The 72,089-nt window shown below is 41.9% G+C and overlaps 1 long non-coding RNA gene across 2 annotated transcripts; it reads left to right on the plus strand.

The window, feature by feature from the left end:
* The first annotated feature begins 4,781 nt into the window (after nucleotides 1-4,781).
* LOC141251649 (uncharacterized) lies at nucleotides 4,782-49,521 on the plus strand. Of its 2 annotated transcripts, XR_012313314.1 has the most exons (4): nucleotides 4,782-4,898; nucleotides 13,584-13,629; nucleotides 48,110-48,348; nucleotides 49,373-49,521. It is a non-coding gene; the product is annotated as an uncharacterized lncRNA (long non-coding RNA). The 2 variants fall into 2 exon arrangements; XR_012313313.1 differs by lacking the exons at nucleotides 48,110-48,348; nucleotides 49,373-49,521 and adding an exon at nucleotides 44,406-44,510.
* Nucleotides 49,522-72,089: the final 22,568 nt, after the last annotated feature.

A 72,089-nucleotide genomic window follows, 5' to 3' on the forward strand; every position in this document is an offset into this window, starting at 1 on the left:
TCGCCTGATGGCAATATAAAAATAGGTTTTGTGACTTTCAGAGTCCCTCCATCATAAATAAAACAGGATGTTTCTGATGATGTGTCACACACCACATTGTCAGATAAGGTTGTAAAATGTTAAAATGACATTTCCCGGTGAATGCATTTGTCTTAAAAAATAATGTAAAAAAATAAAATAAAAAACACAGTAGGTTATTTGTTTAGTATAAAACCAGACTCGCCAATGTAACCTCAATGCAATCACATTGCTCAGCTTCTGCACTTCCTCCTCCAGTTCGGCCTCCATCTCCGAAATGACCACATCGGTCACAAGCTGAAAGCACTCCATCACTGCCTTGGTCAAGCGGCAACAGGCTGTGCTGAAGTTAACATGCTTAATGCTTAGGTGACAAACCACCCACCGCTGCAGAGTTGTTAAAAGCTGTAACACAGCACCCTAATCTCTGGCTCTCACTGCTGAACATATAGCCAGGCATGGTCATGTGGAAAAATGGGCAGAACCTGGCGACAGAGAAATCACAGCAGGATACGGTTTCCCTCTATGCCAGTCCTTTCGCCGAGCTAAAGAAGATGGCTGTGGTGAAATACAACTCCCACTGAGAAGCAGTTTCAAACTGAAAAATATTGGGCCCACCAGAGGATTTTATTCTGAGAGCTCACCTTTCTCCCCGCTCAACAGCCCCATAGTTGCTGCAAAGTTTGCGCTATCATGAACTCTCCTGATGGAGAAGCCAGTACCCACCCGAGGATTCTCTGGTGGGACCGTCTAACCCTGCTGAGAAGCAGCCCTGGCTAAGAAAAGTGTGTGGGAAGGTTCCCGGACACTTTATGGCTGCTTTTTTTAATGTGGATTGGATGTGCTTAATTGCATGGTATTTTGGAAACCGAATTGCAGATCAGGCCATTGCCCAACTCTGTAGTCATGAAATTAAAGGGCAAAGAAAGATGTTTGTGTGTCGAAGTACCACCGACAAGTGCAAGCTGATGTTGGACAGGCTGCCATTGCTTATGCGCCAAGCTGCATTAGAGGACTTCCTGGGAGAAATGATAGCTGGAGAAGATACGGTTTCCCAAGTCAGTGCTTTCAACGAGCTAAAAAATATGGCTGTGGTGAAATACAACTCTCACAAAAAGCTGTGGACTGTCTCCGTACTGTCCCTGGCCACATTCACTTGTCCACATGTTTGTGATTAGGCGGTCCTTCCCAGTAAGTGCACTGGGGAGGGCACGGGTAATGTTGTAGAACCCTTGGTTGTGGAAGGTGGAGACGACACCTGGACAAATAGTGGCGGCTGGGGACAGAATATAGACACCCTGACGACCCCACCATAAGGTAGCGAAAAGCTTCTGCCTCCACACTACAGGCCACATTTTAAGTGCAAGAAGCAGCCCAGAAATCTGGCAGTTTACTATTGCGGCCTGTGGGTGGGTGGCTGGCTGCATTCTTGTGCTTGCATTCCAAGTAACAGAAAACTAAGCAAATGGTGGCCTTTATCATCATCATGGCCTCACCTTGGCACTATGAACTCTCCTGAAGGAGAAGCCAGGGCCCACCCGAGGATTCTCTGGTGGACCCGTCCAACCCTGCCGAGAAGCAGCCCTGGCTAAGAAAAGTGTGTGGGAAGGTTCCCGGACACTCTATGGCTGCTTTTCTTTTTTTTATGTGGATTGGACGTGCCTAATTGCATGTTATTTCTGAAACTGCATTGCAGATCAGGCCATTGCCCAACTCTGTAGTCATGAAATTAAAGGGCAAAGAAAGATGTTTGTATGTCAGAGTACCACCGACAAGTGCGAGCTGATGTTGAATGGTCTGCCATTGCTTATGTGCCATGCTGCATTAGAGGACTTCCTGGGAGAAATGACAGCTGGAATAGATAAGATTTCCCAAGTCAGTCCTTTCACCGAGCTAAAAAATATGACTGTGGTGAAATACAACTCTCACAAAAAGATGTGGACTAGCTCTGTACCATCCCTGGCCACATTCACTTGTCCACATATTTGTGGTTAGGCGGTCCTTCCAGTAAGTGCACTGCGGAGGGCACGGGTAATGTTGTAGGACCCATGCTTGTGGAAGGCGGAGACGACACTGGGACAAATAGTGGCAGCTGTGGACTGAGTATGGATACCCGGTCGCTGCCGCCATAAGGTTGTGGACAGCTTCCTCCTCCATGAGCCTAAAAGGCCACATTTCAAGTGCAAGCAGCTGTCAAAAATTTGGCAGTATAGTATTGCGGTGTGTGGCTGGCTGCATACTTGCACTTGCATTCTAAGGAATGGGGTAGGGACAACTGAATGCTCCACTGGGACAAGGTCGTGGACCGTGATTGTTGCAAGTCTGCAACGACAGGTGCATGGTGGGAGGTATCTTCGAATGCGCCAAGGAACACTTATGATGGGCACACTTTTAGGCAGTGACCTGGGAGTCAGAGATGCTTCCAGGGGTCTTCCCAATGCTGTTGCCTTGTCTTTTCAGCACTGTATGCATGTTTCTGATGATGTGTCACACATCACATGGCCAGATAAGGTTGTAAAATGTTAAAATGACATTTCCCAGTGAATGCACTTATCTTGGTTGAAAGCAATGCAAAAGTGCAAAAACGCATCAAAAACGCTACTTGTGAACATAGCTCAAGGTGTGGAGGAGCATTTTTGCTTTTGGTTATTTATTTTGCCTTATAATCAAGTCATTACACTGGAAAAGATGTTCCTTAACATTTTTCCCAAGAAAATCCATTTTGGTTTCATTTTTGCATGTTTTATTGTGCCAACATTGTCGACAGCAGTGACTTGGGCGTCTGATATGCTTCCAGGGGTCTTTCCCATTCTGATTCCAGGTCATTTGAGCACTGTTGCCATCAATTTGGGCAATTTTTAGGCCCTTTGCAGACCGCCGGGGGGAGCCGCCGGAAAAATGCTTGAGTTTCCCATAGAATTACTTTGGGCTTGTTACTCGGTCCAAGCACTTGAGCATTCCAATTTGCTCGACCCAAACGAGTACCTGAGCATTTTAGTGCTCGCTCATCATGAATACTGACTAATGAATTTTCATGCAGATATGACGCTTTTCTATAATTACTGGCATCGAATCAGGAACATAGCTTTTAGATTTAATTGATGAAGCAGATTAGCTCAGACTTTACAAGGGCCAGTAGCTTGGTTCCGTGGCAAAAAACAGAAGATTATGGTAGTTTTGACAGTGACAGAATCAAAAGTGGGCAGAATAACAAGCAGGGTCATACAAAATGTTTTTTATATGAATTTCCCTTTTAGGTTGACAACATGATATATTAATTTTTAAAGGTTTTAAATAGTAAAAGGTATAACTCATTTTGATATATACTTTTGATGCAAAAGAACATATTTTGAAAGTGAATACAACTATACTGGAAGACTGTGAATGTTTTTTTTATCAATATTACTATCCTTGGAATTGAATTTAATAACCACAGTCTTTATTCCCTTCTAAAGTATATATACTCTTGATAACAGGGAAATACATCTTCCCTAAACAAAAATCCTTGAGTCGTCCTCTTTTGTCAGATGTACGTAGATATATCTAAGTTATATTTGCTTTTGGGAAATCTGAGTGACAAACAATGTTCCTGTTATTACAGCTCCCACGGGGGTTGTCAGCTAGCTGTCCTGGAACAACAAATTGTCATAGTTGCACAGTAAGTCTATATATACCATGAGTAATATTTTCTTTTTATTCTGTTATGAGTCTAAGTCAAAGTACTTTCACACATATTTTTCAGTGCATGGATTTAAAGCTGTTGAGGTTCAAAATGATAAATAAGTTACTACCGATATAAAAAATGATAAGCACTGAAGAAAATACAAAGTGAGCAAGCATTACTTTTGTACACTTCAAATCCTCCTAGACAGAGTAGATATTTCTGACCACAACTTACCTACAGAGCCTGCTATTGTTTTAGACACACCTTCTGTCTAATCTCCGGTTCAGATTCCTTGTCTCTCCCTCCTGCAGCTCTGCTTCTCCAGATTGGTTGGTACACAGAGTCTATAAGAAGTCTGATATAACCCAAAAAAATGAACTGGAGTCTAAGTTGATATGCATGCAAAATATAGGAGCATGTTCACACTGGCGATTAAACAGACAAATCCTAACATAGAACAAAAAATTAACATATACCCTGCTGTAAGTAAATAAATAAAAGCAATAGTGCATTTAATTAACATAGGGCACTTCGTAAACACGTTTTTGATAAAAAAATTAAATAAAAGCCATTCTCCCAGCATCAAGTTGTACCCAAATCAAGATGGTCCTTATCTCTAGTTTTAAAACCTTTCCATGTGTCAAAGTAACGTCAATGTGAATAAGGGCAGAGCAGGACTGGCTCCTGAGTATGGATAATGGGAATGCAATAGGAAACTATAAAAACATAATGTCCAGCTCAAAGAAAGGGAGGCCACAACCTTACCTGCACTGAGTGCAGAAATCTGAAACTTAGCAGAAAAAAATTAACTGGAGTATGGTATGCATGCAAAATATAGGAGCATGTTTACACTGGCCATTAAGCAGACAAAACCTAACATAGAAATAGAAACAAGAAGTCTGATATAGTCTGAAACACACCTTCTGTCACATCAAGGGTTCAGACTGCTGCTTTCTCCTACCTCCAGCAGCTCTGCCTCTCCAGATTAGTTGCTGTGCATGCAGCTACTACTGGAAGTCTGATTTAATTTGAGACACACCTCCTGTCTCATCACTGGTTCAGACTACTCTTCCCCCTCCATCTGCAGCTCTGCCTTTCCAGATTGGTTGCTGTGTATACAAAGCCTATAGGATAGTTTGAGACACACCGGAGGGGAGGACACAAAAGAGAGTACACAGACATTACAGAAGAGGATCACAGATGCTCCTTTATTGAGGTAAAACATTGCTTAACCCCTTCATGACCTTAGGTGTTTTCAGTATGCCCTGGTTGAGAAATGCTAGTGATCGCAGCATTTAGCAGGCATGCAGAGAGAGGGAGCATGCTCTGCACTCCGATCGGCGCACCCGAGACGTCATCACGGGGGGCCGATTGTTGTCATAATTGGTGACCCAATGTCGTCATGATCCGGGTCACCGGGCACTAGCAAGTTAGTTAGATCATGTGCAGTGCATGATCTAACTAATTTGTGTCAGTGCAGAACTGACAGTTACAGAGCATAGCAGTACTTTGTTATGCTTTATAACTGCAATTAGACTGCTAAAAGTGAAAGTAACATAGTAAAATAGTTTTTTAAGGTTGAAGAAAGACTAAGTCCATCTAGTTCAACCAATAGCCTAACATGCTGATCAAGAGGAAGGCAAAAAAAAACCATGTGGCAAACACTAAGCTCCACATTGGGGAAAAAAATTCCTTCCTGAATCCATACGGCAATCAGACTAGTTCCCTGGATCAACGCCCTATCAAGGAATCTAGTATATATAACCTATAATATTATACTTAAAGTACCGTAGCGGGACTAAGTAAAAAAGTAAAAAAAAAAAGTTTAAAATATTTTTTTTAAAGAATCAGAAAATAATAAAAAAATATATATATTATACTGAAAAATGTGTAATTTTAAGTAAAAAAAAAAGAAAATAATAAAAAAAATACACAAGTTTGGTATCGCTGCATCTGGAATGACTTGCCCCATAAAACTGTCATAATAGTTAACCCCTTCAGTGAGCCCCATAAAAAAAGAAAACATGTGCAAAAAACAATGCTTTTTTATCATACCTCCAAACAAAAAGTGAAATAAAACACGATCAAAATGACAAATGTAAATAAAAATAGTATATCTGAAAATGTTATCTTGTCCCGCAAAAAGCAAGCCACGATACGGCTCAATAAGTGGAAAAATAAAAAAGTTATAGCTCTCAGAATACAATGATGAAAAAATAAATATTTTTTCTATAAAATAGTTTTTGATGTGCAAAAGCGCCAAAACATAAAAAAATTATATAAATGTGATATCGCTGTAATAGTACTTACCTGAAAAAAAAAACTTGCTTATCAATTTTACCACACGCATAATGGCATAAAAAAAGAAAAAAATCCTGAATTGCTGGGTTTTTGCTCATTCTGTCTCCAAAAATCGGAATAGAAGGCAATAAAAAAGTCATGTGCCCGATAATGGTACCAATAAAAATGTCAAGTTGTCCCTCAAAAACAAGCCCCAAATGACTGTCAGACAAAATATGGGACAATGATAGCTATCAAAAAATGGCGATGCAAAAACTAGTTTTTGCAAAAAAAGCATCTTTTAGTGTGCGACAGCAGCCAAACTATTGTAGGAAAATTTGCCCTCCAGGTGGCAAATAACGCTCCCTCCCTCCTGAGTCTCGCCATGTGAGTAAGCAGTACTGTACAGCCACATATAAGGTATTACCACATTCAGCAGAAATTGTGGAACAAATTTTGGTGCCATTTTTATCCACTTCCACTTGTGAATATGTAAAATGTGGGGCTAAAACAAAATTTTGGTGGTAAAAATGTGACTATTTTTTCTTTTCTGCCCAAATTCTGTGACACATCTGTGTTGTCAATATGATCACTGCATCCCTAGATAAATTCGTTGAGAGGTGTAGTTCATAAAATGGGGTCACTTGTGGGGGGTTCTGATGTTCTGGCACCTCAGGGGCTCTACCAGTGGGCCATGGCACCCCCAAACCATAACAGTAAAATCTGCACTATAATATGGAGCTCCCTCTCTTCTGGGCATTGCATTGTGCCTAAAAAGTATTTCCTGATTACAAGTAGGGTATTGGCACAGTCAGGAAAAAATGGTCCTCAGTTTGTTTTAAAAAATGTCTCCTATTAGCCCTTGGAAAAATTAAAAACTTGGGGCTAAAACAACATTTTAGTGGTAAAAATGTAATTTTCTATGAGGCACATGTGGCATCAATATGATCACTGCTCCTCCAGATGAATAAATTGGAGTGTGTAGTTTGTAAAATTATGTCATATAAGGGGGTTTCAGTTGTTCTGGCACATCATGTGCTCTGCCAATGTCACATGCCCCCCTCAAACCATTCCAGCAAAATCTGTGAGCTTTGGACTGTGCTTCAAAAGTAGATTTCAACCATATTTGGTATATCGATGTACTCAGGAGAAATTGCACAACATATTTTGGAGTCCATTTTCTCCTGCTATCCTTGTGAAAAAGAAAAAAAATTGGGGCTAAATCAAATTTTTTGTGGGGAAAATATATATTTTTTCACTTTCACTTATCAAAGTTGTAAACTTCTATGAAGCATCTGGGGATTTAAGGTGCCATCTACATGTCTATATAAATACTGTGACGGGTCCAGTTTCCAAAATAGGGTCACTTGTCTGGGGTTTTCATTGTTTAGGCACATCAGGGGCACTCAAAACGGAACACGGCATCTGCTAATGATTCCAGATTATTTTGCATTCAAAAAGTCAAAAGACGCTCCTTCCCTTCTGAGCCCTGCCGTGCGCCCCAAACAGTAGTTTTCCTTCACATTTTGGGTATCGGTGTACTCAGGATAAATTGTACAACAATTTGTATGGTGCAATTTCTCCTTTTACCCTTAAAAAAATACAAAATTTGGGGCAAAAATGCATTTTATGGGAAAAATGTGATTTTTTTTTATATTCAAGGGTCAATGTTATAAACTTCTGTGAAGCCCCTGGAGGTTAAAGGTGCTCACCACACACCTAGATACATTCCCTGAGGGGTTTAGTGTGGTCACTTGTGGTGGGTTTCCACTGTTTAGGCATATCAGGGGCTCTTCAAATGCAACATGGTGTCTGCTAATTGTTCCAGCAAGTTTTGCATTCAAAAAGTCAAATGATGCTCCTTTCATTTCGAGCCCTGCCATGTGCCCAAACAACAGTTTTCCCCCTTATATGAGGTCTCGATGTACTCGATGTTGCTCAACAAATTTTATGATGCAATTTTTTCTTGTTACCCTTGTGAAAATGCAAAATTTGGGGCTAAAAAACATTTTTGTGGGAAAAATTGGATTTTTTAAATTTTCATGGCTCAACGTTATAAACTTCTGTGAAGCACCTGGGGGTTCAAGGTGCTCACCACACATCTAGATAAGTTCCCTGAGGAGTATAGTTTCCAAAATGATGTCACTTGAAGAGGGTTTCCACTGTTTAGGCAAATCAGGGGCTCTGCAAACGTGACATGGCATCTGCTAATTATTCCAGCAAATTTTACATTCAAAACCTCAAATTAGGCTCCTTTCCTTCCGAGCTCCACCGTGCACCTACACAGTCATTTCCCCAAATATATGGTATCAGCATGCTCACAAGAAAATGCACAACAAATTTTGGGGTCCATTTTTTTTTTGTTACCCTTGCAAAAATAAAAAAAAATTTGGTTTAAAGTAAATTTTTGTGAAAATAAGTTAAATGTTAATTTTTTTCCCACATTCCAAAAATTTCTGTGAAGCACCTGAAGAATTAATAAACTTCTTGAATGTGGTTTTGAGTACTTTGAGGGGTGTAGTTTCTAGAATGGTGTCACTTTTGCGTATTATCTATCATAAAGACCCTCAAAGTCACTTCAAATGTAATGTGGTCTCTAAAAAAATGGTTTTGAAAATTTTGTGGAAAAATTAGATATCGCTGGTTAACTTTTAACACTTATAACTTCCTAACAAAAATAATGTATAGTGCTGATTTAAAGTAGACATGTGGGCAATGTTATTTTTATAAACTATTTTATGTGACATAACTCTCTGGTTTAGGAGCATAAGAAATAAAAGTTTAAAAATTGCAAAATGTTCAAAATTTTCACCAAATTTCCATTTTTTTACAAATAAACTCAAGTCATATGAAAGAAGTTTTAAGACTATCATGAAGTACAATATGTCATGAAAAATAAATATCTTAAGCAGTTGGATCCGTTGAAGCATTCCAGAGTTATTTCCCAATAAAGTGACACTGGTCAGAATTGTAAAATTTGGCCTGGCCATGAATATGCAAGCAGGCTTGGGGGTATGGCCAGCCTAACCACCCGGCACACCCGGTCAAGTTCTGGGGCCCTGAGAAAGCAGGGGGATCATTTTTCGTTGGGGACCCTGATCTGCTATGGGACATGTGAGTCAGTGGGGCCTGATGCCAATGCGGGTGCTGACACCGGGCATCCCCGTGCTTTAATGGGCTTGCAATACTTACCACTCCCTGTTCCTCTGCAGCTCCAGTGTCTTCCGTGTCTTCTAACTCTGTGACGTCTCAAGGCAGAGGGCGCAATGACATTACTACAGTGTGCCCTCTGCTGAGCAGTCAAAGAGTCCGAAGGCACTTGAGAGATAGGACCTGAAGCCAGTGAGGAGAGGTGAATATTTGATTTTTTTATGTATGGAGCAATATATGGGGCCCATACTGTATGGAACATTATATGGGGCCCTTACTGTATGAAGCATTATATGAGCCCATTATCTATGGAGAATTATATGGGGCCGTTACTGCATTGAGCATTATATGGGGCCCATTATTCTGTAAGGAGCACTATATGGGCACCATACTGTATGGAGCATTATATGGGGCCCATACTGTATTGAGCATTATATGGGACCCATTATACTGTATGGAGCATATGGGGCACATTATTCTGTATTGAGCATTATATGGGGCCCATTCTCTATGGAGCATTATGTGGGGCCCATTCTCCATAGAGCATTATATGGGGCCCATTCTCTATGGAGCATTATATGGGGCCCATTCTCTATGGAGCATTATATGGGGCCATTCTGTATGAAGCATTTTATGGGGCCAACACTGTATTGAGCATTATATGGGGCTTATTCTTTATGAAGCATTACATGGGGCCCTTACTGTATGAAGCATTATATAGGGCCTTTTCTGTTTTGAGCATTAAATGGAGCCTATTATTATGTATTGAGCATTATATGGGGCCCATTATTCTGTATGGAGTATTATATGGGGCCTATTATTCTGTATGGAGTATTATATGAGGCCCATTCTGTATGGAGTATTTTATGAGGCCCATTCTGTATGGAGCATTTTATGGGGTCCATACTGTATGGAGCATTATATGGGCCCATTCTCTCTGGAGCATTATATGGAGCCCATTCTCTTCAGCAATATATGGGGCCTATTATTCTTTATGGAGCATTTTATGGGCCCATTCTGTATAGAGCATTAGATGGGCTCCATTCTGTATGGAGCAATATATGGGGCTCATTATACTGTATGTAGCATTATATGGGGTCCATTATTCTATTTGGAGAATTATATGGGTCAATTCTGTATGGAGCAATATATGAGGCCCATTATTCTTTATGGAGCTTTATATGGGCCCCATTCTGTATGGAACATTATATGGGGCTCATTATACTCTATGGAGCATTATACGGGGTTCATTATTCTTTATGGAGCATTATATGTGGCCCATTATTCTGTATGGAACATTATATGGGGCCCATTATTCTGTATGGAGCGTGATATGGGGCCCATGCTGTATGGAGCAATATATGGGGTCCATTATTCTCTATGGAGCATTATATAGGGTTCATTATTCTGAATGGAACAATATATGGGGCTCATTATACTATATTGAGCACTATGTGGTGCCCATAATACTGTATGGAGGTCTATGTGGAGCCCATAATACTGTGTGTGGGGCTTTACGGTCCGGTCTAAAATGATAAGTCTTCAGTCACTCTGTGTGACTGCAGACTTTTGAATCCCCCCAGGACACATACTGTGCACTGCGAGGATTCGCTGGTTTGAGCTATTGTAGAATTTACAATAGATATCACTCATGTAATGTAAGAAGTAAGTGAAATCTTTGGCATTGTACTATACCTATATTTCTCTGCCGTATCTGTGCATCGTGAATTGCGGTAAGTGTTAGAGGGGCCCACTGAACCTCTTTCTCCCGGGGCCCACGAAAACCTGGACCCTGCCCTGCTTGGGGGGTAAAGAGGTTAAAAACAGGCAGTGAAAAGTTTTACTCTACATTACAACATTTTTTAAAAAAACACATCCAAATGTGGAAATTCTTATTATTCCAAGATCTATTCATTAAAATATACTTTGTTCATGGGAAAACCCCTTTAAAAACAAATATGTGAAGTAGTCCAGCTTGTGGCATATGTTGAATCTGTTGCCCGACCCAAGGTTTCGTCCTACAAATGATGGCTTCTTCTAAAAAATTGATAAAAAAACAAGACGAAGATTGATCCAGGACGCTGCTTAGAGGAATATAGAAACATTAAAGTAGCTGCCAGAATTTCGGGCTAATACTGATTGTGTACTGCATGTGACAACAATGCTTCATATGTCTCACAAGGAAAAACACTCCGCTCTGGCCATCTTTTGCTAAACCCTACATCAAGTCTGCCAAAAGCAGGTGGGAAAATTTATTATGGTCAGATGAGACCAAAGTTGAACTTTTTCCCATAATTCCATAGTTCCAAAAGGTATGTCTGACACAAAGCCAACACTATGCTTCACCAAAAGTATACCATAACGACATTAAAACATGATGAAGGCAGTATCAGTCAATTTTAAAACAAAACATTTAGGCTTTTACTAAAAAGCTGAAGATGAAGAGGAATTTTACCTTTCACTACGACGACCCTAATCATAACTCCAAATCAACAAAAGAATGGCTTCACAGGAAAAAGATCAAAGTTTTGAAATTACCCACAGACAAGGCCTGAATCCAAATGAAAATCTGTTATTTGACCTGAAGAGAACTGTACATAGGAGATGGCTTTGCGATTTGCCAGATTTGGAGCCCTGCTGCAAGGGAGAGTGGACAAAAATTGTTAATTCTAGATGTGCCATGCTAATAGATTTCTAAGCCAAAAAGACCAAATGCACTATAGGTAGCTGTTGTACAGTTGACAGCTACTGTATGTCTCCTGATTCTTCCACTTTGGAGCTCTATCTTGTTCGATATGAGACAGCCGCTGCCAAACTCCTTTCGCAGTGGCTTATGTCACTGAGAACAAAATGATCTGCCGATCAACATGTCAGATCTTAATCTCCCCTGAAACTATCTCTCAGGAAAAGGTCAGGATGTACCCAAGCACATTAGACTGTCAGTCAACACCATTGATATTGTCTGGTTTGGCTGACATTACTCTAATGCACATGTGTCAAACTCTGGTAGTTGGGCCAAATCTGGCCCGCAGGGTGGTTTTATTTGGCCCTCGACACAAGAAACACCAGCCCTATGTGGGGCCCATTATTCTGTGTGGAGCACTATGTGGGGCCATTATTCTGTATGGAGGACTATGTGGGGCCCATTATTCTGTATGGAGGATTGTATGGGGCCCATTAAACTGTATACTGTTTGGCCCGCGACTTTGTCCAAGTTTTTCATTTTGGCCCTCTGTGTGTTTTGAATTTGACATCCCTGCTCTAATGTGTATGGCAAACTTAAGGAAAGCTTTGTGATATGTTAATTTCTTTTTTGTTTTCCACTACATGAGTACAACTTTTTATAAAAATGGAAAAAAGTTCATTATTTGGCTGTAATGGTAAGGAAGACGTAAGACAGTTAGGTCTTTATTTTGTTGAGGGAGAGATTTGCTGCTTTTAATTAAATAATGGGAGATTCCAGACCAAGAGATGAACTTCTGACATTGTCAGGAGAGTAGATCTGTTACCTGAAAATGTTTCCCTATGTAAGGAGAGGTCGATCTTCATATTAGCCAACATAAACCCAAAAATTGTGCTAGCAGACTAAAACGAATGATCAAAGTATACATATCATAGTTATGATCCTGCAATATTCATAACACGAGCACACCCCCTGATATTTCTTGTCTGGCTTAAATTTTTGTGTGCTTTTTACATAAAAAAATTTGTATTGTGTTCTGATTTTACACACAGTTCACTAGATAAGGTACTAGCATGCTGTATCTGTGTTTTACTTTGTAGCTCAACAGCAATAAATGCATCAGGGGCATATGAAAACAGTTTTACTTTGAATCATATATAATCAATATCTGTTTTGTACACATTTTTTGGAAGTTATTGTTGAAAATTTTAATTTAGTTGAATTAGATCCCTTAAATGATTTGGCATAATTAGATAAATTGTATTTTAGCTGAGCAAACGTAGTTTTAGCACTTGTCAAGGCCACAGATGAATAGAACAAAGCAAGTAAAACATGTATGTAATCAAAGCTGAATCTTTCATTGAAGAACTGACTGTACTGAATAATGATCCATAACAATGAAAGACCTCCTGACTGCACTTATCATGAACAGATTCAGATGTTGCGTTTCTATAGAAACGTGAAAATATGTAATTTGATGTCTGATAAAAAAGGAAAAAAAGGGAAATAATCTAGTTTCACTTACTGTGTCTATACATGCATGGCATACAATATAAGGCAATAATACTGTATAGATTTAGATCCACTTCTGTTATATGAAAAATACAAAATACATTTTTATATTGTAATATAATTTTTGTTATAGTAAAATTTTCAGGAATGTATATTTTCATACTGACATTTTCATCTTTATTATTTTACATCTTAGTTATTTCAAATACTCTAGCCAGATTGTGACTTCTTTTTGCTCTTCGGATATTCAAGGAGAATGTTGTCCTTTTATTACAGGTAAAATCCTCATAACTGGAAATCTTCCACAAATCTGGAGTTTCAGGTAACTGTAATTTATGAAGCATTTATGCATTACTTCATCTCAACAAAAAGGGCACATTGAATACTTGAAAATATGTCTCTATCTACCTTTACTTCGGTATCATATATATTAAGGGGCAAGACGGCAAACATCATGTAATAGGAAAGCCATTCTTAAGAAGAAATCCATTTGTCATGCTAAAATATCAACACTATTTTACAAGGGTGGAGAAAATTTGATTTAGATTAATGGAGTGATCTGGCAACTGTCAAAGCATGACAGGACTGCAAAATTGATTCACAATATCCTTATATTTCTTTGCAAAAATAAACACATTGGAGCTGGACAAATGCCAATGAAAACAAACTGGCTTCTAAAATGTTAGGCCAACAATTCAGCTGGGCTGGCAGAGAAAACCCCTCAATGTCATTAGATGTACTTGGTAGATCAGATGGATCTTAAAACCCCCATACACATTAAAGTTAGAAGAACCCGCTGATTTCAGTGGGAACAGACAACAATCGAATGTACATGTGGGCCTCCTGACTCTTCCTGGCATTAGGGATGAAAAGATCAGGAATGTTGAATTAAAATGAGCAATTTACTCGCCCCCTGGGCCGTGGGGCACTCGGAACCGGGCTTCAGGGCAATGTTGGGGGTAGTAGTGGCAACCCGATCCCGTGGCTCAGGGTGGTCAGACCAAATGCTATGACAGTCTATTTGTAGGGTTTTGGATGTCCGACTACGCCACCCGTGGATTGCGGGCAGGGATGACCGCCATGGCAAGGCAGACCGCTGAGGCTGATGTTGGTATGCAGCACAGGGATAGGATAACTCCCCAGAGGAGTGTAGCCTCAGGGCAGTGTAATAGGATGCTGGGGGTGATGGTGCAGGCCGCAATAATAAGGGTTCAGAGTCTGCTTCAAACAGTCCAGGGTCTTTATTGTAGTTAGTACTAATGACCCAACAGGAGTACAGGGTAGGAATGGGCCTGGGGGTCTGAGAGCATTCGGGCGAGCCCCACTGGTCAGGGTGAGTGGGTAGGCCTACCGTTCTCTCTCTGCCCTTGCTGACTATCCCCCTTTTCGTGGTGTGATAGCCCATGTCCCTGAGCTGGCCGTGTACTACGCCTGTATGGCTTGCGACTCGGGCCTTAGGTACCTGTTGCTTCTCCGTGCTGTACCGGTCCCTCTGTGTGGCGGAGCCTCCAGGCTTCTTAGGCCAAGGGACCTGAAGTCCCTCGTGGGTTGGTTATCTGCTGCCAGGCTTGCAACCCTGACAGCCTCGGACCCCAGTGTCCGGTTGAGTAGTTCTCTCTCAGCCAGGACTGTCTCTCGTCGCCTCTGTCCCTGGCTCACTGCTGCTCCTCTGCCTCCCGGACTCCTGAGCTCCTGCTGACCTGTCCCTTTCCTCTGGGAACCCTTCTGGATGCTTCAGAAGTGGGTCCTGGTCTCCCTAACCCTGCCATCAGTTCCAGCTTTTATAGGGGCAGCCTGCTCCCCCTACTGGCCTGGGACAGGAGGTGCTGCGTGCTAATGGTCCCTGACCAGGGAACCTCCCTCCTGCTCTCAGACACAGCCTTTAATATTTGTGGCATCCAGGCCTGGGGTGACACATTCCCCCCTAGTGAATTTTAGTACTCCGGGACTAAGCAAGAAACACAAATACAGGGTATAAATGCATGACCATAAACACAACAGGGAAGGAAATAACAAACAACACCACATATTGAGATCTTTAGTTCACAGTGTGGTCTGTGACCGGGTTTCCATATCACCAACAAAAGAAGAGGGTCACAGTATGATCCGTGACCAGGTGTCCATTTCACCCAATAAGGCGAAGTTTTTGAGCGATGTGGGGACCTGTCCCTATAAACCCCAAGTTCCTGGCCTTGGGCGTGGCGGCAAGGCTGAGCTACCTACTTTGGACCACAAGAGGGTCACGCCGGACAGGTTTTTCTTCCGTGGTCATCTTTGAAAGAGGGCACCAGGTGCAACTATCTACATGGTAGTTCCGGTTATTCACTGTCCATAACCTGTTAGTCCATTGCATCTAGGAAAACAGGAGAAACATTATTAATAACCAGGGTACAAACATAACACATTAAATATATACATTATACATTTAGATCTTCCAGCGAGCTCGTATTTGACCCCTAGTGCTCTGGGTTGACCTCCATAACCCACTGTCTGGTGGTGGTCTAACCTGGCTTTCCCCACTAGTATTAAGGGTACAGCTACTAGCTGGGTTTACAGGCAGGGCAGGCCGCTGTCTGCGGGTCCTTTGGCTTACCGCAGGCATGGCAGGCTCACTGTCAGCAGAGGGTTGACTCTCCTGGGCTGCTGGCATGGGTTCTTCTGCTTCTGGGGCTGCTTGTTCTTCTTGTTCTTCTGTAGGCTCTTGCTGGGTAGGCTGAAGGAAGTGTAGGACAGGTACCACTATGGCATCGTTTATTTGAGTCCAGGTCCGGGGGAACTCTCCGAGAACTGTGCTGATCATTTCCTCCTTGTCCTCTGCGGGCTCAAGGTCATCTTGATCTTCACTTGGACTCTGCAGTTGCTAGGGGCACCGTTTTAGGTGGTCTCTGGAGACGGTGCTAGTGGCTTCTCCTCCATCCTTGGTAATCACACATACCTTCGGGTTGTTGTGGTCGGACTGCAGTACTGTATACGGGTCTCTCTCCCACTGGTCATCCAGCTTAAGAAGCCTTCTCTTCCATTTCAGGACCTGCTCACCAGGTTCCGGGGGACCAGCAGGGGCGTGTTGGTTGAAAAGCCTCTCTTGCTTTTCTCTCGCTTGAGCCAGACTCCTCTCCACACTCTCCTGTACCTTCTTGTACTGTAGCCGCCGTTCCGTATCCCAGTCCTCGTCTGGGGAGGTCCGAATCTTCCTACAGCCGTAGAGGTTGCAGAACTCCTGGAAGACTTCCGCCTGAAACGCTGGACCTTGATCTGTCAAGACCTGTTCCGGATACCCGTGTGGATGTAAGAAATGTTGCTGGAAGGCTCTGGCCGCTGTTTGGGCTGTCAGGTCTTTAACAGGAACCACAACCAGGAACCGGGAGTAATGGTCCACAATCGTGAGGGCATAGGTGTAGCCGGACCGGCTAGGAGCCAACTTCACATGGTCCAGAGCTACTAGCTCAAGAGGCTGCCTGGTGACAATGGGCCTCAAGGGTGTCTTCTGGCTCGTACGGTCCTTCCTTCTGAGGTGGCATGGACCCCATTCCCTGCTCCACTTCTCTATGGCCCCTCTTATACCGATCCAGTAGAACCGCTCTCTCAGTAGGAACTCCAGTTTCTTCCACCCGAAGTGTCCCGCTCTGTCATGGTAGGCCTCCAGGACCATTGCTGCATCTCGCCTTGGGACCACTATCTGCCAGGTCAGCTTGTGCGTCCGGTGGTTGACAAGCCTTCTGCACAGCTTACCCTCATAGAGGAATAGCCTGCTTTTCTCCTTCCATATCTGCTTGGCTTTCTCTGGAGCGTCCGGGCCAGGGCTAGCGTCTGCCTGGGTAAACAGGTCTTTCACCAGGCGTATTGCAGGGTCACTATCTTGCGTTTCAGCCCAGCCGTGGTGGGGTAAGGGGTTGAACATGACGGTGGTTAGGTCTTTGTCTCTTACCCGGTGAGAATACTGAGTGGCCCCATACGGGTGGAACGCAGGGAGCTCTACTTCCTCCAGCTCTTCCGAGTCTTCTTCTCCTTCAGGTAGGTGGGGCATTCTTGATAGGGCGTCTGTGTTGGCGTTGGTTCTGCCTGCCCGGTATTTGATTGTGAAGGCATAATTGGATAGCCGGGCCATCCACCGCTGTTCTAGGGCACCTAGTCTTGCACTGTCCAGGTGTGTCAGCGGGTTGTTGTCCGTGTACACAGTGAACTTTGCTTAGGCCAGGTAATGCTTAAACCGTTCTGTGACGGCCCACACCACTGCCAAGAATTCTAGCTTGAAGGAGCTGTAATTCTCCGGGTTTCTTTCAGTGGGCCTCAGCTTCTGGCTGGCGTACGCGATCACCCTTTCTCTGCCCTGTTGGTTCTGCGACAGTACGGCTCCCAGCCCCACATTACTGGCGTCTGTGTGGAGAAAAAATGGCTGGCCATAATCAGGGTAGGCCAGGATCTCATCCCCCGTGAGGGCCATCTTCAACTGGCGGAAGGACTCCTCTTCTGGTTTGTCCCACTTGAAGGGTGGCTTGTGACTTCAGGATTTAGACTGGCCTATCAGTAGGTCCTGCATTGGAGCTGCCATCTTTGTGAACCCGGGGATGAACATTCGGTAGTAGCCTACCAACCTGAGGAATTGCCTCACTTCTTTGATGTTAGAGGGGCTTGGCCAGCTCTTGATGGCTGTAACTTTGTCAGGGTCAGGGGCTACTCCCTCAGCACTCACCTCGTGTCCTAGGTACTGGACCTTCGGTTTCAACAGGTGACACTTTGAGGGTTTCACCTTCAGGCCATAGCCTGCCAGGGCTTCGAACACCTCTGCCAGGTGTTTTAGATGGTCCTCGTAGGTCTTCGAATAGACGATCACGTCATCCAGGTAAAGTAGGACTGTCTCGAAGTTTCAGTGCCCTAGACAGCATTCCATCAGCCTGTGGAAGGTCCCGGGCGCGTTGCAGAGCCCGAAGGGCATACACTTGAATTCGCTCAATCCCATCGGGGTGGTGAAGGCGGTCTTCTCCTTGTCAGCCTCTGCCACAGGAACCTGCCAGTACCCACTAGTAAGGTCCAAAGTAGAGAAGAAGTTAGCTGATTTTTAGGGCTGCTAAAGACTCCTCTATCCTAGGTAACGGGTACGTATCTTTATGGGTGATACGATTGATTGTCTATAGTCCACGCACATTCTCAGGGTACCATCTTTCTTTTTTACCAGAACCAAGGGGGCTGCCCAGGGGCTAGAGCTATCTCTAATGACCCCAGCTTCTTTCATTTCTCTCAGCATGCCCTTTGCATTCTGATAATGTGCAGGGGGTACAGGTCTGTGTCTCTATTTTATTGGTGGGTGGCTCCCCGTGGGGATGTGGTGTTCTACTCCCTTTACTCGGCCGAAGTCTAGCTGGTGCTTCCTAAAAATTCTCTCGTACTCCTGAACCACCCGGTAGACTCCTTGTTTTTGGTGCAGGGGAGTGGAGTCAGCACCCACATGAAGTTTCTGGCACCAGTCCTCCTTGTGTTTCTGTGAGCCATTACCCTCCACCGGGGAAGATGGAGGCAAGGGTTCCACGACCCTGATAGCATTGTGTTCGATGGCAAACAATTTGGCTAGCATAGCATACCGGGGCAAGTGTACTTCCCTTTCCCCGATGTTTAAGACCCGGACGGGCATCCTTCCATGGCGGATATCAACCACCCCCTGGCTGTCAAAATGTTGGGCCTGCTGTCTGAGTACATGGGTTCTACCATGGCTTGGTAGTCACTCCCTCTTAACCCGATTGCAGTCTGACACCAGATTATCATTTCACTTTTCGGAGGCACGGCAATGGGGAACGGGTCGCTCATCCTTACACTACCGATCTCACCACCAGACAGTTCTACCTGTTGACGTCTCATCAGGGCTCTTATCTCTTTCTGGAGGACCCTCTGTTGGCTGGAGCTCGCATTCATCGCCACCTGCTGCAAAATCACAATTACTTCTGAAAGACAGTTTTCAATCACATTAGTACCGAAGGTTATTTTAGGGTGACTTTCACGACGGTCAATGTCCACAATGATCACTCCCTGTGCCGGCAGTTCAACCTTACCAATCTTGATGGTCATCTCTCTGAACCCCACCTGCGGCACGGGTTGGCCATTGCTGGCGATGATGCTTAAGTCATTGTCTGGATAGCGGGTTATGTCAGCGTCACTCCAGTACCGCTTGAAAAGTACGTAGGGGATGGTAGTCACTTGAGACCCGGTGTCCAGTAGTGCACTCATGGGGATACCGTCCACCACTACGGGTAAGACCGGGCATCCCCCCACGTACTTATCACGCCAATTAGATCGGCCTGATGACCTTATGCCTGGGGGTTGGCCCTCTGCCCCAGGTCGGACCCATTTAAAGTACAGTACCTTGCTATGGGTCCTGGCTGACAGCAACGGCGGCAAATCGGCTGTCTATCCTCAGTATAATGGTCGGCGGGACTCCCTCTGAACGATGGGATCCTCCTCTGTCGACGCCACGGGATATCCTCCGGACTAGAAACCAGCTTGATTGGTCTTGACGGTTCCACCTGCAACGACTGTACGGTCCTGGTCAATGCAGCCACACTCTTGGTTAGTTCTTGCACCTGATGGTGCAGGTTGGCAGGCTGGGATGGATTTAGGGCCTGCGCATCAGCCCCCACAAGTTAAGCGGGGTAGGGCACCGCCCCCTGGTGGTAAGTGATGGCAGGGCACCGGGAAGCTACAGCGCCACTTGGTGCGGGTTCTCGGAGCACCCGGATGGCCCTATTCTTGAACTGCGCAAAAGTCAGATCGGGGTTCTGTAGTGCCATGAGGCACAGCTGGGTTCTGTGGGCGCTGGACAGCAGACCTTCTATGAACTGGTCAGTCAACAGTTTATCAGAGTCCTGCACACTGCCAGGGTCAGCTTGTTTAATTGCTCCCAGAGCTTCTTGCAGGTTCAAGTCATAGTCTCTGATACTATCTTGGGCTCGCTGCTTGCAGCCATAGAAACGCATTTTAATTTCTGCTGTGGTATGGGTATCAAAGGTACTCCGCAGCCGGGTCAGAATGTCTTTTACAGTCCTTTTCTCCTCATCTGACTATGATTTCACTTCCCGCTGGGCTGCACCGGTTAGTAGAGATGAGCGGTGTTCAACATGAACTGTTCGCCAATCTCAAATTCGAGCTGTTTTGGGCGGTGTTCGAGCCGTTCGGCGAACACGAACGATTTGAAAAAAATTTGGCTGTTCGAGGTTATGTTCGATAACTGTTCGTGCACCAAAATCATAACTGGATTTTTTCTCAGTAATGCTGAAAATTAATGTTAATACGCAGTTTGAGTGTACAGCGGGGCAGGGGGAGGGGGAGGGGATGGATCTCTGCAGAAATAATGAAGATCTCCATTTTTTTTCTCTTTTCCGCATTTACAGTGGGGAGGTGCAGTCTGTCAGCCTATCAGCATCGCACACACGGAGCGAACTGCTTTTTTTCACACAAACAAGGGCATGTGTCAATGGCAGTGTATATCACATGTCCTTGCCCTATAAGACCCAGCCATTTTCCCCGTCGCCACCATTTTCTCACTGCTGCAGCTGCGTGTTAGACGGCACCGCTGTTGCTGTGTGTGCTATACTTTGTTAATTTCAAGCCAATTTTTGCACAAATCTACAGATAGCTTGGGAGTAGGGAAGAGTTGTGAATGCAGTCCTTTTAAGGACTAGGTTACATGAGTTCCTATCACTTTTTGCCAGGCAGGTCTGTGCCAGTGCTGTGCAAGTTTTTTTCACAGCATTTGGCTAAATCTAGCAAAGCAAATCCTTTTTGGCCTATTGCAGAGTGTGTTAATCAGTTTAGTAGCCTATCTGTGTTGCAAGCTTCACCACCTGGGTATAAAATACAAATTTTTTTACTGCACTTAGTGAAGTAAAACCTTTTGGGCATAGCATTATTCTAATAGTCCATCTATACTAACCTCCACCAGGTTGCAAATTCATTATAATTTTTTCCTGCATCGAGCTCTGAAAAAATATGTAGGCTTCTAGCAGTGTGTGGGACTTGTTCTATTAGTACATCTATACTGACCTCCATGAGGTTGCAAATTCAATATAATTTTTTTCTGCATCTATCTCTGAAAAAATATTTCAGCTTCTAGCAGTGTGTGGGACTTGTTGTATTAGTACATCTATACTGACCTCCATGAGGTTGGAAATTCAATATAATTTTTTTCTGCATTTAGCTCTGAAAAAATATTTAGGCTTCTAGCAGTGTGTGGGACTTGTTCTATTAGTCCATCCATACTAACCTCCACCAGGTTGGAAATTCATTATAATTTTTTTCTGCATCTAGCTCTGAAAAAATATTTAGGCTTCTAGCAGTGTGTGGGACTTGTTCTATTAGTCCATCTATACTGATCTCCATCAGGTTGCAAATTCAATATAATTTTTTTCTGCATCTAGCTCTGAAAAAATATTTAGACTTCTAGCAGTGTGTGGGACTTGTTCTATTAGTCCATCTATACTAACCTCCATCAGGTTGAAAATTCAATATCATTTTTTTCTGCATCTAGCTCTGAAAATTTTTTTAGGCTTCTAGCAGTGTGTGGGACTTGTTCTATTAGTCGATCTATACTAACCTCCATCAGGTTGCAAATTCAATATAATTTTTTTCTGCATCTAGCTCTGAAAAAATATTTAGGCTTCTAGCAGTGTGTGGGACTTGTTCTATTAGTCCATCTATACTAACCTCGATCCGGTTGCAAATTCAATTTAATTTTTTTTCTGCATCTAGCTCTGAAAAAATATTTCGGCTTGTAGCAGTGTGTGGGACTTGTTCTATTAGTCCATCTATACTGACCTCCATCAGGTTGCAAATTCAATATAATTTTTTTCTGCATCTATCTCTGAAAAAATATTTCAGCTTGTAGCAGTGTGTGGGACTTGTTCTATTAGTCCATGTATACTGACCTCCATCAGGTTGCAAATTCAATATAAATTTTTTCTTGATCTAGCTCTGAAAAGTATTTAGGCTTCTAGCAGTGTGTGGGACTTGTTCTAATAGTCCATCGATACTAACCTCCATCTGGTTGGAAATTCAATATAATTTTTTTCTGCATCTATCTTCGAAAAAATATTTCAGCTTCTAGCACTGTGTGTGACTGGTTCTATTATTCCATCTATACTAACCTCCATCAGGTGGCAAATTCAATATAATTTTTTTCTGCATCTAGCTCTGAAAACATATTTCGGCTTCTAGCAGTGTGTGGGACTTGTTCTATTAGTCCATCTATACTGACCTCCATCAGATTGCAAATTCAATATAATTTTTTTCTGCATCTAACTCTGAAAAAATATTTCAGCTTGTAGCAGAGTGTGGGACTTGTTCTATTAGTCCATCTATACTGACCTCCATCAGGTTGCAAATTCAATATAATTTTTTTCTGCATCAAGTTCTTAAAAAATATTTCAGCTTGTAGCAGTGTGTGGGACTTGTTCTATTAGTCCATCAATACTGACCTCCACCAGGTTGCAAATTCAATATAATTTTTTTCTGCATCTAGCTCTGAAAAAATATTTCGGCTTGTAGCGGTGTGTGGGACTTGTTCTATTAGTCCATCTATACTAACCTCCATCAGGTTAGAAATTTAATATAATTTTTTTCTGCATCTAGCTCTGAAAAAGCATTTAGGCTTCTAGCAGTGTGTGGGACTTGTTCTATTAGTCCATCTATACTAACCTCCATCAGGTTGCAAATTTAATATAATTTTTTTCTGCATCTATCTCTGAAAAAATATTTAGGCTTCTAGCAGTGTGTGGGACTTGTTCTATTAGTCCATCTATACTGACCTCCATTAGTTTGCAAATTCAATATAATTTTTTTCTGCATCTAGCTCTAAAAAAATATTTAGACTTCTATCAGTGTGTGGGACTTGTTCTATTAGTCCATCTATACTGACCTCCATCAGGTTGCAAATTCAATATAATTTTTTTCTGCATCTAGCTCTGAAAAAATATTTCGGCTTGTAGCAGTGTGTGGGACTTGTTCTATTAGTCCATATATACTGACCTCCATCAGGTTGCAAATTCAATAAAATTTATTTCTGCATGTTGCTTTGAAAAAATATTTCAGCTTGTAGCAGAGTGTGGGACTTGTTCTATTAGTCCATCTATACTGACCTCCATCAGGTTGCAATTTCAATATAATTTTTTTTTGCATCCAGCTCTGAAAAAATATTTAGGCTTCTAGCAGTGTGTGGGACTTGTTCTATTAATCCATCTATACTAACCTCCATCAGGTTGCAAATTCAATATAATTTTTTTCTGCATCTATCTCTGAAAAAATATTTCAGCTTCTAGCAGTGTGTGGGAATTGTTCTATTAGTCCATCAATACTGACCTCCACCAGGTTGCAAATTCAATATAATTTTTTTCTGCATCTAGCTCTGAAAAAATATTTCGGCTTGAAGCAGTGTGTGGGACTTGTTCTATTAGCCCATCTATACTAACCTCCACCAGGTTGCAAATTCAATATAATTTTTTTCTCCATCTAGCTCTGAAAAAATATTTAGGCTTCTAGCGGTGTGTGGGACTTGTTCTATTAGTCCTTCTATACTAACCTCCATCAGGTTAGAAATTTAATATAATTTTTTTCTGCATCTAGCTCTGAAAAAATATTTAGTCTTCTAGCAGTGTGTGGGACTTGTTCTATTAGTCCATCTATACTAACCTCCATCAGGTTGCAAATTTAATATAATTTTTTTCTGCATCTAGCTCTGAAAAAATATTTAGGCTTCTAGCAGTGTGTGGGACTTGTTCTATTAGTCCATCCATACTGACCTCCATTAGTTTGCAAATTCAATATAATATTTTTCTGCATCTAGCTCTAAAAAAAATATTTAGACTTCTATCAGTGTGTGAAGCTTGTTCTATTAGTCCATCTATACTGACCTCCATCAGATTGCAAATTCAATATAATTTTTTTCTGCATCTAGCTCTGAAAAAATATTTCAGCTTGTAGCAGTGTGTGGGACTTGTTCTATCAGTCCATATATACTAACCTCCATCAGGTTGCAAATTCAATAAAATTTATTTCTGCATGTTGCTTTGAAAAAATATTTCAGCTTGTAGCAGTGTGTGGGACTTGTTCTTTTAGTCCATGTATACTGACCTCCATCAGGTTGCAAATGCAATATAAATTTTTTCTTGATCTAGCTCTGAAAAAATATTTAGTCTTCTAGCAGTGTGTGGGACTTGTTCTATTAGTCCATCTATACTAAACTCCATCTGGTTGCAAATTCAATATAATTTTTTTTCTGCATCTAGCTCTGAAAAAATATTTAGACTTCTAGCAGTGTGTGGGACTGGTTCTATTAGTCCATCTACACTAACCTCCAGCAAGTTGCAAGTTCAATATAATTTTTTTCTGCTTCTAGCTCTGAAAAATTATTTCAGCCTTTAGCAGTGTGTGGGACTTGTTCTATTAGTCCATCTATACTGACCTCCATAAGGTTGCAATTTAAATATAATTTTTTCTTCATCTAGCTATGAAAAAATATTTCAGCTCATAACAGTGTGTGGGACTTGTTCTATTAGTCCATCTATACTGACCTCCATCAGGTTGCAAATTCAATATAATTTTTTTCTGCATCTAGGTCTGAAAAAATATTTCGGCTTGTAGCAGTGTGTGGGACTTGTTATATTAGTCCATCTATACTAACCTCCACCAGGATGCAAATTCAATATAATTTTTTTCTGCATCTAGCTCTGAAAAAATATTTAGGCTTCTAGCAGTGTGTGGGACTTGTTCTATTAGTCCATCTATACTAACCTCCATCAGGTTGCAAATTCAATGTAATTTTTTTCTGCATCTAGCTCTGAAAATATATTTAGGCTTCTAGCAGTGTGTGGGACTTGTTCTATTATTCCATCTATACTAACCTCCATCAGGTTGAAAATTCAGTATAATTTTTTTCTGTATCTAGCTCTGAAAAATATTTAGGCTTCTAGCAGTGTGTGGGACTTGTTCTATTAGTCCATCTATATTAACCTCCATCCGGTTGCAAATTCAATATAATTTTTTTCTGCATCTAGCTCTGAAAAAATATTTCGGCTTCTAGCAGTGTGTGTGACTTGTTCTATTAGTCCATCTACACTAACCTCCATCAAGTTGCAAGTTCAATATAATTTTTTTCTGCATCTAGCACTGAAAAAATATTTCAGCTTGTAGCAGTGTGTGGGACTTGTTCTATTAGTCCATCTATACTGACATCCATCAGGTTGCAAATTCAATATAATTTTATTTTGCATCCAGCTCTGAAAAAATATTTAGGCTTCTAGCAGTGTGTGGGATTTGTTCTATTAGTCCATCTATACTATCTCCATCAGGTTGCAAATTCAATATAATTTTTTTCTGCATCTATCTCTGAAAAAATATTTCAGCTTCTAGCAGTGCGTGGGACTTGTTCTTTTAGTCCATGTATACTGACCTCCATCAGGTTGCAAATGCAATATAAATTTTTTCTTGATCTAGCTCTGAAAAAATATTTAGGCTTCTAGCAGTGTGTGGGACTTGTTCTATTAGTCCATCTATACTAACCTCCATCTGGTTGGAAATTCAATATAATTTTTTTCTGCATCTATCTCTGAAAAAATATTTCAGCTTCTAGCAGTGTGTGGGACTGGTTCTATTAGTCCATCTATACTAACCTCCATCAGGTTGCAGTTTCAATATAATTTTTTTCTGCATTTGGCTCTGAAAAAATATTTTGGCTTCTAGCAGTGTGTGGGACTTGTTCTATTAGTCCATCTATACTGACCTCCATCAGATTGCAAATTCAATATAATTTTTTCTGCATCTAACTCTGAAAAAATATTTCAGCTTGTAGCAGAGTGTGGGACTTGTTCTATTAGTCCATCTATGCTGACCTCCATTAGGTTGCAAATTCAATATAATTTTTTTCTGCATCAAGCTCATAAAAAATATTTAGGCTTCTAGTAGTGTGTGGGACTTGTTCTATTAGTCCATCTATACTGACCTCCATCTGGTTGCAAATTCAATATAATTTTTTTCTGCATCTAGCTCTGAAAAAATATTTCGGCTTGTAGCAGTGTGTGGGACTTGTTCTATTAGTCCATCTATACTAACCTCCACCAGGCTGCAAATTCAATATAATTTTTTTCTGCATCTAGCTCTGAAAAAATATTTAGTCTTCTAGCGGTGTGTGGGACTTGTTCTATTAGTCCATCTATACTAACCTCCATCAGGTTGCAAATTTATTATAATATTTTTCTGCATCTAGCTCTGAAAAAATATTTAGGCTTCTAGCAGTGTGTGGGACTTGTTCTATTAGTCCATCTATACTAACCTCCATCAGGTTGCAAATTTAATATAATTTTTTTCTGCATCTAGCTCTGAAAAAATATTTAGTCTTCTAGCGGTGTGTGGGACTTGTTCTATTAGTCCATCTATACTAACCTCCATCAGGTTGCAAATTTAATATAATATTTTTCTGCATCTAGCTCTGAAAAATTATTTCCGCTTTTAGCAGTGTGTGGGACTTGTTCTATTAGTCCATCTATACTGACCTCCATAAGGTTGCAATTTAAATATAATTTTTTCTTCATCTAGCTATGAAAAAATATTTCAGCTCATAACAGTGTGTGGGACTTGTTCTATTAGTCCATCTATACTGACCTCCATCATGTTGCAAATTCAATATAATTTTTTTCTGCATCTAGGTCTGAAAAAATATTTCGGCTTGTAGCAGTGTGTGGGACTTGTTATATTAGTCCATCTATACTAACCTCCACCAGGATGCAAATTCAATATAATTTTTTTCTGCATCTAGCTCTGAAAAAATATTTAGGCTTCTAGCAGTGTGTGGGACTTGTTCTATTAGTCCATCTATACTAACCTCCATCAGGTTGCAAATTCAATATAATTTTTTTCTGCATCTAGCTCTGAAAATATATTTAGGCTTCTAGCAGTGTGTGGGACTTGTTCTATTATTCCATCTATACTAACCTCCATCAGGTTGAAAATTCAATATCATTTTTTTCTGTATCTAGCTCTGAAAAATATTTTAGGCTTCTAGCAGTGTGTGGGACTTGTTCTATTAGTCCATCTATACTAACCTCCATCCGGTTGCAAATTCAATATAATTTTTTTCTGCATCTAGCTCTGAAAAAATATTTCGGCTTCTAGCAGTGTGTGTGACTTGTTCTATTAGTCCATCTACACTAACCTCCATCAAGTTGCAAGTTCAATATAATTTTTTTCTGCATCTAGCTCTGAAAAAATATTTCAGCTTGTAGCAGTGTGTGGGACTTGTTCTATTAGTCCATCTAAACTGACATCCATCAGGTTGCAAATTCAATAAAATTTATTTCTGCATGTAGCTCTGAAAAAATATTTCAGCTTGTAGCAGAGTGTGGGACTGGTTCTATTAGTCCATCTATACTGACCTCCATCAGGTTGCAAATTCAATATAATTTTATTTTGCATCCAGCTCTGAAAAAATATTTAGGCTTCTAGCAGTGTGTGGGATTTGTTCTATTAGTCCATCTATACTAACCTCCATCAGGTTGCAAATGCAATATAAATTTTTTCTTGATCTAGCTCTGAAAAAATATTTAGGCTTCTAGCAGTGTGTGGGACTTGTTCTATTAGTCCATCTATACTAACCTCCATCTGGTTGGAAATTCAATATAATTTTTTTCTGCATCTATCTCTGAAAAAATATTTCAGCTTCTAGCAGTGTGTGGGACTGGTTCTATTAGTCCATCTATACTATCCTCCATCAGGATGCAGTTTCAATATAATTTTTTTCTGCATTTGGCTCTGAAAAAATATTTTGGCTTCTAGCAGTGTGTGGGACTTGTTCTATTAGTCCATCTATACTGACCTCCATCAGATTGCAAATTCAATATAATTTTTTCTGCATCTAACTCTGAAAAAATATTTCAGCTTGTAGCAGAGTGTGGGACTTGTTCTATTAGTCCATCTATGCTGACCTCCATTAGGTTGCAAATTCAATATAATTTTTTTCTGCATCAAGCTCATAAAAAATATTTAGGCTTCTAGCAGTGTGTGGGACTTGTTCTATTAGTCCATCTATACTGACCTCCATCAGGTTGCAAATTCAATATAATTTTTTTCTGCATCTAGCTCTGAAAAAATATTTCGGCTTGTAGCAGTGTGTGGGACTTGTTCTATTAGTCCATCTATACTAACCTCCACCAGGCTGCAAATTCAATATAATTTTTTTCTGCATCTAGCTCTGAAAAAATATTTAGTCTTCTAGCGGTGTGTGGGACTTGTTCTATTAGTCCATCTATACAGACCTCCATTAGTTTGCAAATTCAATATAATTTTTTTCTGCATCTAGCTCTGAAAAAATATTTAGACTTCTATCAGTGTGTGGGACTTGTTCTATTAGTCCATCTATACTAACCTCCATCAGGTTGCAAATTCAATATAATTTTTTTCTGTATCTAGCTCTGAAAAATATTTTAGGCTTCTAGCAGTGTGTGGGACTTGTTCTATTAGTCCATCTATACTAACCTCCATCTGGTTGCAAATTCAATATAATTTTTTTCTGCATCTAGCCCTGGAAAAATATTTCGGCTTCTAGCAGTGTGTGGAACTTGTTCTATTAGTCCATCTATACTAACCTCCATCAGGTTGCAAATTCAATATAATTTTTTTCTGCATCTATCTCTGAAAAAATATTTCAGCTTCTAGCAGTGTGTGGGACTTGTTCTTTTAGTCCATGTATACTGACCTCCATCAGGTTGCAAATGCAATATAAATTTTTTCTTGATCTAGCTCTGAAAAAATATTTAGGCTTCTAGCAGTGTGTGGGACTTGTTCTATTCGTCCATCTATACTAACCTCCATCTGGTTGCAAATTCAATATAATTTTTTTTCTGGATCTAGCTCTGAAAAAATATTTAGACTTCTAGCAGTGTGTGGGACTAGTTCTATTAGTCCATCTATACTGACCTCCATAAGGTTGCAAATTAAATATAATTTTTTCTTCATCTAGCTCTGAAAAAATATTTCAGCTCGTAACAGTGTGTGGGACTTGTTCTATTAGTCCATCTATACTGACCTCCATCAGGTTGCAAATTCAATATAATTTTTTTCTGCATCTAGCTCTTAAAAAATATTTAGGCTTCTAGCAGTGTGTGGGACTTGTTCTATTATTCCATCTATACTAACCTCCACCAGGTTGCAAATTCAATTTAATTTTTTTCTGCATCTAGCTCTGAAAAAATATTTAGGCTTCTAGCAGTGTGTGGGACTTGTTCTATTAGTCCATCTATACTAACCTCCATTCGGTTGCAAATTCAATATAATTTTTTTCTGCATCTAGCTCTGAAAAAATATTTCAGCTTGTAGCAGTGTGTGGGACTTGTTCTATTAGTCCATCTATACTGACATCCATCAGGTTGCAAATTCAATAAAATTTATTTCTGCATGTAGCTCTGAAAAAATATTTCAGCTTGTAGCAGAGTGTGGGACTTGTTCTATTAGTCCATCTATACTGACCTCCATAAGGTTGCAAATTCAATATAATTTTATTTTGCATCCAGCTCTGAAAAAATATTTAGGCTTCTAGCAGTGTGTGGGACTTGTTCTATTAGTCCATCTATACTAACCTCCATCTGGTTGGAAATTCAATATAATTTTTTTCTGCATCTATCTCTGAAAAAATATTTCAGCTTCTAGCAGTGTGTGGGACTGGTTCTATTAGTCCATCTATACTAACCTATATCAGGTTGCAGATTCAATATAATTTTTTTCTGCATTTGGCTCTGAAAAAATATTTTGGCTTCTAGCACTGTGTGGGACTTGTTCTGTTAGTCCATCTATACTGACCTCCATCAGATTGCAAATTCAATATAATTTTTTTCTGCATCTAACTCTGAAAAAATATTTCAGCTTGTAGCAGAGTGTGGGACTTGTTCTATTAGTCCATCTATACTGACCTCCATCAGGTTGCAAATTCAATTTAATTTTTTTCTGCATCTAGCTTTGAAAAAATATTTCAGCTTGTAGCAGTGTGTGGGACTTGTTCTATTAGTCCATCTATACTAACCTCCACCAGGTTGCAAATTCACTATAATTTTTTTCTGCATCTAGCTCTGAAAAAATATTTAGGCTTCTAGCAGTGTGTGGGACTTGTTCTATTAATCCATCTATACTAACCTCCATCAGGTCGCAAATTCAATATAATTTTTTTCTGTATCTGGCTCTGAAAAAATATTTCGACTTCTAGCAGTGTGTGGACTTGTTCTATTAGTCCATCTATACTGACCTCCATCAGATTGCAAATTCAATATAATTTTTTTTCTGCATCCAGCTCTGAAAAAATATTTCAGCTTGTAGCAGAGTGTGGGACTTGTTCTATTAGTCCATCTATACTAACCTCCATCAGGTTGCAAATTCAATATAATTTTTTTCTGCATCTATCTCTGAAAAAATATTTCAGCTTCTAGCAGTGTGTGGGACTTGTTCTTTTAGTCCATGTATACTGACCTCCATCAGGTTGCAAATGCAATATAAATTTTTTCTTGATCTGGCTCTGAAAAAATATTTAGGCTTCTAGCAGTGTGTGGGACTTGTTCGATTAGTCCATCTATACTAACCTCCATCTGGTTGGAAATTCAATATAATTTTTTTCTGCATCTATCTCTGAAAATATATTTCAGCTTCTAGCAGTGTGTGGGACTGGTTTTATTAGTCCATCTATACTAACCTCCATCAGGTTGCAAATTCAATATAATTTTTTTCTGCATCTAGCTCTGAAAAAATATTTCGGCTTCTAGCAGTGTGTGGGACTTGTTCTAATAGTCCATCTATACTGACTTCCATCAGATTGCAAATTCAATATAATTTTTTTCTGCATCTAACTCTGAAAAAATATTTCAGCTTGTAGCAGAGTGTGGGACTTGTTCTATTAGTCCATCTATACTGACCTCCATCAGGTTGCAAATTCAATATAATTTTTTTCTGCATCACGCTCTTAAAAAATATTTAGGCTTCTAGCAGTGTGTGGGACTTGTTCTATTAGTCCATCTATACTAACCTCCATCAGGTTGCAAATTCTATAGAATTTTTTTCTGCATCTATCTCTGAAAAAATATTTCAGCTTCTAGCAGTGTGTCGGACTTGTTCTATTATTACATTTATACTGACCTCCATCAGGTTGCAAATTCAATTTAATTTTTTTCTGCATCTAGCTCTGAAAAAATATTTCAGCTTGTAGCAGTGTGTGGGATTTGTTCTATTAGTCCATCTATACTAACCTCCACCAGGTTTCAAATTCACTATAATTTTTTTCTGCATCTATCTCTGAAAAAATATTTAGGCTTCTAGCAGTGTGTGGGACTTGTTCTATTAATCCATCTATACTAACCTCCATCAGGTTGCAAATTCAATATAATTTTTTTCTGTATCTAGCTCTGAAAAAATATTTCGGCTTCTAGCAGTGTGTGGGACTTGTTCTATTAGTCCATCTATTCTAACCTCCACCAGGTTGCAAATTCAATATAATTTTTTTCTGCATCTAGCTCTGAAAAAATATTTAGGCTTCTAGCAGTGTGTGGGACTTGTTCTATTAGTCCATCTATACTAACCTCCATCAGGTTGCAAATTTAATATAATTTTTTTCTGCTTCTAGCTCTGGTAAAATATTTAGGCTTCTAGCAGTGTGTGGGAATTGTTCTATTAGTCCATCTATACTGACCTCCATTAGTTTGCAAATTCAATATAATTTTTTTCTGCATCTAGCTCTGAAAAAATATTTAGAATTCTAGCAGTGTGTGGGACTTGTTCTATTAGTCCATCTACACTAACCTCCATTAAGTTGCAAGTTCAATATAATTTTTTTCTGCATCTAGCTCTGAAAAATTATTTCGGCTTTTAGCAGTGTGTGGGACTTGTTCTATTATTCCATCTATACTAACCTCCATCAGGTTGCAAATTCAATATAATTTTTTTCTTCATCTAGCTGTGAAAAAATATTTCAGCTTGTAGCAGTTTGTGGGACTTGTTCTATTAGTCTATCTATACTGACCTCCATCAGGTTGCAAATTCAATATAATTTTTTTCTGCATCTAGCTCTGTAAAAATATTTCCGCTTGTAGCAGTGTGTGGGACTTGCTCTATTAGTCCATCTATACTAACCTCCATCAGGTTGCAAATTCAATATAATTTTTTTCTTCATCTAGCTGTGAAAAAATATTTCAGCTTGTAGCAGTTTGTGGGACTTGTTCTATTAGTCTATCTATACTGACCTCCATCAGGTTGCAAATTCAATATAATTTTTTTCTGCATCTAGCTCTGAAAAAATATTTAGGATTCTAGCAGTGTGTGGGACTTGTTGTATTATTCCATCAATACTGACCTCCATCAGGTTGCAAATTCAATTTAATTTTTTTCTGCATCTAGCTCTGAAAAAATATTTAGGCTTCTAGCAGTGTTTGGGACTTGTTCTATTAGTCCATCTATACTAATCTCCATCAGGTTGCAAATTCAATATAATTTTTTTCTGTATCTAGCTCTGAAATTTTTTTTAGGCTTCCAGCAGTGTGTGGGACTTGTTCTATTAGTCCATCTATACTGACCTCCATCAGGTTACAAATTCAATATAATTTTTTACTGCATCTAGCTCTGAAAAAATATTTCGGCTTGTAGCAGTGTGTGGGACTTGTTTTATTAGTCCATCTATACTAACATCCACCAGGTTGCACATTCAATGTAATTTTTTTCTTCGTCTAGCTCTGAAAAAATATTTCAGCTTGTAGCAGTGTGTGGGACTTGTTCTATTATTCCATATATACTGACCTCCATCAGGTTGCAAATTCAATTTAATTTTTTTCTGCATCTAGCTCTGAAAAAATATTTAGGCTTCTAGCAGTGTGTGGGACTTGTTCTATTAGTCCATCTATACTAACCTCCATCAGGTTGCAAATTCAATATAATTTTTTTCTGTATCTAGCTCTGAAATTTTTTTTAGGCTTCCAGCAGTGTGTGGGACTTGTTCTATTAGTCCATCTATACTGACCTCCATCAGGTTGCAAGTTCAATATAATTTTTTTCTGCATCTAGCTCTGAAAAAATATTTCAGCTTGTAGCAGTGTGTGGGACTTGTTCTATTAGTCCATCTATACTGACCTCCATCAGGTTCAAATTCAATATAATTTTTTTCTGCATCTAGCTCTGAAAAAATATTTTGGCTTGTAGCAGTGTGTGGGACTTGTTCTATTAGTCCATCTATACTAACATCCACCAGGTTGCAAATTCAATATAATTTTTTTCTTCATCTAGCTCTGAAAAATTTTTCAGCTTGTAGCAGTGTGTGGGACTTGTTCTATTAGTCCATGTATACTGACCTCCATCAGGTTGCAAATTCAATATAATTTTTTCTGCATCTAGCTCTGAAAAAATATTTTGGCTTGTAGCAGTGTGTGGGACTTGTTCTATTAGTCCATCTATACTAACCTCCACCAGGTTGCAAATTCAATATATTTTTTTTCAGCATCTAGCTGTGAAAAAATGTTTAGGCTTCTAGCAGTGTGTGGGACTTGTTCATTTAGTCCATCTATACTAACCTCCATCAGGTTGCAAATTCAATATAATTTTTTTCTGCATCTAGCTCTGAGAATATATTTAGGCTTCTAGCAGTGTGTGGGACTTGTTCTATTAGTCCATCTATACTAACCTCCACCAGGTTGCAAATTCAATATAATTTTTTTCTGCATCTAGCTGTGAAAAAATATTTAGGCTTCTAGCAGTGTCTGGGACTTGTTCTATTAGTCCATCTATACTAACCTCCATCAGGTTGCAAATTCAATATAATTTTTTTCTGCATCTAGCTCTGAAAATATATTTAGGCTTCTAGCAGTGTGTGGGACTTGTTCTATTATTCCATCTATGCTGACCTCCATCAGGTTGCAAATTCAATTTAATTTTTTTCTGCATCTAGCTCTGAAAAAATATTTAGGCGTCCAGCAGTGTGTGGGACTTGTTCTATTAGTCCATCTATACTAACCTCCATCAGGTTGCAAATTCAATATAATTTTTTTCTGTATCTAGGTATGAAAAAATATTTAGGCTTCCAGCAGTGTGTGGGACTTGTTCTTTTAGTCCATCTATACTGACCTCCATCAGGTTGCAAATTCAATACAATTTTTTTCTGCATCTAGCTCTGAAAAAATATTTCAGCTTTCAGCAGTGTGTGGGACTTGCTCTATTAGTCTATTTATAATGACCTCCATCCGGTTGCAAATTCAATATAATTTTTTTCTGCATCTAGCTCTGAATAAATATTTTGGCTCCAAGCATTGTGTGGGACTTGTTCTATTAGTCTATCTATACTGACCTCCATCAGGTTGCAAATTCAATATAATTTTTATCTGCATCTAACCCAGCCAATACTTTTGGGCTAATACCACAGTTTGGCCACTCAGCTCTGCTCGGTTCCCATCCATTGTTTTTTGTGCAACTCCAGAGTTGTGAATTAGTTAACCACCAAAATGAGTGGAAAGAGGCCTGCTGCTGGTGGAAAGGGAAATAGGCGTGTTGGGAAGCGAAAAAAAGGTTGTGTCCGTGGGGTAGGTGTTAAAGCAACAGTAACATCTGCAGAAGAAAGACCACTTTCCAGCCGAACTAAGATGTCTACTTCTTTTAGCGGACATTGTGATAAGATACCTTTCTTACGGCGACGAAAATCGCTACAAATTCCAGATGAGGCACAAAAACAGCAGGTGCTTAGACGGATATCAAGTGCTCCTTTAAGTGGGCTCTCCTCCACCTCAACTTCAACATCACAAATACTCTAGTCCTCAGAGGTGTCACCCCAATTGCACTTGCTTCCTCACAGCTACTAAGTCTCCAGCTGCACGTCTGAGCATGGGGTAGAACAGATGGTTGAGTCTGCAGAGCTGTTTACTCATACTATAGCCTGGGAATCAGAGGTCGGCTCCAGAGCTTCTGTGAATCCAGACGAGGAAATGATCTGCATTGATGCCCAGAATCTTTATGAGTCGGATCCAGGACCAGACGCAGAAGGTTCTGACCATAATGTAGACCCTCGTTCCCAAACTGTAACTCCTGTTGGTGGAGACAATGAGGAAGACGATGATGAGACTCAAATACCTGATTGGAGCGACAACTTTAGTTTTTTGTCAGGGCAGTAACAGGTTGGCTCTGAGGACGAAGGGTGTGATAACACTCAGGGTGATGATGATGAGGTTGGAGATCCCTCTTACTGTCAACCCACAGTCAGCCAAGAGATGAGGGCAGCAGAGGAGGTGGAGGAGGATGCTAGTGAGGATGAGGTCAGGTTGTGCCTTCCTGGACAGAGACGTAGTACTGAAAGCACGTCAACAACTGCATCCTCAAACACAACTCTGCCTCTGACCACAAGTCGTGGTGGCTCTTCAGGTCGCCTGTGTGCTTAGCCTTGCATAGCCTGGGCATTTTTTCAGATCGATAAAGATGACCCAACTCGTGTTATCTGTAACATTTGTCAGCAAAAGCTAAGTAGATGCCAAAAAGTACAAAGTTTGAGTACTTCATGCATGAACCGGCACCTGGATATGAAGCATAAATTGCAGTGGAAAGCTCACTGTGCTACAATGCGGACTAGCCGGCCGGGCCAACCACCGTCTGCCACATCTTGTGCATCCGCGGCCTCTTCATCCTCTGTGACTGGGGGACAGCGGTCACACCTGCTTTGGGACGCAGACCTGCCACCTCTTTACCCGCAACAGCCAGCGTGATTGGCAGGTCATCATTTTCTTTGGAGGTGGAAACACCAGCTGGTGTTCAGCGCTGCCCGACATCGATAGCACCATCTTTGGATCAAGGCAACCTAACAAGTCCGCCTGCATCTTCCTCACAGACCGGCAGTTTGCCGGGCACACCCTTCTCAACCCCATATAAGCACAACAGCCAGCCCTCGGTCCTTCAGATGTGGACAAGTAAAAGAACATTTCCTCCTAGCCATGAGAAAGCTAAGAGGTTGAATTTAACCATCTGCAAGCTGTTGCCTACGGAAATGCTGCCTTTCCGCCTGGTGGACACAGTGTATTTTCGAGACCTTATGTTCGTCTCAGTGCCCCAGTACCAGATGCCCAGTCGGCACTACTTCTCAAAGAAAGGTGTGCCTGCGCTCCACCTGCATGTCACACACAACATCACCGCTTCTTTGAGAAACTCTGTGTGTGACAGGGTGCATTTCACCACAGACACTTGGACGAGTAGGCATGGACAGGGGCGTTACATGTCGCTGACTGGGCACTGGGTAACTATGGTGACAGCAGGACAAGGGGCTGCTGTCCAAGTCTTACTGTCCCCACGAGTTGTGCGTCAATCCTCTTTTTCTCAAAGTTCCTCCACTGCTTCTGCCTCCTCAACCTCCTCTCGGTCCTCCACCTGCACCCAAAGCCTGTCTGGTCATGCCACAAGCTTTCTAACTGTGCAGAAGGGATCCTGCACACCTCCTTACTATGCTGGCAGCAGGGCTCAACGTCCTCAGGCGGTTTTTACTTTAAAATGTCTGGGAATTGTGAGTCACACAGCTGAGGAGTTGTGGTCAGCTCTGGAGAACCAGTTTCATGGATGATTGTCTCCACTGGACCTGAAATCAGTGAAGGCCGTGTGCGACAATGCTGCAAATCTGGGTGCGGCCCTTCGCTGGGGCAATGTCACACACATGCCTTGTATGGTTCACGTGTTGAACCTGGTTGTCCAGCAATTTTTAGCCCACTATCCCGGACTAGATGGCCTCCTGCAGAGGGCACAGTCGCTGTGTGCTCACTTCCGCCGTTCGCATCCCGCAGCTCAGCGACTTACATCTCTATAGAAGTCGTTTGGCCTGCCACTTCACCGGCTAAAATGTGATGTGCCTACCCGGTGGAATTCAACTTTGCACATGTTGCAGCGACTGTGGCAGCAGCAACAAGCCCTGGTGCAATACGTTCTGACGTATAGCTGGGCCAACGAGATCCAGAGGTGGGGCAAATCACGCTGGGGGAGTGGTCTCAGATGAGGGACCTATGCACCCTTATGAACAGTTTTGAAATGGCGACGAAGATGTTTAGTGCTGATGATGCTATTATCAGCATGACTATTCCAGTGATTTACATGCTGGAGCACATGTTAAACAGAATTCGGAGTCAGGTGGTGGCACAAGAGGAGGTGGATGAAGTAGAGGAGGAGGAGTTGTATGCGGAAGGGCTAACATCTGCAATGTCCAGACGGTCGGCAGCACCAAGGCGGCAGGCATGTGAGTGTGGGGGAGATGTCCATGTGGGTAGAGATAGAGGGGGCAAAAAATAATAATAAAATATTACTGGGGGTCTGCTATAAGCCACCAAATATAACAGAGGAGAATGAGAATCTGCTATTAGGACAAATAGACAAAGTAGCAAAACATAATGAAGTGATTGTAATGGGGGATTTCAACTACCCGGATATTGACTGGGAAACAGAAACCTGTAGATCTCAGAAAGGAAAAAGGTTCTTGACAAATATTAAGGATAATTATCTCTCCCAACTAGTGCAGGAACCAACGAGAGGGATGGCCGTGTTGGACTTAATATTGACTAATAGGCCTGATAGAATAACTGAGGTACAGATAGGGGGGCACCTAGGTAATAGCGATCATAATATTATCGACTTCAAAATGCCCTTCAGTAGGGTTATCAATAAGGGAACAACAAAAACATTAAACTTTAGGAGGGCGAAGTTTGATCAGCTGATAGAAAACCTTCAACTTATTGACTGGGACAAAGTACTTAATGAATGGAATACGAATAGTAAATGGGAAACCTTCAAAAGAATTCTGAATACTCAGTGCGAGAGGTATATACCGTATGGGAATAAAAGGGCCAGAAATAAGAGGAAACCAATATGGTTGAACAAGAACGTAAAAGGGGCGTTAAATAGCAAAAAAGAGGCATTCAAGAGATTAAAACAGGAAAACAGTAAGGAGGCACTAATGTGTTACAAGGAAAAAACGAGAACCTGTAAAAAACAAATAAAATAGCGAAGGAGGAAGCAGAGAAACGTATTGCTAGGGAAAGTAGATCAAATTCCAAACTGTTCTTTACGTATATAAATAGTAAAAGGATTAAATCGGATAATATTGGACCGATAAAAAGTGAGGAAGGCAAAATCATAGAGAAAGATGAGGATAAAGCTAATCTATTAAATAATTTTTTTTCGACAACTTTCACAAAGGAAATAGAACTAACAGGAGAAATGAGAAGTGACAAGCTTAATCCTCCACTAAGTATGACAAATCTAACCCAAGCTGGGGTACAGAAACGCCTCAGTAACATTAAAATAAACAAATCACCAGGACCTGATGGCATACACCCACGGGTACTAAGTGAACTAAGTAATGTGATAGACCGTTATATCTTATTTTTAAGGACTCTGTTGAGACTGGGTCTGTACCACTTGATTGGCGACAGGCGAATGTAGTGCCAATATTCAAAAAGGGAGGGAAAAGTGACGCCGGAAACTACTGGCCGGTGAGTCTGACGTCCGTTGTGGGCAAAATTTTTGAAAGCTTCATTAAAGAGGCAATTACGGAGCATCTTGATGCTAATAATCTTTTAATCCCGAACCAACATGGATTCATGAGGAATCGCTCCTGCCAAACAAACCTGATTGACTTCTATGAGGAGGTTAGCTCTCGATTAGATCAGAGGGAACCAGTGGATGTCGTGTATCTCGACTTCTCAAAAGCGTTCGATAGCGTGCCACATAATAGGTTGGTATACAAAATGAGAATGATGGGGTTGGGGGAAAATGTCTGCAAGTGGGTAGCTAACTGGCTAAAGGATAGAAGGCAGAGGGTGGTTATAAATAGAATATTCTCAGATTGGTTAAGCGTCACTAGTGGGGTACCACAGGGGTCTGTACTAGGCCCAATGTTAATTAATATCTTTATTAACGACATAGTCAATGGGATAAATAGTAAAATATCAATATTTGCAGAAGACACAAAGTGATGTAAAACAATTAGTACAAAAGAGGACAGTGCAGACCTACAGAGGGATTTGTATAAGCTGGGTAGGTGGAGCATTAAATGGCAAATGCGGTTTAACGAGGAGGAATGTAAGGTCCTACATATGGGAAGGAAAAATGGAAGTCACCAGTACTCACTGAATGGGAAATCATTGGGGAATTCAGAGATGGAGAAGGACTTGGGCATCTTGATTGATAGCAAACTAAATTGGAGTGCCCAAAGTCAGGCCGCTGCTGTAAGGGCAAACAGGGTAATGGGATGTATCAGAAGAGGTATAGCTGCAAAGGATGAGAACATTGTTCTTCCACTGTACAAAGCACTGGTCAGACCACACTTGGAATACTGTGCTCAGTTATGGGCCCCAATATATAGAAAGGATATAAATGAGCTTGAAAAGGTACAAAGGAGGGCAACAAAATTAATAAAGGGAATGGAGGGACTGCAATACCCAGAGAGGTTGGCAAAACTAGGACTATTCAGCCTGGAAAAGAGAAGGTTGAGGGGGGACATAATAAATGTGTACAAATATGTTAGGGGACAGTATAGAGATCTTGCCTGGGATTTGTTCAAAAGGAGGGATATTACGGTAACAAGAGGGCATTCACTAAGACTGGAAGAGAAAAGGTTTCAGCACCAGCATAGGAAGGGGTTCTTTACGGTAAGAGCAGTGAGAATATGGAATTCACTGAGTGAGGAGACGGTAATGTCAGATTCACTACACCAGTTCAAGCGGGGACTGGATGCATTTCTAGATACCAGGCAGATTTCAGCATATACTTAAAAATAAAATAAAATAGTAGGTTGATACAGGGATTTATTCTGACTACTGGTTTCAGAGTCGGGAGTGAATTTTTCCTCAGTTGAAGATTGGCTAAATCATTTGGGGTTTTTGCCCTCCTCTGGATCAACTTTAGCAATTACAGTACTAACAGGTCGAACTTGATGGACGCAAGTCTTTATTCCGCTTTACAAACTGTTACTATGTTACTATGTTTTACCCGGGCGCATGTTCTGACAGGAAGTCTGACACATAGTCAACGCCTAGAGACGATGGTACAGGAGTATCTCCAAGTAAACATTGAAGCCATGACTGTGTCACTGGACTCTTGCTCTTTTTGGGCTTCCAATCTGGATAAATGGCCGGAGCTCGACACTTACGCCTTGGAGATCTTGTCATGCCCTGCAGCCAGCGTTCTGTCTGAACGTGTGTTCAGCACTGCTGGTGGTGTACTGACAGATAAGCGCACGCTGCTCTCCACTGATAATGTAGACAGACTCACATTCATAAAGATGAACAAATCGTGGATCCGAAATGACTTTTCTACCCCTCTGTCATCCTGGGGAGAGTAAAAGCTTGATGATTTGTTAAAATCACCTCACCAACCATTTTAAACTTTAAAATTACTAATCATGTTTATCTGTATCTTGGCTGGAAAATAATTTGGGCTTTGTAGCAGTGTGCAGTACTGATTCTATTAGGCCATCTATTACTAAGCTCCACCAGATTTAAAATTACTAATCATGTTTATCTGTATCTTGACTGGAAAATAATTTGGGCTTTGTAGCAGTTTGCAGTACTGATTCTATTAGGCCATCTATACTAAGCTCCACCAGCTTTCAAATTAATAATAATTTTTAGCTGCATCTAGCCCGTAAAATAATTTTGGGTCTCCTAGATGCGCAAGACACATGAGTGCCTTCTTGCTGCACTACCTGCAACATGACCCTCAGATTGTCAGAATTCGAAGTAATCCTGATTAATGGGTTGCCACACTCTTAGATCCCCCACACTCTTCGATCAAACTTTTTATTTTAATAAAGAACAAAAAAATGGCAATTTTTTAAATTATAAGCATTAGCAGGTTATTAGAAACTGAAATCAAACAGTTTTCAACTCAAAACTTTATTCTAGATGATGTTACATTTGTACATAGGACCCCTTGTTCGAAAGGAGCTTCTGAACTCTCTCGTCCATTGAATTTGTCAGGTTTTGGATGGTTTCTGCTTCAATTGTTTTGCATGAGGACAGAATACCCTCCCAGAGCTGTTGCTTAGATGTGAACTGCTTCCCGCCATCATAGATACTCCTTTTGATGATGCTCCAGAGGTTCTGAATGGGGTTGAGGTCAGGGGAGCATCGGGGTCACACCATAAGTTTGTCCCCTTTTATGCCCATATCAGCCAGAGATGCAGATGTGTTATTTGCAGCATGAGACGGTGCATTATCATGCATGAAAATGATGGGAATACACGGTTCTTCTTCTTGAACCGTGGCAGGAAGTGCTGTTTGAGAAACTCGACATACATTATGGAGTTCATCTTTACACTTTCAGGGATCCTAAAGGGGTCGACAATCTCTCTCCCCATGATTCCAGCCCAAAACATTACTCCACCTCCTCCTTGTTGGCGCTGTAGCCGTGTTTGCGTGGGGTGTCCATCAACCAGCCATTCTCCACTCCAATCATCTGGACCATCGAGCGTTGCACGGCACTCATCGGTGAACAAAACAGTTTTGAAGTCAGTCTTCATGTATTGTTTGGCCCACTGGAGTCGTTTCTGCTTGTGTGCAGTGGATAGAGGAGGTCAACAGGATGGCTTACGCACCGCTGCAAACCTCTGAAGGACTCTGCATCTTGTTGTTCGGGGGACGTTGGAGGCACCAGCAGCTTCAAAAACTTGTCTGCTGCTATGACAAGGCTTTTTTGCCGCTGCTCTTTTAACCTGACGTAATTGCCTGTAGGAAAAAGTCCTCAATTTTACCTTATCAGCACGCACACGTGTGTTCTGTGAATCAGCTACATACTTTTTGATTGTGCGATGATCAGGATGAAGTGTCTTGGCAATGTTGATTATAGTCATGCCTTGACCTAAACACTCCACAATTTGTTGCTTCTCAGCAGCCGTCACTTCCTTTTTCTTTCCCATTTTGGCAGAAAATGTAGGCTGCTTAATAATGTGGGACAGCCTTCTTAAGTAGTCTTGCCTTTCATTCGACACATCTGCCAAACTAATTAGCACAGCTGTCTGCAATTGCTTACAGTGATATAAAGAGCCCTGACACACATCACCATCAATAAGTTTAACTGACAAACAAACAAATTCTTCCCTTATCACTCCTAAACACTTTTTGCATAATAATTTGGAACACAGTGTACATGTGCTTTTCCACAAAACACCAGTGGTTCACGTAGTGAATCTTACAGTTCTAACTTGCCAACCGTGGTCTGTATGGAGTTGTTCAATAAAGGGCCCAAAATTAAGATAACATAGACGAGAGAGGTCTCTATGAATAGGAATTCCTGGACTGGATGGAATCCTGTATGGATTTGGGGAGGGAGACATCGAGGGCCTCAGACTTCGCTGTATTGATTTTAAAATTTGACCATGTAACAAAGTGATCTATTTCAGCCATAACAGCAGGGATGGATATATGTGATTGAGTGATATATACTAGGACATCATCAGCAAATGCAGAGCACTTGTACTCGGTGCCTCCCACCTCAATCCACCTAATATTGGGGTTATGGCGAATTGATGAGAGCAGGTACTCCATCACTAGGATGTTAAAGAGAGGGGACAGAGGACAACCCTGCCTTGTCCCATTGGTGATTATGAAAGGTGATGAAAATGTTCCATTTATCTTCAGCCTAGGTGACGTATTGCGATACAGGGCCGTGATTTTGCCTATAAAAGGGTCCCCTAGACCCCTACCCCAAGCTTTTTAAGGGAATAATATATGGCGTGCCAGGAGACTCCATGGAGTGCTTTCTCAGCATCGAACGAGAGTATTTAATTACAAATTTTTAACTGCATCTAGCCCAGGAAATACTTTGTGCCTAGTAGCAGTGTCTGCTAGTCAGTGGATTATCCCAGCTGTTAAGCAAGCTACACCACCTGTAGTTTGGACACTTAATTTTTTCAAAGGAAATGGTTCGGGTCCCCGGGACACTCAGTGAAGAGCATCGGGGAGACACCCCAAGGCATAGGGGCTGGGACTGGCGGTAGGACGCCTTGCGGTGGACCGCCGAGCTCGATCCTTATAAAAGCTTTTTAACTGCAGCAGCTTTAGTGGACGCTACTGGAGCCGGATTTACGCGGCTGCTGGCATGAGACTTGCCCTCCAATAGATCCTTGTAAAAGGATTTAAAGTGTATTCATTCAAATTAGAGAGACAATTTAAATTAAAAAGCTTCGACCTGCCTCCACCACAGGGAGGCTCGCTCGACCCACCAGCGGACAGGCACCAGTATTGGGAGAGGGGGACTGGCCATCAGGGTCCACCGCAGCTCTGGCACAAACCCGGCGGCACGGAGGTCGCACGGGCAGGAACGGACTGGCCGTGTCGGCTTCGCACTTTTTTGGTCTTAGAAGGGCATGACATGCCTATATCTGTGTCTCCCCCTTCTTTTACTCCTCCACCTCTTTTCTTTTCGCATGACTATATGTATTTGTCACTTTTCCATGTGTTAGTTGTGTCTTCTGAGGAGTTTGTCAGCTTTTGGACACCTTTGAAGTTGTTTTCTATGTATTTCTATTTGTTATTGTTTGCCTGCCATTGGTTTTAACGGTGTTCGAAGGTGTTCGACGAACAGTTTGACGAACAGTTCGGCGAACATACGGGTGTTCGACGAACCGAACCGTACTCGAACACTACGGGGGTGGCTCAACACTACCGGTTAGCTGCCCCATCAGAATGCTAACTTTCTGTGCTTCTGTCAGGGGATAAACTTTAAATAAACTGTGCAGTCTTTCCTTAAAGTCAGTTAATGTATGGGATTCCCCTGAGTATTGGGGCAGCCAGGCTGCTCCGGAGATGTAGGGCATGGAGAACGGCACCACCGCTGCTGCGGCCACGCTGGTGGTAGAAGGTCCCTCCGCGCATGTCATCTTCCTCCTCCCTAGTTAAGCGTGGCCTACCTTCCGTTAATCCTCTTCCGTAGGCTGCGGCTCCGCTGGTGCTGCTCCGGGCGAGGACCTTGCGTCGCGTCCTGGTGACGTCAGCGTCGCTCTCTCTCCTTCCAGGACCTGGCGCAGCGTCGGTGCGTAGGGTGGGGTTTCAGGTCTCGCACGGTTTCGACATCCACGCCCCTCTTCTTCCCCCGCAGCGTCCCAAAGATGGCGCCCGACGGCGGGAAAACGGCTGAAGAAGGCGGGAAACGACAGAAGATGGCGGGAAACGACTGAAGATGGCGGGAAAGCTCTTTTTAAGGTATGTGTACAGTCTTTTTCAGGCACACAATACCCGTTTGTGGCAGGTTGGTCACTATCCTGCCGACTACGGCAAATCTGACTCGCCCCCTGGGCCATGGGGCACTCGGAACCGGGCTTCAGTGCAATGTTGGGGGTAGTAGTGGCAATCCAATCCCGTGGCTCAGGGTGGTCAGACCAAATGCTATGACAGTCTATTTGTAGGGTTTTGGATGTCCAACTATGCCACCCGTGGATTGCGGTCAGGGATGACCGCCGCTGCAAGGCAGACAGCTGAAGCTGATGTTGGTATGCAGCACAGGGATAGGATAACTCCCCACGGGAGGAGTGTAGCCTCAGGGCAGTGTAATAGGATGCTGGGGGTGATGGTGCAGGCCGCAGTAATAAGGGTTAAGAGTCTGCTTCAAACAGTCGAGGGTCTTTATTGTATTTAGTACTAATGACCCAACAGGAGTACAGGGTAGGAATGGGCCTGGGGGTCTGAGAGCATTCGGGCGAGCCCCACTGGTCAAGGTGAGTGGGTAGGCCTACCGTTCTCTCTCTGCCCTTGCTGACTATCCCCCTTTTCGTGGTGTGATAGCCCACATCCCTGAGATGGCCGTGTACTACGCCTGTATGGCTTGCGACTCGGGCCTTAGGTACCTGTTGCTTCACCGTGCTGTACCGGTCCCTCTGTGCGGCGGAGCCTCCAGGCTTCTTAGGCCAAGGGACCTGAAGTCCCTCGCGGGTTGGTTATCTGCTGCCGGGCTTGCAACCCTGACAGCCTCGGACCCCAGTGTCCTGTTGAGTAGTTCTCTCTCAGCCAGGACCGGCTCTCGTCGCCTCTGTCCCTGGCTCACTGCTGCTCCTCTGCCTCCCGGACACCTCAGTTCCAGCTTTTATAGGGGCAGCCTGCTCCCCCTACTGGCCTGGGATAGGAGGTGCTGCATGCTAATGGTCCCTGAGCAGGGAACCTCCCTTCTGCTCTCAGACACAGCCTTTAATATTTGTGGCATCCAGGCCTGGGGTGACACACAATCCTTATGTTTCCCCAAAAAAATAAATTTCAACAACTTATTTTGTTCTCCCTCCTTTATCTTGGGAAATTCAGAGGTAGAGCAATAAAGCCAATAGTACATCTGTTCAGCCAATAGTTTTCTAATGCATTGCATTGTACGGCACCTAGAGAGGGACCTCTTTTTAACAGTGCCATTTATGTGTGACTATGTTTTCCAGTAGGTACAGCAAATATTCAGACCCCTTTAAATTTTTCACTTTGTTTCATTGCAGCCATTTGGTAAATTCTAAAAAGCTCATTTTTTTTTTCTCTTTAAAGTACACTCCGCACCCCAGCTTGACTGAAAAAAAAACAGAAATGTAGAATTTTTTTCAAATTTATTAAAAATGGGGAAGGAGACAGTAGGTTGCCCCAATTGTGGCAGTTCCGGTGGTGATGAGGTGGCGGCATTGTTTTTGCAGACTGTAAACCTGCTGAATGTTCCAATATTTTAGTATTCCCATAAAATGTTTCTAAAACGGAAAATTTTATTAACTGCCAGTAGACAAATATTGCACAAATATGTCTTCACTAAGTTGTAATTCTTTAAAAATAATAATATGCTATAAAATAGAAATGAATCATATACTGTATTTACTTCATACTCCAGAGACCTGTATTCCTGACAAAACAAATCTGAATTGTGAAAATCTGTACTTCCATTGGGCATTTTATTTTTAGATGTAGCTCTCTGTCTCCTTTTGCCTTTAAGCACTTTTTATGCTTCAAGCATGAACAAGCAATATTAATCCAATTTTAAGTTTCTTTTAGACACATTACAGTATATCATATGCACTGCAACTAAGTTTCTGTGATACAAAATCTGTGCTTCACCTTAACACAATCAAATATGACTCAATCAGTAAAAGTTAAAAATTTAAATTAAATATGCATACACAAACTCTATCTATCTGTCTATCTGTCTGTCTATCTATCTACCTATCTAGTCAGCCGATTTTTACTTTATATTAGTCAACCAAGCATAAAGTCCTTGTCTCCTGTTTCTTATTATTTCTGTCGAAATTAATTGTATTCGCCATATGACTTCCTTTTAAGATCTACAAATTAGGTTCTGTTAATAATGCATTAAATAATTTTATATCAGCATAGACCCCCTGGCTTGAATATTGTCATAGAACTCATTTGCAAGATAATAAAGTAGCATTGAAGACTGTGCATTAATTGCTCTATTATATGCTAAATGCTGCTTAAATGGGTTATTAAGTACATTAAAGCACAATCATTTTTCATGGTTACCCTGAACCATATGGCTTATTATACAGTATGTTCATGTGTTGTGATTGTAACTTCTGATTGTTGTAATCTATAATGCAGATCTTAGAACAAAACCTTTTGCTATACTGCCAGTTTATTAGATAACGTTCTTGTGTTCCTTGTATGTTGTATTGTTTTCAGGTCACAGTAACTCAGTGTGTTTGATAATTTTTGCTCAATTTAATGCATTAATGTGGTTAAATTGAAGCTGTTGCTTGGACCATGCAGTCTGATCTGACAGCAGTTTGTTATAGAGTACGTGGAGCTGTTAAGATTGATATGGACTTTGTGGGAAAAGATTTGTTATAACTTTACAGTGTAAGAGTCAGTTGGAAGGTTATAATTTCCAATTAATAGCTATTACTATATATTAATCAGACATAATGTTAAATCAACATACAGATTATCTCATGAGGATGACACATGTAAATTGGTGGAATATTTTAGGCAGCAAGTAAATAGTCAATACTCAAAGTTTACAAATAGTAGGCAAGAAAAATTGATGTGAGCAACTTCAACAGCATAAACTTTTAGGGTTAGATGACTCCATCTTGAATAAGAGAGGTCTTTTGATGTGTTCACGCATGCAATGGTTATTATCTACTAAAAGTGGCCTAGAGAACTCAAAAGATGAACCCACAACAGCATCATGTGTGGCTAAGGTTCATTGATTTGTGTGGGATAGAGATACTTTGCTTATTCTGTCCAATTGCACACAAGAGTTATTGCTGCACAATTTTCTGAAAAAAATCATTCTGATTATTCTACAATGGTATCAGAATGCACAGTGCAGTGCAGATTACTTTTTATGGGACTAACCTCGTCAGAGTGCTTATGCTCATTACCATACAAAGCACCTGTAATGGGCCTGTAATCAATTAACTTCATCATGTAACTTTGGAAGAATTTGGTCTAGTCTGTTAAATCACATTTACAGTTACTGATTTGTAGAGATGATCAAGTCTTTAAAAATTTGAATTTGCTAAGTTTGATGATTTTTTTTTAATAAAATTCAATTTGCACCTAATCACCAGTATTGCTAAGCATTTAATTTGTCAGAAAATAAATACTTTCATTCAGCATCTGAGGCACATGATGACAAAAATAATTCTGATTAAAAGAGACTCCACATCACAATTTATGTGACTTAAGGAATCTGCTGCTAACATCTTGGTGCCATATACCAAAGGACACTTTTGCATGCCTTGTGGAGTCCCTGCCTTGCTATTTTAACGTGTTTCAGCAGTTGGTTTCAATGGCTGATTTGTGTATCTGTAACTGTTTTTCCAGGTCAAGCAGCCACATTGGCAAGACAAGAACATAATGCCAAATTCTATTGGCAATAACATCATGGCAAATTCTAACAATGTGAAATATATCCATGTTACGGATCCGGGTGATGGAACCTCTGTGCTGCGGTACATTAGGGACCAGAGGGGCGTAACTAGGTATCAACTCGGACTGACCAAGGTTGCACGGCGGCTCAATCGACTCCGTGAACCAGGGAAGGACCGAGCAGAAGCAAAAAGGTGCTACTCTGGGCCTGTCCTTGTATGAGAGCAGGTGACTTGTAGGAGCCTCCGGGTAGGCACGGCAGGTAACAGACAGGAGCCTCCAGGTAGGCAGACTGAAAGGCACTGCAGGTAACTGGTAGGAGCCTCCAGGAAGGCTGACAGATAGGCATGGCAAGTAACTGGTACATTCTCCGGGTAGGCAGGCAAGCCAGACCCATAGACAGACTGGCAGGTTTGGATCGTAGGCAGACCGTCGGGCTGGAGAGTACACTTGGCTGGCGGAGGCAGGTAGTCAGGCTGGTGGACTGGATTGGTAGTCAGGCGGGCGGACAGGACTGGTAGTCAGGCTGGTGGACTGGACTGGTAGTCAGGATGGTGGACTGGACTGGTAGTCAGGCTGGTGGACTGGACTGGTAGTCAGGCTGGCGGACTGGACTGGTAGTCAGGCTGGCGGACAGGACTGGTAGTCAGGCTGGTGGACTGGACTGGTAGTCAGACTAGCAGCAGGACCTGAGGGCTGAAACAGAGTTTAGGACACAAAGCTACAACCTTGCACGGGCACCTCCATTTTGGAGGAGGTGCCTTTTATATGAGAGGTCCTCCGGCCATTGGCCGGGGACACCCTAGGACGGCACGCTCAGCCCCTTTAAGAGGGAGGGAGCGCGCGCGGCCTAAGCACAGTGCCCGGGAAGCTGCACGCCGGCAGCAGCAGGAGAGCCGGAAGATTCCAGGTCGGAAGCGCGGCGGTAAGAGGGACGGCATCTCTGCCTGTCAGGGGGCAGAGACGCCGATACTACAATCCAAACAAGTTCATAATCTATCTCCTCCATATATCTCCAAACTTACCTCCTCCACACCTATATGATCCTCACGCAATCACCTCCAAGACTTCTCCTGAGCATCCCCCATACATTGAAATTCTGTGCTCCAACATGTCCTATTATCCACCAGTTTTGGAGCTTTCAGATGTAACTTGATAATAAATCTCTTCAAGCAAGCTTACAGCCTGCATTAACCTCCTGCCTCCTCATCACCACAGAAACAGCCTCCTCACCACCAACATCGGAGCTGCCTCTTCACCACCACCACCGGAGCTGTTTCCTCACCACCACCATCAGAGCTGCTTTCTCACCACAACTGCAGTAGCCTCAACCGCCCCAACCTACTGCCTGCTTCCCCATTATCAGGTAGAAGGTAAGCTAGAAAGGGTAGGGGCCACTCCCCTCTGTACCAGCCTGTCATTGTTAGTTTGTTCACTGTAATTTATATTTTCATTTTGTATGTAACACCCTTCTCATGTACAGCACAGTGGACTCAATGGTGCTCTAAGAATAAATAACAATAATAATAATATACACATTGTTATGATTCCACTATGCTTGCTGGTTCGATCAGTCATCATGTGACAACTCATATATGATTTACATATTTGCGATTAAGTGCCAACTAGCTTCTCTTCTTGCTTCTCCTAATGTTCCAATATTATATTGACAGATGCAGGAAGAAAAGCTATTAACCACAAGTTGTATTGAATGAGCGATCACATGACTAGCAAGCAGTAATTAGTAATGAGGGCCATGTAATTTCAAAATATATTTCTACATAATAAGGGGTTTCATTTGCTTTGTGTGATAGACTTAGAACGTTGTATAACATTATTAATGTATTCATTATTTCACAATAGAAATTAAAGGAATGGTAGAAAACAGTTCTCAAAAAGGATGTTTCAGAATGGTTATATTTAAGGAAAACTTTTTTTGCAAGAAATATTACTTGAAAGATGTTCTTTAAAGTACATTGACTACTCGGGGACTGACATTTACTTAGACAACACTGTACACAGTTGCACTTTTTATTATAATATTATTAATTATGCAAGTATATAAATTAAGTTACTACAAATGTATTTGGCTCCTAATTATTTCATTTTTTGAATTAAAGATGCCTAAGCAATTTTATTTTTGTTTGCCTTAGCATTTTTGTGCAAATACCTTAAGAGCAACTGTCACGTACACAATTCTCAGCATGTGACATGAAGTGTGCCTGCAGGGGTTAATTTATCTCATCTCTCTCAATCCAGCTCTCAACCTCTGTTTTAGTGAGAATAAATCACACTCTGACACATTAAGCACACCCCGATTTCTTACGCTGCCACCACTCCTAAATTACACAGGGTGATGAGTCCCTGAAATCTATGTTACTGTCTAACCCCTCTCCTTTTTGCAGAGCGTGACCCGACCCTATGCCCCAATGAAATTGATAGTGTTATATTAGTGTATCAATTAAAATTGATAGGGTGCATTATCAAGTCATTTAATTTTCATTAATTGTCTTGACAATGTTACTATCAATTAATTGCCCGTTTATTATTAATATGTTGTTGTACTGCATAATAAATATGATTTGATAGTGGCATATTATGTATGACACTATCAAATTTGATGTGTTACTATCACGATTAATTGATCCATATTATACGGCTGTGTGATTCGCGATATTATAAGCAGTGTGATTCTCCAATTTTACATTCAAATGAAATTGGTCGGGCATATTATATATATGGCCGACTTATAACTACCCCTAAGTATTAAAAGTATGCTCTTTATACAGTTTGTGAAAAAATGAAAGACACTTTATAAGTTTTAATGATTTTATTAAAAAAATAGAGTGTATCAAACACATCACATTTCAGCCAAATTACAGAGGGATATAAGGCATTACAATAACATAAGGTAGCAAGTGTTCATAATATATATGTAAAAGCATTTCATAATATATAGTAGTATTGGCATTTTACAAGTGTGTCTCAGACCGCTGACCTCTACACATTTAGGATAAAGCAGGGTAAGCATAATTTTCAGCACGACCAGAAACTGTTTTAGAGTGATTACTGGCTACATGCACTGGCTACCAGAAAAAGTGGCCACTTACCCAGCACCGCCTCATCCCAACCAGATAGTCTCTAGTGTTAGCAGCTGATAGAGTGATGTGGCAGTGTGGTCAGCTACAAGCAATTATACATCGCATTGTCAGCTAAATGCTAAGAGTAACATAATATATATCTAAAAACATTTCATAATATTTATAGTGGCATTTATTTTACAATTATTACGGCATAATATAAAGAATTACAGCACAAACAATTCATTCACAATTATTATACAATAATATGAAGGCATTAAGGTCACACAGCAGTTACATCATCAGCCACATGGATTCTAAAAATGGTAAAAGCCTTTTTTTAAGCCGCAGTGTCCCCCGCGGCCTGTAAAGAGTGGCTTTTGCGGAGTGACGGTGAAAGGTCTCCTGATGTAGATGATTCTGCAGGAGCATTGATGGATATTTTCAAGCCGTCTAAAACCCCTCTTGTAGCGGGGTTACCTACAACAGTGGTCGGTCATTGCCTGCATAAACACATCCCAACCCCGGGGCTCGTTTCTGCTGGTTAACCCCTTTAAAGCCCATGATGTACTAATACGCGTCAGTGCCCTGGGCTTTAAAAGCCTGACCCGTATTAGTATGTCATCGTGATCGCGCGCGCACACAGGCTGTGCGGGCGCGATCGCCGCCGGGTGTCAGCTGATTGTCCCAGCTGACACCCAGTTCTATGTGCAGGGCCCAAAATTAAGATAACATAGACGGGAAAGGTCTCTATGAATAGGAATTCCTAAGTATTTGATACCCTGTGAGGGCCAGGCAAAGGGAAAGTTGGACTGGATGGAATCCTGTATGGATTTGGGGAGGGAGACATCAAGGGCCTCAGACTTCGCTGCATTGATTTTAAAATTTGACCATGTAACAAAGTGATCTATTTCAGCCATAACAGCAGGGATGGATATATGTGATTGAGTGATATATACTAGGACATCATCAGCAAATGCAAAGAACTTGTACTCGGTGCCTCCCACCTCAATCCACCTAATATTGGGGTTATGGCGAATTGATGAGAGCAGGTGCTCCGTCACTAGGATGTATAAGAGAGGGGACAGAGGACATCCCTGCCTTGTCCCATTGGTGATTATGAAAGGTGATGAAAATGTTCCATTTATCTTCAGCCTAGGTGACGTATTGCGATACAGGGCCGTGATTTTGCCTATAAAAGGGTCCCCTAGACCCCTACCCCAAGCTTTTTAAGGGAATCATATATGGCGTGCCAGGAGACTCCATGGAGTGCTTTCTCAGCATCCAACGAGAGTATCTAATTACAAATTTTTAACTGCATCTAGCCCAGGAAATAGTTTGGGCCTAGTAGCAGTGTCTGCTAGTCAGCGGATTATCCCAGCTGTTAAGCAAGCTACACCACCTGTAGTTTGGACACTTAATTTTTTCAAAGGAAATGGTTTGGGCCCCTGGGACACTCAGTGAAGAGCATCGGGGAGACACCCCAAGGCATAGAGGCTAGGACTGGCGGTAGGACGCCTTGCGGTGGATCGCCAAGCTCGATCCTTATAAAAGCTTTTTAACTGCAGCAGCTTTAGTGGACGCTACTGGAGCTGGAATTACGCAGCTGCTGGCATGAGACTTGCCTTCCAATAGATCCTTGTAAAAGGATTTAAAGTGTATTCATTCAAATTAGAGAGACAATTTAAATTAAAAAGCTTAGACATGCCTCCACCACAGGGGGGCTCGCTCGACCCACCAGCGGACTGGCACCAGTATTGGGAGAGGGGGGCTGGCCGTCAGGGTCCACCGCAGCTCTGGCACAAACCCGGCGACACGGAGGTCGCACGGGCAGGAACGGACTGGCCGTGTCGGCTTCGCACTTTTTTGGTTTTAGAAGGCATGACATGCCTATTGTTAGAACTCTCCTGTTAGGTTTCTTCTATCTTGCTGGTCACATGACCTTGTTTGCCTATTTAATCCTGCTCCGCCCTCCTGGCCTTGCTGGACTTCATTGTAATTTCTACTCTTAAGTTAACCTGGTGCTTAGTTACCTTTCGCAGTCTGTTTAGCTTGGTCTTCGGGCCTTTATGTTCTATGTTGTGTGTTTGTCTTTTACTGCTACAATTTCTGCTAGGAGGTGCCCAACTTTTTCCCAGTCCCTATTTCTTGTAGGGATCCCTCCCTTGCATCTATAGGTCTTCGTACAGACTAGCCGAGGACTTTAGCGGGTCTGATCGCAGGATCAGGTTCACCGTTACATCGTAGGGATCTAGCTTAGTTCTATTGTAGGGACAGATCTCCTTTCTTTCCTTAGTGCTTGTAGCAGATCATAACAGTAAGTCCAGCCCAAAAATATCTCTAAGGAAAGACTTCCAGTTTCCATCATGGTGTCAGTTCTGGATTTGGCTCAACGCCTGCAGGGACTCTCTCTGGAGGTGGCCGAGCTCCAACAACACGTGAGTAGCTGTTCTGGAGCACATTTTGTGGAGCCAAAGGTACGTTTGCCTGATTTATTCTTTGGTGACCAACTGGAAATTTTTTCCTTTAAAAATGCTTGTTTATTGTATTTCCGTTTGAGACCCAGATCCTCTGGTGATGAATCACAGCGCATAGGGTGCATAATGTCACTTTTGCGCAAAGAACCTCAGGGATGGGCCTTTTTTTCTCCAACCTAGTGATCCGTGCTTTAGATCAGTGGATAGCTTTTTTTCTGCTTTGGGTTTGTTGTATGATGATCCTGATCGTGTCTCATCAGCTGAGACTGAATTAAGACATTTGAGGCAGGGATCAGGTAATGTGGAAAAATATTGTTCTCACTTCCGTCGGTGGTCTGCCCAGGTGGGGTGAAACAATTCAGCTTTGAAAAGTTTATTTCTTGCGGGGCTAGTTGAAAGGGTTAAGGATTTGCTGATTGCTTATCCCACACCTGGAAACTTGCAGGAGGCTATGCAATTAGCTATAAGGGTGGACAGGAGACTGCGTGCAAGGGTTAATGAAAGTAAATCCTCTGCCATGTCAGCTCCGAGTCTTGAGATGGTCTGTACTGACATTGGAGAGCCAATGGAGATCGGGGCGATGGCACCCCGCTCTCAGTAAAAAGACCGCAGATCTTCTGAAGGTTTGTGCTTTTATTGCGGAAAATCTGATCATTTTATTAAGAACTGTGTGCTTCGTATGAACAAAGAAAAAAAAAAGGTCAGTTACGCCCGTATTGCCTGTTTAAATTCTAAGGGGGTATTTCTTTCTGCTACTACCACTGCTCAGAAAGAATTAATTGAATTTCGGATATTTGTGGATTGTGGTTCTACTCTGAATGTGATTGATGGGGGATTCTTGGAAAAACTTAAATTAAAACCCAAACCTTTGTCATCCCCTATTGCTGTGGTTTCTGTCGATGGCTCCCCCTTGAAGAGTGTTACTCACAAGGTCTGTGAATTTCCCCTCACTATTAATGGTGTTCACCAAGAAAATTTGGATTTGGTGGTATTAAATAATTTGCCTTCTCCATTAATTTTGGGGTTACCCTGGTTAAAATTGCACAATCCTGTACTGGATTGGTCTACCAATGAAATTAAGTCCTGGAGTCCTAAGTGTTATGACAAGTGTTGTAATGGACGTATTGCTGCGGTGGAAAAAGGGTAATTACCTGTACCTATTCAGGATTTTTGGAGAGTTTTTTCTGAGGAGGAGTCACAAATATTGCCTCCCCATAGAGACTATGATTGTACCATTGAATTTGTCCCTGGAGCGACTCTTCCTAAAAGTTGTTTATTTAATCTTACTATTCCTGAGAGAAGGGCTTTGGAGGAATACATACAGACAAGCTTGGCCGCCGGTCACATTAGGCCTTCCAAGTCTCCTGTGGCTGTTGGATTTTTTTTTTAAAAAAAAAGGACGGCGGTTTACGTCCTTGTCTTGATTTTCGTGAGACTAATAAAATTACTGTACGCAATCCTTACCCACTGCCATTGATTCCTGATTTGTTTAACCAGTTAGTGGGGGCCAAGTGGCTCTCTAAAATTGATCTCCGGGGGGCATACAATTTGTTGCGCATGAAGGAGGGCGATGAATGGAAGACTGCTTTTAACACTCCTGTGGGTCATTTTGAGAACCTGGTTATGCCTTTTGGTCTTACCAATGCTCCAGCATTTTTTCAGAATCATATTAATGACATCCTTAGACCTTTGGTCGGCAAAAATGTGGTTGTGTATTTGGATGACATTTTGATTTATTCGCCTGATCTGGAGTCTCATTGGCGGAGAGTACGTGAGGCAATACAGTTATTAATTGACAATTCGCTTTTTGCTAAGCTGGAGAAATGTGAGTTCGCTGTACAGAGAATTAGTTTTTTGGGCTACATTATCTCCAGCGAGGGCTTTGAGATGGACCCTGTGAAGGTTCAGGCAGTTCAGGAATGGCCTAGGCCTATTGGTTTGAAATCGATACAGAGGTTTTGGGTTTCGCCAATTATTACAGAAAATTCATGAAAAAATTTTCTATTATTGTTAAACCACTGACCGATCTCACCAGGAAAGGTGCTAATGCGGTCCAGTGGACTATTGAGGCCATTGAAGCTTTTGTGTTTCTAAAGGAGAGGTTCAGCTCTGCCCCCATCCTGATGTGACTAAGCCGTTTTTGGTTGAGGTTGATGCTTCTTCGGTGGGGGTCGGTGCGGTGTTGTCTCAGGAAATCAAGGATGGAGTACATCCCTGTGCTTTTTTTTCAAAAAAATTTTCTGAGACTGAACTTATTTACGATATTGGTAATCGGGAATTGCTGGCTATTAAACTCGCATTTTAACACTGGCGTCATCTCTTGGAAGGTGCTGAATTTCCCATTCAGGTTTTCACTGATCATAAAAATCTGATCTATCTTGATGCTGCCAAGCACTTGAATGCCCGTCAGGCTAGGTGGGCACTTTTTTTCTCGCGGTTTAATTTTTCTGTTACTTACATCCCGGGTACCAAGAATGTTAAAGCTGATGCTTTGTCTCGCAGCTTTTCTCCCATGGTCGGTGCTGAGGAGGAGGGGAGCATTTTACAAGAAGGTGTTGTGATTGCTGCATTGGACTCCGTTTTGGAAGATGAGATTCTTAAAGCTCAGGAGAATGCCCCATCTAACACTCCCCATGGGAGGTTGTTTGTGCCTAGGACCTTTAGGAGAGATTTGTTTGTGGAGTGTCATGAGTCTCGGTGGGCAGGTGATCCAGGAATTTCTGAGACCAAGAGACTTGTGGGTCGCAGTTTTTGGTGGCCTGGATGGCAGAAGGAAGTCATTAAGTGGGTGCGTCAATGTACGTTGTGTGCTAGATCTAAGTCTTCACATACTCCTGCAGCGGGGTTGCTTTGCCCTCTGGAGGTTCCTAGTGCACCTTGGACGCATCTGGCTATGGACTTTATTACTGACCTTCCGCCCTCTGAGGGTTTCACAGTCATCTGGATGGTCGTGGACCGTTTTAGCAAGATGTGTCACTTGGTTCCTTTCATCAAACTGCCCTGCGCTAAGACACTCGCTAAGGCCTTTGTCAAGGAAATTGTCAGACTACATGGCGTTCCTACTGACATTGTTTCGGATAGGGGACCTCAGTTCGTGGCTCATTTTTAGCGTGCTTTTTGTGACAGGTTGGGAGTTCATTTGTCGTTTTCATCCGGATATCATCCTGAGTCTAATGGCCAGACAGAAAGGAAGAATCAGGATGTTGAGCAGTTCTTGCATTGTTTTGTGGCAGACAATCAGGAGGGGTGGTCTGAGTTTCTGCCACTTGCTGAGTTTGCTCTTAACAACCATACATCCTCTTCTGCTGGTTGTTCGCCTTTTTTTTGTTGTTCTGGGAGACATCCGTCTTTTGGGTCATTCTCCAAATTGGTATCGGCTGTGCCTGAGGAGGAGAGTTTTTCCGGTGACTTGGAGAGAGTTTGGACGGATGTGCGTGGTAATCTTCAGGAGGCTAACAAAAAATCTAAGAGGTACTTTGATAGGAAACCGCAAGAGGTTTTGTTTGCTATTGGTGACATGGTTTGGTTGTCCTCTAAGAATCTGCGGTTGAGGATTCCTTCTAAAAAATTGGGTCCCAAGTTTGTAGGGTCCTTTAAGGTGCTTCAGGTAGTTAACCAATCTGCTGTTAGGTTGGAGGTTCCTACCTCCTGGAAGATTAATCCGGTGTTTCATGTTTCTCTGTTGAAAAGAGCTTGTGTGTCGGATGGAGACGTCTCTGCCACCGTTCCTCCGGTGGTGGAGGACGGGGAATACGAAATTTCCCGCATCCTAAATTCTAGACGGTATAGAGGGAGTTTGCAGTATCTCGTCGCTTGGAAAGGTTTCGGACCCGAGGACAACTCATGGGTGAGGGCGGATGAGGTTTCTGCTTCCAGACTTGTCAGAGCGTTTCACAAGAGGTTTTCTGATAAGCCTGGGCCTAGGGGATCCGGAGGATCCTCATAGAAGAGGGGGTACTGTTAGAACTCTCCTGTTAGGTTTTTTCTATCTTGCTGGTCACATGACCTTGTTTGCCTATTTAATTCTGCTCCGCCCTCCTGGCCTTGCTGGACTTCATTGTAATTTCTACTCTTAAGTTAGCCTGGTGCTTAGTTACCTTTCTCAGTATGTTTAGCTTGGTCTTCGGGCCTTTATGTTCTATGTTGTGTGTTTGTCTTTTACTGCTACAATTTCTGCTAGGAGGTGCCCAACTTTATCCCAGTCCCTAGTTCTTGTAGGGATCCCTCCCTTGCATCTATAGGTCTTCGTACAGACTAGCCGAGGACTTTAGCGGATCTGATCGCAGGATCAGGTTCCCCATTACATCGTAGGGATCTAGCTTAGTTCTATTGTAGGGACAGATCTCCTTTCTTTCCTTAGTGCTTGTAGCAGATCATAACACCTATATTTGTGTCTCCCCCTCCTTTTACTCCTCCACCTCTTTTCTTTTCGCATGACTATATGTACTTGTCACCTTTCCATGTGTTAGTTGTGTCTTCTGAGCAGTTTGTTAGCTTTTGGACACCTTTGAAGGCGCTTTCTATGTATTTCTATTTGTTTTTGTTTGCCTGCCATTGGTTTTAACGGTGTTCGAAGGTGTTCGACGAACAGTTCGACGAACAGTTCGGTGAACATACGGGTGTTCGACGAACCGAACCGAACTCGAACACTACGGGGGTGGCTCAACACTATTAAAAAGTTGTTTCAGTGTATCAGTGAAGCAATTGACACCAGTTTGCTGTTCAAAATAGTTACCTACAGGCCAGGTATTTAAAACTGCGGTTTGTCTGTCACACGGATCACATTTTTGTTCGCTCCAAATTCAGTCATTTGTAGTGAGCGTGGACGATATTGTCCTCCATTTGAAATGGGCAAGGCACGTGGCAAGGGATGGGGAACTGGACGTGATGGTGATGGTGCATGCTGAGGCCGAGGCCGTGGGAAAGCTGAAATTGTGCCACAACAAACACCCACATCTTCTCGTTCGACCTTCCTGTCCCAATTAATAGGGGACCGCAGAACACCACTTACACAGAGCAGTGTGAAAAGGTTATTGGTTGGATAGCATATAATGCTTCCAGTCACTTAGCCTCCACCACCACCACCTTGTCTTCCACACAGTCAAGTCTCAGTAGCTGTGAGTCTGGACCGCATATTCCTCACCCTGAAACTCTTTCCTTCCATCATGCCGAGTGCCCAGAGACAACTGATCCAACACTTGGACACTCCGAAGAGCTGTGCACTTTTCCATTTATAGATTCGGGCCTCTTGCCAGGTCCACTTGAAGCTGGGCAAGAGGAGATTGCATGTAGCGATGCCCAAATATTTGAGCAGCCATGGTCACACGAAGCTGACGGTGGGAAAGTGTCACAAGAGGTGGACGATGATGAGACACAATTGACAGAAAATCAGGAGGAGGACCAGAGTGCGGAAGTGGAAGTCGAGGTGGTGGATGATATAGTAACTGACCCAACCTAGCAGGAGGACATGCAGAGCGAGGAGAGCAGCACACAGCTGGAGGAAGGCAGAGCACCCCAACAGGCAGGATGAAGCAGTTTGGTGGCCGCAGAAAGAAGGCAGGCAACCGTTCCCCTTAACACCAACATGAAGGAAGTTGCCAGTACAACTGTTACGTCTTCCCGAGTCTGGTTGTTTTTTAAAGACTCTGCCGATAACCACAAAAAGGCCATCTGCACCACCTGCCAGGCCAGCATCAGCAGGGGTGGCAAAATGACCAGCCTGACCACCACCAGCATGGTCAGGCACAAGGCAGCAAAGCACCTGACTTTGTGGGCCGAATCCGAGTCCAGGAACAGTGTCTGCGGGTGGCACAACTGGTTCTTCCACTGTTATGCATGCAAGCCAATCCCCTGTCCATGGTGCATGTGAAGATGCCTGCTGCGCTTCACCTGTTATTGCACACTCTCAAGTAGCAGCATAAGGAATCACATCCACGTCCTTGTCCCAGCGCAGCGTTCAGTTGTCCATACACCAGTCCTTGGAACGCAAGCGCAAATACGCAGCCAACACCCCACAGGCCACACTACTAAATTCCAACATTTCGCAACTACTTGCGCTCGAAATGTTGCCTTTTAGGCTCATGGAGACGGAAGCATTCCGCAACCTGATGGCAGCAGCCGTTCCTTGGTAGTCGGTCTCCAGCCACCACTATTTCACCCGGTGTGCTGTCCCCACATTAAACAAGTCCCAAAACATTAGCAGTGCCCTCAACAATGCAGTTGTGGGCGTGGGGAGCACTGAACATTCATTCTCCTTAATAGCGTCACACAGTGTATAAGCAGAGCGGCTCCTGCTGCTGCTGGGCAATCTCGTGTACCCGCTATTCCGCCCATGGGCGTGGGGAGGGGGTGAATATTCATGCCCTTTAACACGCAATAGCCAGCAGCAGCAGGAGCCGCACTGTGGCCAGTTATTCAGGAGCATGAATTCACTGCTCCCTGGGCACACAGTCCTGGCATGGGGAGCAGTGACTTCCGGCAGCTGATCTCTCCTTATGAGCCACGCATTGCAGTAAAGTCATGTGCAGCTCACATGTAGAGATCAGTGCGGGCAGACAGGACGCAGCGCTGGAGGAGAGAAGAAAGGTGAGTAGGAGTGTTTTATTTTATTATGTGAAGCCTGATGGGGATTAGGGGGACCATGCATACTAGGATAAGGATGAGGGGGCCATACATACCAGGGTAAGGATGAGGGGGTCAGACATACCAGGATAAGGATGAGGGGGCCATACATACCAGGGTAAGTATGAGGGGGCCATACATACCAGGGTAAGTATGAGGGGTGCCATGCATACCAGGATAAGGATGAGGGGGCCATGCATACCAGGAAAAGGATGAAGGGTGCCATGCATACCAGGATAAGGATGAGGGGTGCCATGCATACCAGGATAGGGATGAGGGGTGCCATGCATACCAGGATAGGGATGAGGGGTGCCATGCATTCCAGGATAGGGATGAGGGGAGACATGCATTCCAGGATAGGGATGAGGGGAGACATGCATACCAGGATAGGGATGAGGGGTGCCATGCATACCAGGATAGGGATGAGGGGTGCCTTGCATACCAGGATAGGGATGAGGGGTGCCATGCATACCAGGATAGGGATGAGGGGTGCCATACACATCAGGATAGAGATGAGGGGTGCCATGCATACCAGAATAAGGATGAGGGGTGCCATGCTTACCAGGATAGGGATTAGGGGTGCCATGCATACCAGGATAGGGATGAGGGGTGCCATGCATACCAGGATAGGGATGAGGGGTGCCATTCATACCAGGATAGGGATGAGGGGGCCATGCATACCAGGATAAGGATGATTGGTGCCATGAGTACCAGAATAGGGATGAGGGGTGCCATGCATATCAGGATGGAAAGGTGCCATGCATATCAGGATGGGGATGGGAGCCACGTATAATAGGAAGGGGGGCATACTGTATCTACCAGGATGGAGGATATTATTAGTGTCAGCAGCAGACCCCCTCCCCCTTAACACGGCATCGTGACTAGTGATGAGCGAACACTAAAATGCTCGGGTGCTTGATGCTCGGGTCGAGCACATTGGAATACTCTGGTGCTTGACCCGAGCAACTACCCCAATGTAAGTCTATGGGAAACTCGAGCATTTTTCTTGCGGTCCCCCCCACGGACTGTAGAAGGTCAAAAATTGCCCAAATCTATGGGAACGGTGCTCAATTAAATGTCAGGCAGGCAGAATATATAGACAGGCAGGCAGGGTATAAAGGAGGGTGCATGAAAAACATAGCAGGGCAATTGGAACACACTAGTGCCCTCCGATTTTCATGCACCCGTCTCTTTAAAAAAGCCAGCAATTCATCAACAGCATACACCGGTACCCGACAATTTAGAACAGAAAGAATAGAGCATCACACACAGATTACATAGATAGAAACATGTCAGTCACATATATAAGAAGTAGAGTGAGAGTGTTGGTTACTGTACTTGTCATTTAGTGTTAAAATAAAGGAATTATTAAAAAAAAAATAATAGTGTTTTTGTCTCTTTAAAAAAGCCGGCCGGAAATTCATCAGTGGCATACACCGGTACCAGAAAATTTAGAACAGAGCATCACACATACACTGTGTGCAGAATTATTAGGCAAGCTGTATTTTAGAGGATTATTTTTATTATTGATCAACAACTATGTTCTCAATCAACCCAAAAGACACATAAATATCCAAGATTGGATTTGGCTATTTTAGGAGGATATCTGTTTGTGCAGGTAACTATTACTGTGCCGAATTATTAGGCAACTTAATAAAAACCAAATATAATCCCATCTCACTTGCTTATTTTCACCAGGTAAACCAATATCAGTGCACAAAATTTAGAAATAAACATTTCTGACATGTAAAAAAAAAGCCTTCCATCCATAGATTCTCTCAGTTGCTTGATGTGCTTTCGATCAACATTGCATGCAGCTGCCACCACAGCCTCCCAGACACTGTTCCGAGAGGTGTACTGTTTTCCCTCCCTGTAGAACTCACATTTTATGATGAACCACAGGTTCTCTATGGGGTTCAGATTAGGTGAACAAGGGGGCCATGTCATTATTTTTTCTTCTTTTTAGACCTTTATGGCCAGCCACGCTGTGGAGTATTTGGATGCATGTGATGGAGCATTGTCCTGCATGAAAATCATGTTTTTCTTGAACGATACCGACTTCTTCCTGTACCACTGCTTGAAGAAGTTGTCTTCCAGAAATTGGCAGTAGGTCTGGGAGTTGAGCTTCACTCCATCCTCAACCCGAAAAGGTCCCACAAGTTCATCTTTGATGATACCAGCCCATACCTGTACCCCACCTCCACCTACGGCAATTTTTTTTTTTAATAAATCCTTTATTTTAACATTAAATGACAAGTACAGTAACCAACACTGTCACTGTACTTATTATATATGTGACTGACGTGTTTCTATCTATCTAATCTATGTGTGATGCTCTCTTCTTTCTGTTCTAAATTGTCGGGTACCGATGTAAGCCGCTGATGAATTGCCGGCCGGCTTTTTTAAAGAGACGGGTGCATGAAAACACTATTATTTTTTTTTTTAATAAATCCTTTATTTTAACATTAATAACAAGTACAGTAACCAACACTGTCACTGTACTTATTATATATGTGACTGACATGTTTCTATCTATCCAATCTATGTGTGATGCTCTATTCTTTCTGTTCTAAATTGTCGGGTACCGGTGTATGCCACTGATGAATTGCCGGCTTTTCATGTTTCACTGTGAGCACTGTTCTCATCAATTTGGGCAATCACTGTAATGCCACAACCACCATGGCTGTGACATTACAGTGAGTGGCAGACAATCCCTGCATGATTGGTGCTCTAAATAGCGCCAAACAGGCAGGACGGGGACCCGAGCTCCCGTCCGAGCATCTTGAAAGTACTCGGCGTGCTCTGAGCATCTCGAGTGCTGAGGTGCTCGGGCGAGTACCGAGCAGTGGCGAGCATGCTCGCTCATCACTAATCGTGACCACATTTTTTGCTTACATTTTTTTTCTATTTTCCTCCTCTAAAACCTAGGTGCGTCTCATGGTCCGGTGCGTCTTATAGTCCGAAAAATGCGGTACATTTTTTATGACCATTTGTGATAGTGCCTTCCTGTACACATGTACTCATGAAACCACTAGGATTAGCTCACCTACCATATATACCTTTTTTAAGATGTTCATGTTTGTCTTTTGGTGTTTGCCTTAATTACTTTGTATATACATGTGTTTTTAATGAATTCTGATAATAAAAATTAAATTTTTATCAAGTTGTACTCTTTTTCCTGGCACAACTCTCACATAGTGTACTGGAAATGGGAAAAAAAATCTAAGTGGGAAAAAAGTGTGAAAAAAACACAATTCTGACATTGTCTTTTTGTGAATTGTTTTCACTATTTATATTTTGTGGTAAAAGTGACCTTGCAATATGATTCTACTCATCAGTACAATCATGATGATACCAAACATGTCCAGTTTTTTATTATTTTAGTGGTGAATTAAAAAATCATAAGTTTGAAAACAAAATTTTTTGGTTTGTGTCGCCATTTTCCGAGACTTGTAATATTTTCATTTTTCAGTCAATGGAGTTGTCTGAGATAGATTAGACTTCTCTGAATGCAGCAATACCACATATGTGTAATTTTTTTATTTATTATCTTTATTTTTAATGGAGAGAAGGGGGTGATTTAAACTTATGTTTTTGATTTTTTTCCATATTTTTTTATTTTATTTTACTTTTCACTGTACTTTTTAGTCCTCTTAAGGGACTTGAAGATGTTATTGTCTCATTGCTCGACCTACAGTATATACAGCAATGCAATAATATTGCTGAATATAGTAAAAATCAAGGTTTCCTTTGAAGCTCAATGACAGGCTAGATATCAAGGGAGCTTCATAATGACAAGCACAGAGGTCTTCAACAGACCCCCAGCTGTCATAGCAGCACATTAGTGAGCTGCAATCGGGTCTTGGGCAGTCGGATGGGTGTCTAGAATGATGCGCTCTCATGCCAGTGTGTTGATAATGCCACTGTCACAGTTTGACAGTGGAAACTAGCAGATTAACAATCGCGGGCGACACTTAGTGCCATCCTCGATTGCTAGAGGAAGGTCCTGGCTGTAATGCACAGCTATTTCCTGATGGGTATGGGGATTTCCTGGGACTAACATATTTAGTATCAGGGAGCTGACAATAAACCAAGTTCAGTGTTGCACTGTTCCTACTTCATACTTGTTTACATCCAACAGCCGCCAGAACAGGTGACTACTGATTGTTGGGAATTTAAGAAGTCAGACCGCCTCTTATCTGATATTGATGACTTGTCTGACAGTTATCCTACTGTCCTAAGGTTATCTATATATTAGTCATGGACAACCCCTTCAAAGGTTTGCTATACAACATACTAAGTCTATCACACAAAGCAAATGAAACCCCTAATTATGCAGAAATATATTTGAAAATTACAAAGCTCTCATTACTACTTTTATAGTGATGACAGACAACTATACCTTACGTGTCTTTACATATCTCTCTCTGTCTTCAATAATCTTATCATGCTTTGAGCTTTACAAAGCTCAATACCATACAAATACAATTCTTAATCTCTCCCTCATCCTATATAAGCCCTCACCATACCTGTCAATAATCAGGTAATAATTTATTTTATGCTGCATAAAGTGCACATGGGCTTTTATTAAAAAATAATGTAGAGGTATTTGTGCACATAGTGAGTATACTTTACTATTTGTTTACTAAATTAATTTATTTTTCCCTTCTGATATATGATTCCTTTAATGCCGACTGCATTTTTCATGATGTTTCTGAATTTTCAAGATGGGTGTTGCCTTATCATAATGCTTTTGCTCTTTTATTATTTCAGACGGTGATAGATCAGTGACGGAGTGATTGCCTCTTAAAGTATACTGCAGCGTTTCAGTATTTCCTATATGTGATGTAGCTTCATGATTCAGAGTTCCCATGTATCCTGGATGATGATGCTCATACTGTATTCTCTGTTATGCTTCTATTGTAATAACACAAACCACCCTGCTGAAATATTGCTGGTATAGTAGCATTATCTTTGCAAAGGAAAAATAAATGAGTGCTACATAAACCCCTTCCTGATATCCGGCATTCATGTATGATGCAAGGGGCAGTGGGTTCCTGCAACCTGCCATACATGTATGGCACAATGATTTTGCAGATTGACAAGCAAACAAGGCAAAATTATCACTGAATGTCAGTTGTTTATAGCTGACACCCTGCTACAATGGCTGCGATCAGTGCCAATAGTTGCCATACCGACCGCAGGCCAAGTAATGGCTTTAGATTCGGCCAGGTTTGTTGACATGTTAGACCTTGAAATTAGCAACATCTAACAGCCATGCCTGTCTATCAGCCGTGCCCGCCAGCCTGTCTACCTGCCGTGCCCGCCGGCTTGCCTACCCGGATCACCTGTCAGGTTACCTGCTGTTCCCGCCTGCTCGTCTACCCAGATCACGTGTCTGGCTACCTGCCGGGCCCGCCTGCTTGCCTACCCAGATCACCCATCAGGCTACCTGCCGTGCTCATCCGCTGTACCTGTCAGCCTCAGCAACCTAACCCGTAGGAGTCTCCTGCTCTCACACAAGGTCGGTCCCAGAGTGGCACCTGGTTCACCTGCCCGGTCCCTCCTTGGTTCACGGAGTCGACTAAGCCGCCGTGTGGCCAGGGTCTATCCGAGTTGGCACTTAGTTACACCCCTCTGGTCCCTCATTGCATCTCAGCACAGAGGTTCCACCACCCCTAACCGGAACACACTGCATAACACCCCAAAAACACCATAACAACAGTGAAGCTTGGAGGTGGGAGAATCATGGTGTGGGGCTGTTTTTAAGCATATGTCACTGGCAAATTTCATATAATTAAAAGAACGATGAATGGACAAATGTATTAAGACATTCTTGATAAAATTCTGCTGCCATCTACTAGGATGACAAAGATGAAATGAGGGTGGACATTTCAGCAAGACAAGGATGCCAAACACATGGCCAAGGAAACTCTCAATTGGTTTCAGAGAAAGAAAATAAAGCTGCTAGAATGGCTCAGTCGCCATAGAAAATTTATGGAAGGAACTAAAGCTCCGAGTTCATAGAAGGAGCCCATGGAACCTTCAGGATTCGAATAGTGTTTGCGTGGAAGAATGGGTAGAGTGGTAGACTATGAAAAAAATTTACTTTAGTGTATTTGCAACCTTTGACTTTATGCCACTTTGTCTTCAAACCCTGGAGATCCTTGTAAGCTGATTATGGTTAACTAGGAAACAGAAGTGCATGTGATTTTGAGTGGGGGTACCTCAAAAGTGAAAGAAAAAAGGATATGGGATTTTCAGTGATGATAAGGTTGTGACTGTTCAGTACCATATAATATGGATTGAAAGAAAATAAAGGGTTAAATAATAAAAATAATATCTAAATGAAGTTATAGATATAAACTTAGCAACAAATTTCAATATAAATTGAGACCTCATACTGTTGTTTACAATCCTTATACGGTAGCTCAATTCCTTAAGAACTGTTCCCATGAGATGCAGAGGATTTCAGTTTTAGCAGAATATCTAGACACCTTTTTAACTTTGTGCAGAGTGATAATGTTAGTAGCCCATAGACAAAAAACACTATATTACCATTTTTGTTTAACCTTCAAGTGACTTTTAAAATCTTTAAGATAAATTATTTCAAAGCAATTACTGCTATTTGCCTAAGGTAATCTCAAAAACAGATAAGCTCCTAGCCAGAAATTAGTAACCACAATTAAAGAATTGTATTTAAGATCCACAGCAGTTCTCTTTAAAGACCCAATATTCATCAGCGAGTTCATGAATGATTTAAATTAATCTTTAGCCCTGAAATGCTGATTTTCATACAGTAATCCCTGGAGAAAATAAAATAATAAAGCTGAGTTTTGTTTCATGATGTACATTAACAGAATTTTTATATACAGGTTAAGTCTTGCTTAATAAAGCAGGCCAACTGCAAATGTGGTTCAGCATTACAAGCAAAAAGGTGAATTCTACTACTTATTAGTGTGTATAATGAATAAGAGGAACACAATGTGCTGTTTACTAAACATGATTGTCAGTCACTCTGTGATTTCAGATCAATTCTAAATGTCACAAAGGACAATTTGCTAAATAAAGATACATCTTATGCAATTGCATCATTAATAATATATCTACAAGTGTAGGTTTTACTTAGTTATCCAGTAGAAGAATTTTCCATGATTTAAAATCTAAAGATTGGACAGTGTTCAGAACTGTAGAAAAGTATATGGGTCATATACTATAAAAAGAATATAGTAGTAAGGAAACCTTATGCTTTCTCATTTTCATTGAGATATTACTGCTTTAGACAACTTGCAGATTTTTGTTTTCAGATAATAATTGACAATATAGTCTGAAATGGAGGTAAGAGAGCATAATGACCTCAAGCAAAACTACATGTTGCACTACTATCAGAACAATTCTTAATGTGGCAAAATATCAAGCATTAATCCACCAAATGCAAAAAAAAAAATTAACTGAATATTACTATATAAAATTATAAAAATAGTGCATTAGTGATATAATTTGTGATATAAATTGTAAATATACCTACTCTATATTCAACAGATCCACTCAACCTATTATAGTATGGTAGAGATAGGTTGGGTATAGTTCTGTGTTTTGCAGTAAATCTCCAAGAGTTATTTGAAGTAACCTCAAGGTTGTATGTACTCCAGCCTGTGTTTCTGATTGCTCCAATTTAATGTTTTGTAATCGATGGTCAGTTCAGTGTATTTTGTCTCCTTTCTGTCAGAAAGCAGATAAAATAAAAAATATGAGTGTCTGACAAGTTTTATTCCCATGTGAGGAACACCCTGGCCAGTAACACTCACTCAAAATGAAAATTGAGCTGTCCTTGCATTTCTCACTAGAGTTTCCAGACAAAATGTTATGTGACATCACAAAATACGGAGCACAAACATATACAGTGGGGAAAATAAGTATTTGATACACTGCCAATTTTGTAAGTTTTCCCACCTACAAAGAATGAAGAGGTCTGTCATTTTTATCATAGGTACACTTCAACTGTGAGAGACAGAATCTAAAAATAAAAAACAGAAAATAACATTGTAGGATTTTTACATAATTAAATTTGCATATTATTACATGAAATAATCATTTGATACAATAGAAAAACAGAACTTAAAATTTGGTACAGAAACCTTTGTTTGCAATTACAGAGGTCAGACGTTTCCTGTAATTCTAGACCAAGTTTGCACACACTGCAGCAGGGATTTTGGCCAACTCTTTCATACAGATCTTCTCCAGATCTTTCAGGTTTCAGGGCTGTCCTGGGCAACATTTAGTTTCAGCTTCCTTCAGACCTGAACCCAATATAAAATCTTTGGAGACTGGCTAGAATATAGAATCAATTTGAATTGGCCATCCCACTATTAAGGAGTGGCTCTCCCATACTGTTATTGTGTATATATTATAATACCCCCGGTGACACTAAAAAGCATGTCTGACAAAACGCTAGTGGCCAGGACCTCCAAGGCGTAGAGAGACAGTTCATGCTACATGTCCAGCTTGGATACCCAATAGTTGTAAGGCACAGAGGAATCACAGAGGATGCTGGTACGGTCACCAAGGTAGTTCGTCATCATCTTCCAAAACTTTTCCCTCCTTGACTTAGTAACCAGTGCATCAGGGCCTGGGCGCTGGGAGGGTCAGAGAAAACTGTCCCAGACCTTTGACAGTTTTCCCCTGCCTCTTATGCATCTGGTTTGCTTCTCCCTTGCCTGTACTCCTTGGTTGTCCAAGAAACTGTGACCTCTGCTGCCAGCATTGTCAAATGGGATTTCATTTAATAATTATTCAACAAGGGCCATTTGGTACTGTAACATACAACATAGGAGTGGTTTCTTATACTGATATTGTGTATGCAGTAAGTTCAAGGGCTGCCAAAAATTAGGATGTACTCCAGTACTCCAATACCACTTTGAATAGAAATAGTGAAGTGCCTCAGTACTTTTATTTTTTCCCTTTATTAAGGAGTGGGTCTCCTATACTGTTATTGCGTATGCAGCAAGTTCAAAGGTTCCCAAAAATTAGGACGCACTCAAATACCACTTTGAAGAGACATCGAGGAGGGCTTCATTAAAAAAAATGTTCCCATTTTAAAGGAGTGGGTCTCCTATACTGTTATAGTGTATGCAGCAACTTCAAGAGCTGCCAAAATTTAGGACACACTCCAATACACCTTTGAAGAGACATCGAGAAGGGCCTCATTAAAAAAATGTTCCCATTATAAATGAATGGGTCTCCTATACTGTTATTGCGTATGCAGTGACTGCAAGGGCTGCCAAAAATTAGGACGCACTCCAATTCCCGTTTGAAAAGACGTAGAGGAAGTCCTCATTAAAAAAAATTGTTCCCATTATTAAGAAGTGGGTCTCCTATACTGGTAATGCCCATGCACTAAGTGCATTGGCTAGAAAACATTTACCCCTGGGGGGTATACATGAACATACTATATAACATACAGAATGTCAGAGGTAGGCCTCTAAAAATATTTCTTTAAAAAAAAATTATGTGGGTGTTGAATGATGGTCTCCCTGTTGATATGGTGGTGGAGAATGAGGAGAAGGAGAAGAGTGACATAAAATAGACAAAATCATGAAGCGTATACCAATGTCTGGGTATGAAGAGGTGCATGGGAATAGATCCCACAAAAATAACCACTGGATTTGACTTTATGTTCCACTGCTATCATTCAGTGGTGTTAAGAAGTCTGTCCCTATCCAGCTCTTGTTCATTTTGATAAGAGTCAGTCTGTCAGCATTTTCAGTTGACAGGCAGGTGCGCCTATCAGTTAAAATACCCCCTGCTGCCCTATAAACGCTACAAAATGCTAGCGGCAGGGCAGGCGAGGAATTCCAAGGCATAGAGACACAGTTCATGCCATGTGTCCAGCTTGGATACCCAATAATTATAAGGCACAGAGGAATTACGGAGGATGCTGGTGCGTTCGGCAAGGTACTCCTTCAGCATCTTCAGAAACGTTTCCCTCATTATATGATTACCCCGTGCATCATGGCCTGGGAGGGGCTGAGAAAACTGTCCCAGACCTTTGATAGTGTTCCCCTGCCTCAGCTGCATCTGGTTTGTGTCTCCCTCCCCTGTACTCCATGGTTGTCCAAAAAGCTGTAAACTCTGCCGCAAGTATTGTCAGTAGAGATGAGCGTTGTTCTACTCGAACTGTTCGCCAATCTCAAATTCGAGCTGTTTTGGGCGGTGTTCGAGCCGGTCGGCGAACACGAACAATTTGAGAAAAATTCGGCTGTTCGAGGTTATGTTCGATAACTGTTCGTGCACCAAAATCATAACTGGATTTTTTCTCAGTAATGCTGAAAATTAATGTTAATACGCAGTTTGAGTGTACAGCGGGGCGGGGGGATGGGCAGGGGATGGATCTCTGCAGGAACAATGAAGATCTCCATTTTTTTTTCTCTTTCCCGCATTTGCAGTGGGGAGGTGCAATCTGTCAGCCTATCAGCAGCGCACACACGGAGCGAAGTGCTTTTTTTCACACAAGCAAGGGCATGTGTGATTGGCAGTGTATGTCACATGTCCTTGCCCTATAAGACCAAGCCATTTTCCCCGTCGCCACCATTTTCTCACTGCTGCAGCTGCGTGTTAGACGGCACCGCTGTTGCTGTGTGCGCTATACCTTGTTAATTTCAAGCCAATTTTCGCACAAATATACAGATAGCTTGGGAGTAGGGAATAGTTGTGATTGCAGTCCTTTTAAGGACTAGGTTACAGCATTTCCTACGACTTTTATCAAGCAGGTCTGTGCTCTTAAATAGATAGATTGTGGGAGTAAAGACTAATTGTAATTGGAGTCCTTTTCAGGACTAGGTTACATCAGTTCCTATCAGTTTTTGCCAGGCAGGTCTGTGCCAGTGCTGTGCAAGTTTTTTTCACAGCATTTGGCTGAATCTAGCAAAGCTAATCCTTTTTGGCCTATTGCAGAGTGTGTTAGTCAGTGGAGTAGCCTATCTGTGTTGCAAGATATACCACCTGTGTATAGAATACCAATTTTTTTACTGCACCTAGTGAAGTAAAATCTTTTGGGCATAGCATCATTCTATTAGTCCATCTATACTGACCTCCATCAGGTTGCAAACTGAATATAATTTTTTTCTGCATCTAGCTCTGAAAAAATATTTGGGCTTCTAGCAGTGTGTGGGACTTGGTCTATTACTCCATCTATACTAACCTCCATCAGGTTGCAAATTAAAAATAATTTTTTTCTTCATTTATCTCTGAAAAAATATTTGGGCTTCTAGCAGCGTGTGGGACTTGTTCTATTAGTCCATCTATACTGACCTCCATCAGGTTGCAACTTAAAAATAATTTTTTTCTGTATCTAGCTCTGAAAAAATATTTGGGCTTCTAGCAGTGTGTGGGACTTGGTCTATTAGTCCATCTATACTGACCTCCATCAGGTTGCAAATTAAAAATAATTTTTTTCTGCATCTAGCTCTGAAAAATATTTGGGCTTCTAGCAGTGTGTGGGACTTGGTCTATTAGTCCATCTATACTGACCTCCATCAGGTTGCAAATTGAATAAAAAAAATTTCTGCATCTAGCTCTGAAAAAATATTTGGGCTTCTAGCGGTGTGTGGGACTTGGTCTATTAGTCCATCTATACTGACCTCCATCAGGTTGCAAATTAAAAATAATTTTTTTCTGCATCTAGCTCTGAAAAAATATTTGGGCTTCTAGCAGTGTGTGGGACTTGGTCTATTAGTCCATCTATACTGACCTCCATCA

Source organism: Phyllobates terribilis, unplaced genomic scaffold (assembly GCF_046119375.1).
Source record: "Phyllobates terribilis strain yellow unplaced genomic scaffold, ASM4611937v1 Scaffold_2__4_contigs__length_985480577, whole genome shotgun sequence".
NCBI lineage: Eukaryota > Metazoa > Chordata > Amphibia > Anura > Dendrobatidae > Phyllobates > Phyllobates terribilis.